Consider the following 72089-nt stretch of genomic DNA (forward strand, 5'->3'; position numbering starts at 1 on the left):
GATTTAAATTACCTTGAAATCAAGTGTGTTGATAATGAAGTATAGAGTGGTATTAACACAGATCCTTTTAAATTTTATGAGTGTATGCAAAATAATTTCCTTTTTCAACATATATATACACCAACACGTTTTCGTACTGGTCAAAATGCTAATTTACTTGACCTGGTTTTTACAAATGAAAAAAACATGATAGCCAAAGACTCTATACAAATGGATTCGCCAGTTGGGAAGAGTGACCATTGCATGATAACTTTTGATTTTTGTTGCTATTTGAATAATTGAAATACTTCTGGAGATCGTTTTTCATATTTTAGATGTAACTATGAGCTTTTTAATGAGACTCTAAACGACATAGTTCTGCTTAATAATAAAAGCATTAATGAAATGTTGAAATGTTTCTCTTCTATTATGTCCGATAACATTGAAAGATTTATTCCGAAGTAAAAAACTGACCGTAAATTTACAAGCCCCACCTTTGTGGATGGATAGAGCTACAAAGTCTGCAATTGTCAAGAAACGTTAATCATGGAAAAAATATAAATATTCAAGAAATAATTTGGCATATGTTAAATATGTGAAGGATCGCAATGAATGTACAAATGCTGTTAAAAATGCCAACTTATATAGTTTTGAACAAAAAGTGGCCTTAGAATCAAAGACTAATGCTAATTCGTTTTGGAATTATGTTAACAGTAAACTCAAGACTAGATCAGGAATAGGTATGCTTGAGAAACCGGATGGTATTTTAGCATCCAGTACTGCTGACAAAGTTGAAGTTTTAAATAAGTTTTTTACTAGTATTTTTTTCTCAAACAGAGGACTTGAAAGATTATGATACTAATTCAGAGTCCAACAATTTTTTAAATGATGTTGATATTTGCCAGGAAGATGTGTTAAAGAAACTGAATAAATTAAAGACAGATAAATCTGCAGGACCTGATGGTCTTCATCCGAAAATTTTATTTGAAGTAAGACATGCAATTTGTTATCCATTGTTTCTAATTTTTAATAAGTCTATCAAAGAGGGTAAAGTTCCAGACGATTGAATAGTATCACCGATATTTAAGAAAGGGAAAAATCGGAAACCTGGTAATTATAGACCTGTAAGCTTAACATCAGTGGTATGTAAGATATGTGAATCCATTATTAGAGACAATATTATGAAGTTTATTTTCACGAACAATCTTTTTACTAGTAGTCAATATGGCTTCCGTCCCGGTAGATCATGTGTTACTCAACTCCTAGAGGTTTTTGAATTAATTGATAGTGGTTTTCCACTGGACTCGATTTTCCTTGACTTTTCCAAGGCGTTTGATACCGTGCCACATCAGCGTTATTTTTGAAACTTGGAATAAAGGGCTGCATTTTGAATTCGATAAAAAGTTTTCTATCTGGGCGTAAGCAATGTGTTCGTATAAATAACACAACATCAACATGGTCAGACGTGGTGAGTGGTGTACTTCAGGGAAGTGTTTTAGAACCAGTTATTTTCTTAACATTTATAAATGATCTTCCTGATGTAGTAGAGGGTATAGTGAAAGTTTTTGATGATGATTGTAAAGTTTATTCTAAAGTCTCGTCAGATTATGAGCGATGTAATTTACAGGAAAATTTGGACAGATTATGTGAATGGTCGGATATGTGGAAATTAAAATGTAATGCTGCTGAATGTAAAGTATTGCATATTAATCCTGACAATGACATGCAATATCGTTATACCATGTTGGATGAATCCGGAAATTTTATTGCATTATCTACAGTGAACGAAGAAAAAGATCTCGGAGTAACTTTCGAGTCTTATTTGAAATTTTAAAAACACATACGTGATATTTAAAACAAAGGGCAGAGAGTGTTATCTCTTATTCATTATTCATTGATTACTAAGTACATGGATCAAGATATGTTTCTTACTGTTTATAAATCAATAGTGCGTCCGCTGTTTGAATATGCGACATGTGTCTGGTCACCGTTTCTTAAAAACGACATCCGCAAACTGGAATCTGTACAAAGAAGGGCCACAAAACTGGTAAAAAATATTTGTCATCTTAATTATGAAGACAGACTACGTTCATTGGGTTTGCCAACCTTGGAATATCGTAGGGATAGGAATGATATGATACAAGTCTACAAAGCGTTGCATGGTATAGATGACATCGACTGAATGAGCCTATTTACTTTAGCACCATCTAATAATACTAGAGGTCACTCACTAAAACTTTTTAAAAAACCGTGTAAGACTACACATAGACTTAATACTTTTTCAATTAGAGTAGTGGATCAGTGGAATATAATCTTTCAGATTTAACCATGTTAACGGTGACGGCAAAGACTCTGAATAATTTTAAGTCTGCATTAAATGGCGAAAATTGGAAACCATATAAATTCATATGTTCGTAGTGTTTCAGCTGCACACACCTAAATAAGTATTTTTGATAAGTTTAATATATTATATATAAATAGATTATAATGAGATGAGAAATCATATACGACAATCCAAGATGAGGGGTCAGTAGAAGCCATTGGCTTATGTAACGACCCGAAGATAAAGGTATAAAGGTATACATGTATACTGGTAAAGCACTACTTAAACACTGGGATATTAGAATCTTAACTGTATTTTTTTCTTGTTCTCCGTGTGGACGCTTCTGTTTATAAGTTCACGAGAAAACGTTCTGGTATGTAGTTAAAAAGATACAAAAATCTACAACTTAATATCTTGTTAATGTAGCATAATATGGTGACAGTAAGCTATAAGCTATAGGAGTGTAAATTAATTGAATTTGTTGCGAATTATGACTTTGGAGCTATACCTAGTTTGTCTTTAATATTTCGGGATTTTTTAATATGGCCGCAATTCCGTATGGGTAACATTTTCATAAATTTTGTTCATCAAAACAATTGGTATAATCAGTATCACTGTTTTTATCAGATTTCACGTCAATTTCTTCCCTAATAAAAAAATCATGAATTTTTAGAAATCAAACGTCCACCATTTTAAAAATGGCTGCCTCTCCCGCTAATTTCGACTCTCAGACTGGGTCCGTAGCTGAAAATGTTTTCCATAACATATACTACCATTATTCTAAATTTCATGCTTTTACCACAGTCTGAGCAATTTTGCAAAAATCTGTACAAATCGACTGGACTATTATTAATACATGTATCGCCTACACACCTGAATTTATGTTTTCAATAGCTGTATATACAGAAAGAGCAAAACAAAAAGAACTATTTTTTAAAAACTTTTTATGATCTCACTAGCCCTACAGTATCTTATAATTACAAACACCATATAATAAAACAATTTATTAATGTATCGAACCCTTCACCCCCTTTTCCTTTTCCATTTATTATAGATTCAAGACTGCCAAGTGCTATTCGCGTAGGCAGATCAAGACATGAACAAAGAGTTATATATGGGGTCTTGCGAGTTAACAGTACGTCAGTGTTTTTATTGTTGTCTCGTTTTCACAACATATTTTCTCTTCCTGTTTTCCTTACTAATCGAGATGAGGCCTTTTTAGGCAGCAAGGCGATTTTTGTAACGTACTGCTTAGATAGGTAAATATGATTACTAGTAGTTATATGACAGCATGATCATTTTCCTTCACTGTATGCTAAGATATTTTTTCAACTTTTAGGAGATATTTTTTCAACTTTTAGGAAATGTGATTGGAGGTCTTTTCTGAAATCGTGGGAAAATTGAACGTTTAAAAAATTGTTATTTTCATACGTTTTTAAAGAAAGACTAAGCATAAGAAGGATAATAAAACGGATTTCAAATAATATATACATGCAATAAATCTTACAATGATTTTTAAAATACACGAAAACACAAAGAAAACCGGAAGCCTTCATTGACGACAATATGATAGGAAAGAATGAGTTATTTTGCCAAAAACTCTGTTATCGGGAAGGCGGAAATTAAGCTGTAAGCTCATAGAATTGAAAAATTTCTAAATTCTGTCAAAAACTGTATAGTGACATGATAGTGAAAAGAATTGTTTTGTTATCAGAAATTGCTTGACTTCAATTCATAACCTATAGAAAAGAGGTAATTCCTGGAGAAACGGATACCTCTTATCGTACACGTCGTCACATGTACGTCGACGGAAATTTGAAATTGAAACGTAAACTTTGAACTGTGAAAATCGTTTTGCATCATTAAAACGGAAATATATTTATCAGCAATACATTTGTATATCAATTTTGAAAAAAAATCTATGCATTAGTTATTTTGATTATTTCAAGATAAATTTAATATTAAAAAGAAGATGTGGTATGATTTCCAATGAGACAACTCTCCACAAGAGACCAAAATGACACAGAAATTAACAACTATTATAGGTCACCGTACGGCCTTCAACAATGACCAAAGCCCATACCGCATAGCCAGCCATATATAAAAGGCCCCGAAATGACAATGTAAAACAATTCAGACGAGAAAACTAACGGTTTCATTTGTGTACAAGAAATGATCGAAAAACAAATATGTAACACATAAAAAAACGACAACCACTGAATAACAGGCTCCTGACTTGGGACAGGCACATACATACATATCGTGGCGGGGTTAAACATGTTAGCAGGATCCCAACTCTCCCCTAACATGGGACGGTGGTATAACAGTACAACATTAGAACAAACTATACAAATCAGTTGAAAAAGGCTTTACTCATCAGATGAAAAACAATACAAGTAACGTACGTTTACGCCTATTTAGAGGTATATATCAATGAGACAACAACCAATCAATAAAGAGGTCAACATTGTAATGAACTATAGAAAAGCATTTTTATAACATGCTGTTATTTCTTCAACCTGATCATGAAAAAGAACATTCATATTCTCAATTAAAACATCTATCATCAGTATTTATTTGATTCTTGTTCAATCAGGTTGATCCCAGTCCAGTGAATTGGATCCATGTCCAGTGAATTAGATCCCTGTCCAGTCAAGTTGATCTTTGTCCAGTGAATTTGATCCCTGGCTAGTCAAGTTGGTCCTTGTCCAGTGAATTTGATCCCTGTCCAGTCAAGTTGATCCTTGTCCAGTGAATTTGATCCCTGTCCAGTCAAGTTGATCCTTGTCCAATGAATTTGATCCCTGTCCAGTCAAGTTGATCTTTGTCCAGTGAATTTGATCCCTGGCTAGTCAAGTTGATCCTTGTCCAGTGAATTTGATCCAAGCCCAGTCAATTTGTTCCTTGTCCAGTGAATTTGATCCCTGTTTAGTAAAGTTGATCTTTGTCCAGTGAATTTGATCCTTGTCCAGTCAAGTTGATTCCTGTCCAGTCAAGATGATCCCTGTCCAGTCAAGTTGATCCTTGTCGAGTGAATTAGATCCCTGTCCAGTCAAGTTGATCCTTTTACAGTGGATTTGATCCATGTCCAGTCAAGTTGATCCTTGTCGAGTGAATTTGATCCCTGTCCAATCAAGATGATCCTTTTACAGTGGATTTGATCCATGTCCAGTCAAGTTGATCCTTGTCCAGTGAATTTGATCTCTGTCCAGTGAATTTGATCTCTGTCCAGTGAATTTGATCTCTGTCCAGTGAATTTGATCTCTGTCCAGTGAATTTGATCTCTGTGCAGTCAAGTTTATCCCTGTTAAGTCAAGTTGATCCTTGTCTAGTGAATTTGATCCCTGTTCAGTCAAGTTGATCCTTGTCCAGTGAATTTGATCCCTGTCAAGTCAAGTTGATTTTCGTATCACTTTTTCTTATCACAATCAGTATACATACATTATGTAATGAACAGACTATATATACGTTCGTGGAATATAATGCTCCAACACCGTATGAATAACAAGTTATGAAGATCAAAGCACTGGCGGATTATGACCAGATCAAAATATGTCAGCCACGAACTGTCACTGGACTATTGCTTGTTTAGCCTGTTTTATGGTTGTTGAAGATTTGCTAATACAACTTTTTTATTCTCAACCACTGCATGAATGTGAATTTATTTATTTTATTAAGCCGATTTGGATTATAGATTAAAGCCTGTGATCGATATACATAATTGGATCATGGTCCTGAAAGTAACTATCAGATCTGAATATATAGCAAGATTCCTCCAAACTTTGTAACAACAATTATAAGATTTTAATACTCAACATGTACAAGAGGTAAAACATATGCAAACTGTATATAATCAAGAATGATGTTTTGCATTAAACCCGAATCTAGCATACAATTGCTGCTGCAAGTGTAGAGTGCCAAATACGTTGTAAACTATTTATCTAACATTACTAGTAAATAGATCATAAATCTTTAATTAAACAATAAATTATAAATATTCTTAATCTTGCTTCTTTTAAACATATTTAATTTCTTGTGATACTCGACTAATACGTATCATGTATTGAATTCTATTTTTGTTATTCATTATAGATGAATACGTTTAAAATTTCCGTCTATTTCGTGATTTCAAGTGTTTTCTGTCACGTGGTTTTCATTCATATCTAAATCAAGCAATCGTCAAAGTACTGTCTACCATTGCTGTGAACTTGTGAAAGTACGATGTTTGATAAAAATGGGAACAATTATGTCCGCATCAGTCATATTATTTGACTCAGTACGATGTAAATGTAACATGCTGCATAGACATCTGGTTATTGTTGAAAACTGAAAGTTTCATTCTCAGCCTGGATTTTTTTTTTGGGGGGGGGGGGGCAAAACCTTTTCGTGTTGACCTGTTTTGGGCTTTTTCAAGGTGTTGTTAACTGTTATAAGCATTTTTGCATTTTTTGTTAACTGTTTTTGCCAAAATCGAGGTGTTGTTAACATGTTAAGGGACCCCCTATCCCACCTTTTCTATTTATTTGTGTCATTAGTTGCTGTCGCATCGGTAAAATGATTTTAAGGCCACATCCTTTTTAACCTATTCATTTATTAGTTTATCATTCAAGAAATTAGTTTAAGACTAAAAAGTCTGTTATATTGTATTCCCTTGTAAATATGTATCGGTTGTTGTTTTGTGTATTTAAGGCAATGTTAAGATCTATGGGCATGTCAAATAATCAAACAATCTTCATAATAACAAAACTATTTATTTAAAAAGCGTACAAGCTATTCTATTCCAAATCAACCAGTTAAATTAAAAAAAGAAGGTACCTAATTTGTGTTATCAACTCATTCTAGAGTTGTCAACCCAGATCCATGAATTTTTTAGGAATATTACACATATATTGAAACTTTCCATGCTAATATTGAACTGTGACATTTTTTACTGTGACATTAACGGGTCCTTGCCCTAGTGACATTAACGAGTCCTTTTCCTTGTGATAGTCACAGGTCCCAATTCGCTAGTGAAGATCACAGGCCTAGGTCCTTCTTTTGGTGACAAACACTAGTCCCTTTCCTTGTGATATTCATATGTTTTCCCTAGTGACAATCACGAGTCCTTTCCTGGTGATATTTGTGAGTCCTTTCCCTGATGACACTAATAAGTCCTTTCCCTGGTGACGTTCACGAATCCTTTCCCTTGTGATAGCCATATGGCCATTCCCTGGCGACGATCACAGGCACATCTCCTTTTTCTGGTGACGGTCACAAGTCTTTCCTGATGACATTTGTAAGTCCTTTCCCTGGTGACTGTCATAAGTCCTTTCCCTGGTGACGGTCACATGTGTTCCCCTAGAGACAGTCACAAGTCTTTCCTGCTGACATTTGTAAGTCCTTCCCTTGTGACGGTTACAAGTCCTTTCCCTGGTGACGGTCATAAGTCCTTTCCCTGGAGACGGTCACAAATCCCTTCCCTGGTAATTGTCACCAGTCCTTTCCTGATGACAGTTGCAATTTCTATTCCCTGGTGACGGTCATAAGTCCTTTCCCAGATGACGGTCATAAGTCCTTTTTCTGGTGATTGTCACCAGTCCTTTCCTGATGACAATTGCATGTCCTTAAATTTCCCTGGTCACGGTCATAAGTTCTTTCCCTGGTGACGGTCACTAGTCCTTTCCCTGGTGATTGTCACAAGTCCTTTCCTGATGACAGTTGCATGTCTTTACCCTGGTGACAGCATCAAGTCCTTTCTCTGGTGATTGTCCCAAGTCCTTTCCTGATGACAGTTGCATGTCCTTACCCTGGTGATTGTCACCAGTCCTTTCCAGATGACAGTTGCATGTCCTTTCCCTGGTGACGGTCATAAGTCCTTTCCTGGTGACAGTTGCATGTCCTTTCCCTGGTGATTGTTAAAAGTCCTTCCCTTAATGAAGGTCACTGTTCTGTTCCTTTGGGACAGTCATGGGTCCTTTATTTTGTGACAGCTGCATGCCCGGCTTTCTCTGGTGAAGGTCGAATGTCCTTTTTCATGTAAAAGTAACAGTGTAAGTTGATTTCCTTGGGGACGGTCACTGGTTACTTCCCTAATGACAGTTACAAGTCTTCTTCCTGGTAAATGACACGTCCTTTACCTGATGTCAGTCACATGACCTTTACTTGGTGACAGGCTCATGCCTTTTCCATTGTAACAGTCATAAGTTCCCTCCCTGGAAAAAGTCACAGGTTTTTTCAATGATGAATGCAAGCGTACTTGCACTAGAGACAGTTATAGTTTATTTTAATGGTAGAAAGTAAAATTACTAAAATACGAAAAATTCTAAACGGAAAGTCTGTAAGCACAACGTCACCAGTCATTTCTCTGGAAAAAGTTACTAATCTTTTTCATGGTGTCGGTAACAAGTCCTTTATCTGGAGAAAGTAAAAGGTCATTTCCTGAGTAAAAGTGGAAGGTCCTTTCTCTGGTCATAGTCATACGTCCTTTCGTTGTAATAGACATACTTTTTTTTCCTAGTGACATTCATAAGTTTGATAGACAAATTATTTACAGTATGGATGAATTGATTTTGCATAGTAAGAATAACAGGAATTGCTTAAAAAGTTAAACACCACAAGGACCGGTTTTAGGCTATTTATAATTAGCGACTTAAAATATCGCATTCATATTCAAATCAAGACCATGTTATAATGTGATATGACTATAAACCCTGCTTTGTACTAGTAAAAAATCAACAATACCGAACGTCGAGGAAAATTCAAAACTGAAAGTCCCTAATCAAATGACAAAACCAAAAGCTCAAAAACAGCAAACGAATGGATAACAAGAACGTTTTGCTGATTCAGATTTGTTACGAGCTAGTTCCTAAGTAAAACGGTGAGTATGAAGTCTTAATTTTCTTTACCGCGACGAACGGAACTAAATTAAAGCGTCAGTGCTCTGACTCCCGTGTAGCTCATGATTAGCAGGAAGGTGGCACAAGTACAAAAATGTATTTAATTGTGCATTTGTTGAGGGTACTATAATAGCAACTTTCCCAGAAACTCGATATTTTGCAAGGAATTGCTGCATCGAAACTTTTCCAGAAACTCAATAACTTTCTACATATTGTTCCATCGATATTTTCCTATTTCCGAAAAGAGAGAGCAGAGACCAATGGGAAATCGAAAACCCAATAAAACATGAACACCTTCGTTTATTAAAAACGACGAAAATACAAGGAGCATAAAAAAGACTATACAGAAAACAAAATTTTTAACACCCGTTTTTTAGTCCAACTAAAATATCGGGAGTGCTCCGGAAGGGCATGCTCTTTCTGTTCCGCATGGGAATCCTATCGTGTTACTCTTAGAATAGATTGATCAGTCATTGCCATCGATTAGTTATCTCACGATAGGGATTAGGTGAATGTCATAAAATTTAGAATGGAAATTGGGAATGTGCCAAAGCGACACCAACCCAACCATAATGCAGACAACAGCAGAAGGCCACCGATGGGTCTTCAATGTAGCGAGAAACTCTTGCACCCGTAGACGTCCTTTAACTGGCCCCTAAAAAAATATGCATACTAGTTCAGTGATAATGGACGTCCGAATTATACACAAGAAACTAAAATTAAAAATCGCTTGTTTGTAAAAAGTAAAATCACAAAAATACTAACACATCCCCAAATACAGAAATCTTTGTAAATGGTAATTATCTTACAAAAAGACTTGACTGAATATGGAAATTTGAATAAAAAGGTTTTAGAGATTGAATGATAAACCATATATTTTTACCGATAGGCAACATATATAGGATTTGAAAACTTAAATAGTACGAAATAACACTGAAAACTAAAGCAAAACAGCTTTATGGTATCAAGATTGTGAAAATAATTGTTTCGTTATCAAAATGTGTTTGACTTCAATTCATGACATATAGAAAAGAGGTAATTCCCAGGGAAGCGGAAACCTCTTATTAAACTTTAGGAAGACGGAAACTTGAAATTGAAATTAAAAATTTGAACTGGGTTTTTGTTTTACATTAATTTATTAAAACGGAAATACATGTATAAACAATTATATATCAATTTTGAAAAAAAAATATATGGATTGGTGATTGACAATTTTAATAATTAAGACACATTTAAATACATTGAACGTGTTCGCCTATTTAATGTGGGTTTTATAAAGATGTTTATCTTTTTGTAAGGATAATTTTCGTTATATTTCAGAAAATCAAACAGATGAATGAATGATTTATTTTCATTTTCAGTTGTAATTCAACGAACTAAAGTTCCATGCAAAACTTTACCAAAAAGCTGTGACATAGCTCATTTACTTTACCTTGACTTTCACTGAATTGTTACTGTTGATAAACACAGCATGTCGATATACTGTCAAGTATAATTATCTGAATTGTATTATTTATATTTTTCAAAGCCATTTCCTAAATTGTAATGGAAATAATATATCTGAGCTTTTAGCTCACACGCTCGATTTTATAAGTAGAGCAGTTCCTCAGTATGGTATCACACCTCCAAGTTATGCCTCAAATCAGCATTAAGAAAATGTAAAACCTACTCTGACAAAACATAGTGCTTTGAGTGTTGTTGTTAACTTTAACTAGCAATAAGATGGATATACATGTAGATGAAACTTCACTGAATCAAAAATGTTGAGGCAAAATTTACCTTTTTATGAATTTGAATAACAACTTAAAGGCAAATATGCTACCTTGTTTGCTTACATCTGGAAACATTTTTATCTAACGAGTTATAATTCTGATAGGTTTTTTTGTATACAATTGATAATATTTGGACTCTGCCAGATATATGGATAAAGATTGTTAGCAGTAGAAAACTTTCGGATGTCATTAAACTGATTTACCTCTCCCGAAAAATGTGATTTTTTTTTACATTTGGTTCGTAATGCAAAGTTATTAAAAAAAAAAAGTATCTGTAGATTTTACTTTTTATACCTATCACTCAACCAGAAAGTCTAAAATTAGCAGTAAATGAACTCAACTCAGTATTACTCCATCAATCAGAATAAGGCTATATATTATATATAATAGTTTTGCCTCGACAAGAAGCACTTATGACTTACATTAGGGTTCTTTTACATACACAGGGATTGACGTTTCCCTGCACATGGGACCTCGGATTAAACGTCGCAATCCGACGGACTTTACATTGATATATTTTTTCTATGTGTTGAGTGTATTTCAACACAACTCAACACTTACAATAAATATAACATTAATATTTTATAACAAAAAAACACCATGGCTATCTACAATAACCGATTAAATTTCAACAAGAGATTGAAATTCTTTTCGAATTTTCTCCTCAACCTCATTTCTATTTAACATACTTCTTTATATAGACTTTATAACAGACTTTTTATATTTTCTGTACTTCAACATGTTCAATAACTCTTTCTGCTTTGAAGCCACAATTTTCTCTTGTCGTGTTGTCTTTCTTTTGCTAAGTCCTTCCAGAAACACTTTATCAGAAGTATAAACATTCAGGCTCTTTAAGATCATTATCTCCGTTTTCGGAGCTGTCATTTTCTGAGACTTCTTTTCGGTTGACATCTCTGTCTAGAGTAAACGTCATGTTCCCTTGGTAGCTCAATGATTGTAACGTCATTATTCCTGTGTAAATTTCTCATACGACGTCTGCGATAAGCCGACTTCTTAAAGACTTTGCGACACTGGTAGCAATGTGATAAGGTATTCTCCTCATCTTAGCCAATATTCCTTTATTTGTATCTACAATACTTACTTTTTCTTTGATTGGTAGAGCAGGCTCTCTGATGGTTCTAGACACCAGTACTTCACACCGAGGAGGCAGTTGTACAGTCAATGCTACACATACCCCGAAGCAGCCTAACTGACCTTCAAAATGTATTCGGGTGTCTCTTCCGTTTACCCAAATATTACCTATGGTAATATTAATTACACAACTTTGGCTCCTTTGGAAGTCTATTCCCAGTGTACCATCTAAGTTCAGATCTGCTATCACAGCTATGTTGGAACAGACATCACCATTTATTTCAATATCAGTGATGGGTTTCCCAAATACAATCAATGGAGAACCGTTGGTAGTTAATATCTCTCTGTCCATTGGTGACAGAACCGGAGAATTCATGCTGTCAAATAATTTCTTTGAAATTAGAGTTACTGTCGCTCTTGTGTCTATAAGCAACTTGGCTTTACAACCATTAACTTTAGCTTCTATAAACATACCAGCCTAGTTTGCTAATTTGTTAACTTCTATCACACGGTTCTGTTTTTCGTGGGAAAATTCGGGTACGTTTTGGGAGTTTGAATGTCCTCTTTTCACACTACTTTCTAGATTATGGAATTATTACCGGTTCTGCTTTAAAGCATTAACTTCTTGCTGCAGATCAGACAAGGCTGTTTGCATGTTTTTAAGTAGCTCTACTGTTTTGTCGCTTGCGTCACTGTTGGTCCCGTCTCTAGTTATAGCCCTTGAATAGCCCTTCCCATCACCTTGCTTAATTTCGGCCTTATTAAAAGTTTAACAGCATATCGAAATGGTCGTTCAAGTCAGCAGGCCTACCTCGTTTTATCCTTAGCCTCATGTCTACACTCATGAGTCAGGCGATAAATTGCTCCTTAGGAAGTGTTTCTCCAACTTCTTAAGGGGCCGTTGGGTACGCAGGCAGACTTTTGAAAGCCTTTTGACGAAGCTCCCGTAATTGTGTTCGGTACAATTCCGTTTGATTGACAGGCGAAAATCTCTATTCAAGAGACCTGACAAGTTTTTTAGAATCTTGCCTTTTATCTGTGAGTAGATTTCCTGATACCCCCTGGTCCTTTCAATTAGACTGCCAAATACAAACCCTTTTCTACATCTGTCCAACTATTTATATTTGAACATGCATCGAAATGAGACATGTAATCTATCCATGACCCTTGCCGTCAAACGTAGCGGCCTTTATAATATTTTTGCTTTTATGGATAGACTTGTCTTATATATATCTAATTTGTCTTCTGATGCTAATTTTTTCGAAGCTGTGATATATTTATCAGTTATTTACATGCTGTGGAATAATCTTTGACTAAGCCCCTATCTCAATATTTGTACTTTGGAGTATGTTCCTGTCTGTTCCAAAGTCAGTGTGAGGAATTCTGACAGTATTGACAATGAAAAAATGTGATTATTTAAATACAATATTGAAGTTTCTCAAATCCCCCGCTGCTAACCAATTTTTCAAAGTGTTTGACCTCTGAACTATATGTCCGTATCCGTTTTCACAGAATCAGAGATACTCCAATATCAATCTTTTAATTAACTAAAAAAACTTACTACAACTTGGAGGCTTTACTTAAATACTACGAAACCAATACTTAACCTTTAAAACTTAATAAAGGAACAATGATATTAACACCATTAACTTTGTATCAAAAAATAGTCACAAACTATAACCTCAATGTATCCTTAATTCTTTCACTGACTCCGAGGTCCTAACTGATTTGTTAAACAATTATAACTGCTAAAAAAAACTTTCAAATATGAACAAGCTCCAAAACCGTAGGTTCCCGAGACACCTAGTTCTAAAACGATTAGTCTCTAAAGCACCTTGTTCCTGAGACAACTAGTTTTAAAACACATAGCCTCTATAGCACTGAAATCACCAGACTATTACAAGCTACCTGTTCGAGGCACTGTGACCATTCTCGAAGGAAATTACAGTAGCGGAACAACCCGATAGCTTGCAAATATTACAAAAAAATACAAATATTGTCTTATGCCTTAACTACATTTTTGACACACTACTATCAATGAGAGACAACTCTCCATCAGAGACAATTCTTAATCAGAGACAACTTTCCTTAGTCACATCTCACCGTCAGAGACAACTCCGTCAACTCTCCATCAGAGACAACTCCCAACAGAGATTAATATCAATGAGAGATAACTCTCCATCAGAGACAATTCCTTATCAGAGACAACTTTCCCTTGACACGACTCATCGTCAGAGACAACCCTCTATCTCTCCATCAGATATAAATATCTCAAGTCTTCATCAGAGAACATATGGGCGTCTTTTCTGTAAATTTTCAGAATGTCGTCTAATAGTAAAAAAAAAGAATGTGAACCGCTTCTGTAGAAGAAGCAAAACAAAAAATCGATTTGCCGTCAAAAAATCGAGAATTGTGTTTATGTGACAATATTGTAGTTTACGCGTATTAATTAGAAAATTAGAGTCCGTCAATTCAGTTCGTATACATGAATGTAGTAGTGTGCTCTGCTTTGTAATAGATGTCATTATACAAGAAGTATTCAAAAACTAAAACAAAAATATTGATTAAACATTCAATCAATGTTGAATTATTATAAGATTTTGAAAATTTGTATCAACGTTGAAAGTCTATGTTGAATCAACGTTGACATTCAAGTTTGAATCAATATATAAATGAATGGTTGCTTCATCATTGTTTCAACCAATAGCTTATTTTGAATTCAGGTTGAATTCTGGGTAAATTTGTTCAACTTTAAATAAAGTCATTGTCTGGTTAAAGAGATAAAGAATACTACAGATACAGTTAAGTCGACTTCATATCTTGACTTACATCTAGAAATTGACAATGAGGGTCGGTTGAAAACAAAACTTTACGACAAAAGATATGATTTCAGCTTTCCAATTGTGAACTTTTCATGCATTTCTAAGGTGCAACATTCCAGCAGCACCTGCATACGAGGTATATATTTCCCAATTGATACGATATTCCCGTGCTTGCATTTCCTATCATAATTTTCTTGATAGAGGGTTGCTGCTCACAAGGAAGCTATTAAACCAAGAGTTCCAAATGGTGAAGTTGAAATCATCCCTTCGTAAATTTTACGGACTCCATCACGAGTTGGTTGACCGTTATGGAATAACCGTTTCACAAATGATATCGGATATGTTCCTTGCGTCGTAACAACAGTCCCCTTCCCTTTCATGAGTGTGATCTACCTAATTATACTATTTACCGGATTTGTAATCACATACGCAACACGACGGGTGCCACATGTGGAGCAGGATCTGCTTACCCTTCCGGAGCACCTGAGATCACCCCTATTTTTTGTGGGGTTCGTGCTGTTTGTTCTTTAGTTTTCTATTTTGTGTCATGTGTACTATTGTTGTTCTGTTATCTTTTTCATTTTTAGCCATGGCGTTGTCAGTTTGTTTTAGATTTATGAGTTTGACTGTCCCTATATCCTGGTATCTTTCGTCCCTCTTTTATATATGACATGGTGTGGGCTTTTGCTCATTTTGCAAAACTGTTGCGGTCGTATATTGGTATCACGTCGTCGTCGGCGGCGTCGTCGTCGTCAGTTTTATCCGAAGACGGATGGTTTCCGGATAAACACTTAAGTATAAGTTAATAGAAATAGATACAAATTTCATATAATGTTCATAACCACATAGGGAAGCTTGAGATTGATTTGGGGGTCATGTGTCCAAAGGTTTATAAAAAGTAAAAAAACAAAAATACTGAACTCCGAGGCTTAGTATTATTTGTATTCATCATGCATAAAGCTACCAAGTTAATGATGCCCTCGGGGAATAATTCACCAGCAGTAAAGTTTCTTTTAGGAAGAAACTTGACATCGACTTGGTTGTAGTAAAAAGTAAAATCACAAAAAATATCAATTAGGGGCCCAAAAGTGTCCAAAACAAGCATTTATCTAGTTTTAGGACAATAAGTTGTGTGTAAGTATTTTAATTGCTCTGAAATTGTAGCACAATCTTTAATATTATTATTATAGGTAGAATGTTGGAAATTTTTTAAAGGGTTATGGGACAAACAGTCAAGAAATAAAGGGCAAAAAGGGGGCCAAAAACAAGCATTTTTGTAGTTTTACTAGTGTAAAAGTGTATGAATCTTTCTGATTGGTATACCACAAGATTCCATACTACTGAGGGATGGTTAGGATTGACTGTGGGGGTTATGGCTAAAACAATTTAAAATAAGGGGAAAAAAAAACAAAAAAAAAACAAGGTTTTTGTTCTGGTGAAATGACAGTTATTTTTGCCAATATATAAAACTTCATTATTAGTAAACTTCATTGGAAATTTGCAAATAACAATTTAGTATAGTAAACTTCATTGGATATTTGCCAATAACTTAAGTATAATTTGAAATTTGCCAATATATAATTTAGCATAAGTAAATATAAATCTTAGAAATTTAAACACGAAGTATGAAATCAAAAAAAAGGAAGGTTTGGATTTATTTGGGTTTTATGGGTGTAGGAAAATATACACCGAACTTATCACTGTATGGTGATATGGGCTGGATACCATGCAATGTAAAGCAATGGACAGCTGTTTTTAGATTATGGTCCAGATTTTGTAAAATGGACAATAATAGCTTGAACAAAAGAGTATGTATGTGGTCATATAAGTATGGAAATAAGCCAATTAAAAACTCGTGCTTCATTCTTTTTTTTTAAACTCAATTTGTTCATAATTATGATATTAAAGTTTTGTGTCATATTAAAGATGGTACATCACTCTTTCATTTGATACCATTTTTTTATGATATCTTCATTCGGGAATTTATTATTAGAGTTCCTGTGTTTGAAAATGAAAAAGACAAAATCCGAAAATACACTTTATTGCGATTTCACAAATCGGAGTTATTTTTAACTGACTTCTACTGTACATTTTACTGTATGTTTGTTTATTCTACATTGGCTAGTGATATAGGGTGCGGGTTGATATCTCTAAACACATGTTTAACACCGCCTAATTTCTGCTCCTGTCCTAAGTCAGTAACCTTTAGCCATGTTTAGTCTTTTGTGATTTATTTTAATTGAGATTCATTTATAGGTTTCGGATTTTAGTATGACGTCCATTTTTTATTAAGCTACATGTAGTACATATTTTTGTTTAGGGGCCAATTAACGCCTGCTTCCGGATGCAGGATTTTCTCGCTGTGTTTAAGTCGTATTGGTGACTTTTGGACTCTGTTCTGCTCTTTGATCGGATTGTTGTCTCTTAGACATATTCTCTATTTTCAGTTATAGATCTCAGAAGAAAGCCTAAAACTGCAATATTGACAGAATTTGTAAATTTATTTTCAATTGCAAAAAAAATATAAAAACGACCTACATAATCCAACCCGAAATTCTGCAGTATGTTAGGTTGATTATTGTATAGCAAAGTATTTAAACGTTGAGCGTAGCGAAGAGTTAGAATGCAACTTTATATGATATCGCACTTGTGCAAATGTATTTTTAAATTATGGACGTCAGGTTTGTAGAATAACAAGGTTATTGCATTATTACTACACATTTTTATTTAGTCTCTAAAGTTACATTATATTAATTTTATATCCTTGTTCGTGTTGTTGCTGTTTTGTTTTGCATTTTCGTAACAGATCATTAAAGACCGACATTTGTTTTTTTTTGTTTTTACATAAATCTTTTTCGGTATTACTATATCCTTCTTAACAAATCTGTTTAAATGTTTTGTTACCTTTTGAGGTGAAAACTGACATATTTGTGCTTTGTAAAGAATATTACCATAAAAGATTGGAAGTGAAATACCTGAACGTAAAATTTATAAGAAATCTGCATGTTGGGTTATATTTACGAAAAATGTTCTTGTACCGATGATAAAATTTAGTAAATGTTTTGACTTGTTTGTTTTATCGAAAAACCCTGGTGTAATAATTTTTATATCTTTTTTATATCTATATTTTTTATATTTTGCATGTATATCTACTTTAGCACACATAATTAAGTTTCCAAAATCCCTCTCATGCATCAACAATTAAGTAACATGACACATTTAAATAAAATCCGGGCTTTTAAACATGGGTAGTTATTGAAACAATTTCCTCATGTGTTACTTACTTACCCACAAATATTTGACGACGCATATTTTAGGTGTCCTGAATTACATGTAAGTAGATTTCTTTCTTTAAAAGTTGATATTTTGACATTTTAATTGAATTTCTTAATTCAAAGTATCTAACAGTATTTTATTATTTTATCATAAAACGCAAGGCGAACAATATCATGGGAAAGTCATGCAAACAATGTTTCAAACATAAAAAAAATCCACTGAGAAAATTATGTAGCAACTGAAATATATTCCTTCTAAAAAGTACTATACAGTATTTGATGCCACTTGTATCAATTCCAATTAATTAGATAACAACAACAATTTAGTTTGTCTGAATGCGCACTGAATATTTGAAAATAACGAACTTAGAGTAAAGTGGCAAAACTGGTAAAAACTATCTTTCATATCAACGCTTTTTGGTCAAAGATTGGTCTCTTGGGACTATTGAAATATCATTTTCCTCACAAATCTTGAGGGTAGACAGATATAAATAGATAGAAACTTATGAATTAATTAAGACTTGAAGTTATTTATAATTTGTAACCCAAAACAATTACATATGTATCTTAAATAAGTGTTATGACTAATTCTTTCAAAGATGTATGAAATAACTTATTCAAGTAATATTTTTGTCATTATTTCCCTTAATCTCTATACTCTTCTTAAATCTAATAAATTCTTCATTTTATGATATAAAATTCTGTACAAATTCATGAAAAGTACATTAAGTCCATGCTTCTTTTGAAATTTAAAATAACTCTATTGAGTTATTTTATAATTTTTTAAAACAAAAATTACCTATATAAGTAACTAAAAAAAATACTTGTTTCAGTAATGCCTCTGACTGATAAAAATATGTCCCTTGTCAATACAATTTCGTTTGTTTTTTATGCGTTCTTTGTATTAAGAAATATATTGACAATACGAGTCACTAAATTCTTGTGTATAATAATAATAATCCATATTCCAAATAGCAATGCAGCAATGCAGCAAGGTTATCATAAATATGTCATCATTTTTTTTGCTTTAATTATTAACATGTATTGCTCATAGATATTCTTGTTTAAAAAAAATTGATTTGTTCATATAAGTTTAAAAAATATATAAATGCAATGACCATATAATAAAATATGAAGTAATTTCTTCATAAATTGGACCATGTGATCAAGAATATTTTTTTGGGAGAATGATCTTTTTTTTTTTATTTGCCCACTTTAAATTGTTTTCTATCTAAGACTTATTATACGTTCAGGTATTTCACATTCAAATTTTTAAGGTAATATTCTTTATAAAGCACAAAAATGTCAGTATTCACCTCAGAAGCTAACAAAACCTTTAAATAGACTTATTTAGATTGGATATAGTTACACAATTGTTGTCAGGTCATTAAAGATTGCATATTTTGGCTTTAATATTGATTTATTTATAGGGTCTTTGCATTTGAACTAAACACATTTATCTAAAAACCAGTTGTTGGCATGACACGGGTTGTGTTCTTCTAATATATGTTATGATGGTATGATACTATGATAGGATAGTGTATGGTATTCATGTATTGAAGGTATAATCTTTCAATCAGTGTATTTGAAGTTTGGAGCTGGCATGTCAGTTAAATGCTAGTAGTCTGTTGTTATTTATGTATAATTGTCATTTTGTTTAGTTTCTTTTGTTACATCTTCTGATATCAGACTCGGACTTCTCTTTGAACTGAATTTTAATGTGCGTATTGTTTTGCGTTTACTTTTCTACATTTGATAGATGTATAGGCGGAGGAATGAGATATCATAAACATGTTTAACCCTGCCACATTTTTGCGTCTGTCCAAAGTCAGGAGCCTCTGGCCTTTTTTAGTTTTGAATTATTTTTAAATTACGTTTCTTGTGTATAATTTGGAGTTAAGCATGGCGTTCATTATCACTGAACGAGTATATAGATATATATCTATTAGGGTTCAGCTGAAGGACGCTTCCGGATGTGGGAATTTCTCGCTGCATTGAAGACCTATTGGCGACCTTCTGCTGTTGTCTGTTAAATGGTCGGGTTGTTATCTCTTTGACACATTCCTCATTTCCATTCTCAATTCTTCGGTACTTTACATTGTTGTCAATTTAATAAAATTTTATGCGAATGGCATACAAGTCAGAGGCTAAGCTAAAGGTTTAAAATCAAGTTTAATCCTACATTTTCTACAGAATTAAATACATGTACTAAGTCAGGAATATGACTGTTGTTTTCCAGTCGTTTGATATGTTTAAGCTTTTGATTTTGCCATTTGATAAGAGATATTCCGTTTTGAATTTTCTTTGACTTCCGTATTTTTATTAAAAAATTGTTTAATATATTTGAAGTTCGCTGAAGCTAATAGTGAATTTTGAAATTGCTTTCCCTGGTGGCTAACAAGTTGTACATTTTGTGCAAGCAACTCCTCCCAAACACTTCCTAATATATTTATTCTTGTTTTGAAACTATTTCAGAATCTTTACCAATGATTAGCCTGTGATGCTAAATTACTTTTATATTATTTTACTTGAAGGGTTTTGATTTATTTTCTATAAGCTTAAAATGTAACATATAAAACAGTCATGCATTTTTTTTGGTCTTTGTCTGAATTGATTCACATTTTCATCATGGGGTTTTGATAGCTGACTATTTAGTATCAATTTTGCTTATTTTTGAAAATTGTACGTTTACCCATAGCTTCGTAAATCTGCTACACTTATACTATGTTAGATGGTGATATTATTGGCGTATACCGCTTATTCTTATTGTATATTTATTTGAAAAATGGGTATCATGTATATAAAAGGCGAAAGATAAATCGAAGAAAAGGAAGCGTCAAAGAAACCAGAATAAATAAAAATGAGAACAAACCGTATTGCTGAGAAACAGATAGCATTGCATACAGCTAAGCTTATGAAAGCAGTCAAGTCGTTCATTAAAAAGTATATAACAAAAGGTTAAGAAAAAAGAAGTAAAAATTCCAGACATTAGTTGTGTACTTGAACCAAAAGCCCTATAAAGTGGTACGTAAATTATTAAAAACCATTACATTGTTACGTATCAGTTTTCAATTAACCAAATCTGGGACCAAAACAATTTATCCCCTTTCACTGGTATTAATTTGATTTTTTTTAGAGTTCCATATTTTTACATTATTTCTTACGTTGTTTTCTTGATTTTGTTGATTGTTGTTTTTTGTTTTTTGGTACAGATCCTTAAATACTTGCATTTATATTTTTTCCGTTTTTATTTTTTTTTTTGTAGTTATTGTAGATCAGCTATACATTTATATCTACTCCAACAACTTTAAAATAAGACAAATATTTCATGAGTCTGCAACAAGTAACAGGCAAAATTAAAGGGTAATCTAGACATTTAACTCGGATAGTTATTTTTCTTTATGATATCTAACATACTTACTGTAAGATCATATTTCATTTCATTTTATCTTAATCTTCGGCCATTGTTATTCTTGTATGTTTTTTTTCAATTAAGTTCATTTATATGTTTCGGATTTTAGTATGACGTTCATTTTCTATAATCTAGTTCACATTTGTGTTTAGGGGCCAGCTGAAGCCCGCTGTGTTAAAGTCATATTGGTGGCCTTGTGCTGTTTTCTGCTATTTTGTCGGGTTGTTGTCTCTTTGATATATTCCCTGTTTCCATTCTGAATTCTAATAAATGAATAAAATCAACTTAAAAACAAATTTAAAAAAAACGACCCTAAACTAAACGACCTTATTGCGTTGCAAAAACGTCGACAGAGTCATATTTCGATGGACCACTTATCGTGCTAAAATTTTGCGGATGCTCTGCCTTTTAACATCCTAATAAAATTATAAAAAGATCTAGAGTTCATTTTTTAAAACTAACTGTTTTTGATACAACTTTAACATTACTAGCCAGATCAAGCTTTTCCTTTCTTGTTCCGTGCATTTTCCTAATGTTGTCACGGGAGCACGTTCAATCTTATTTTTTTAAGAAAGAAAATTAGCTTTCAGCTTGTCACAATAACGATATGATAATGATATGAAACTTCTATCTATTAACATTATTTGAATGATTTGAAGCGTCCTACTTCGGGAAACTATAGATGATATGGGTTCACATACGTTCTTGTATACATGAGTATATGCAAATACAACAAACTTATAAAATATATACTGGGTTTTCATATTATATAATTTTTCGCACCATAAGAATAGTATGAAGTAATGACTCTTTGAATATTCACTTTGTTTGCCTTTGTAACCTTGATTCATGATTCAGTTTATCTTACCTCAATTTGTATTTTGTATTGTTCAATGCCCCTTTTTGGAATAGTTTTACTCCCCCCCCCTCCTGTATTTTTCTATTTTCTTTACTTTATTATTTTTGTATTCAGAAAAAACGACGAAACAAGTCATAATAATTTTACAATTTATTGATTCTCTTTTTTTACGATCTACAGTGCAATAATTTTTGTACTCTAGTCACACTAGTGTTATCGCATGATTTTTGTTAAGTTCTGTATAGAAAATGATGTTGCTATACAATACTTAACCAGGCTTACAGAATAATATATATCTTACTTAATAATAGACTATAGAAAATCCATCAGATATCCTTTCAATAACATCGTGCTTTTTCAAAGTCTGTCATCACAACAAAAATTTTGAGATTTATATCTGTATTTTGTGTTCATAAAAATAATCTTGATATCATTTTCCTTTGTTTCGGTAGGTTTCATATTAACAAAGACTCGTGAGGCGTTGAACAAAATGTTTTAAATACAATTACAATTTGGCATTCGATATATGTAATAAACCCTTCTTAGATATCACTTTACACTGTCGATCAGAATAAAAATGCTAAACATTGTGAAATAATTATGTCCGTGTAGCTATAACCAGTTCACAAGTCTAGTGGCGGAGAGTAAGAATATTTTGTTTTATTCTAGATGTATTCAAAAAAATATGCTTCAAAAGGGGAGTGATCAATTAGTTTGTTTTCATTGATATTCGACAAACTTTATGGTACCAAAGGTGCTTTTATTAATTTCAACTGATTATTACAATTAATTGGGCCTTTTTATTCGAATGTCTTATCCTCTACACTACTCAATACAACTTTTGAGAACAGTTCAATAAAATTGAGATTGGAAATGGGGAATGTGCCAAAGAGGCAACAACCCGACCATAGAGCAGACAACAGCAGAAGGTCACCAACAGAACTTCAATGCAACGAGAAATTCTCGCACCGGAGCCGTGCTAGGCCTTCAGCTGGCCCCTAAACAAATATATACTAGTTCAGTGATAATGAACGCCATACTAAACTCCAAATTTAACACAAAAAACTAAACGTTAAAATAATACAAGACTAACAAACGCCACAGGCTCCTGACTTGGGACAGGCGCAAAATGCGGCGGGGTTTAACATGTTTGTGAGATCTAACCCTCCCCCTATACCTCTAGCCAATGCAGAAAAGTAAACGCATAACAATACGCACATTAAATTCAGTTTAAGAGAAGTTCGAGTCTGATGTCAGAAGATGTAACCAAAGAAAATAAACAAAATGACAATAATACAAAAAAAAACATCAGACTACTAGCAGTTAATTGACATGCCAGCTCCAGACTTCAATTAAACTGATTGAAAAATCATTCCTTCATCATATGAATATCAGGCACAATCCTCCCCGTGAGGGGTTTAGTATCATACCATCATAACATATATGAGATGAACATAACCCGTGCCATGCCAACAACTGGTTTTGAAATAAATGTGTTTAGTTCCGATGCAAAGACCCTATAAGTGAATCAATATTAACGCCAAAATAAGCAATCTTTAATGACCTGACAACAGTATCGTAACTATATCCTTTCTTAATAAGTCTATTTAAAGGTTTTGTTAGCTTCTGAGGTGAATACTGACATTTTATTGCTTTATAAAGAATATTTCCATAAAATATTGGATGTGAAATACCTGAACGTATAAGAAGTCTGCATGTTGAGCTATATTTACGAATGATGTCCTTATACCGATGATAAAATTTAGTAAATGTTTTGACTAGTTTGTGATATTGAAAACCCTGGTGTAATAATTTTTCAGTAATACATAAATTTCGCTCGTTTAAATCCAAAACATTGTTACATACACGAGCGAATCGTACAAGTTGAGATATATAAACACCGTTAGATGGTAACAAGGGAACGTCACCATCTAAAAATGGATAATTAACGATAGGAAATGAGAAATCATCTTTTTTATCATAAATGTTAGTATTAAGCTTTCCGTTAATGATATAGATATCAAGATCGAGGAAAGGGCAGTGGTCTTTGTTAGTATTAGCTTTATTTAAAGTAAGTTCGTCAGGATAAATTTCTTTAGTATACATACTGAAGTCGTCATTATTGAGAGCCAAAATATCATCCAGATATCTAAACGTGCTTAAAGTATTATTAAATTTGTGTATATAAATAAACTCATCATAGATACATGTACCAGGACTAAATTTAGTATACGCCAGACGCGCGTTTCGTCTACAAAAGACTCATCAGTGACGCTCGAATATCAGATGTTGTTTCGATGAGTCTTTGCTGATTTTTGTCATAAATTGTGACTTATAGCAATACAAAAACAGGTCCGAAATAGGTGGTGCACAGTTAGTCCCCATTGGAATTCCGATAACCTGACGATATACGGAATCTCTAAAGCGACCAAAAATGTAATCTAGTAAAAATTCAAGGGCAGATAAAGTATCAAAGCATGTCCAATTAACATAGTTTTTTTGTTTATTGCTACTAAAAAATGACCTAAAAGAATTTGAACATATATATTCACATTCTGACTTTTCAAATGCCCATTTAATTAGGTGTGTGATTTTTTCTTAATGAGAACGTGAGGCAATGTGGTATATAGGGTAGAAAAATCAAAACTTTGAACAGATTCAAAATCACCAATAGACAGGGTGACACCCTTTCATTTTAGTCCAAAAAATATCTCACTGCTGTACATTCGTTCATTTTTTTATCAATCAATGATTCCGTTGATTTTATATAATCATTTATATTTCATGTGTTAGAAAAGTCAATTCGATTACTTGCGCTGACGTTAGATATGACTACCACAGGCTATTAGGGGACCATCCCAAAAAGCACATATACTCATTCAGTATAGTTACCCGTATGGATGTGTTTGATATTGCTAAGATGATTTTTAAGTTAAAAAAAATACAACATGTACCACAATACACAAACGAGGATCCAGCATAAAATCTGATCGTTATTTATATATGTCGTGTACAAGTTGCGATTTTGTACAGGTTACAAAATGTACAAAAATGTTGTACATGTTATAACTTGTATAATGCAAAAATACAAGTTATAACATGTACAAAAGTACCTCATACATGTTATAACCTGTACAAAATATTTCTTAAAAATGGTTTTAACTTCTACAAAATTTAAGATTAATCTTAATGAAGTCAAAAATACATTTAAATTCACCAATGCATAAAGAACAACCATAAATAGGCCAGAACGTGTCTTTTCTGTAGAGGACAATGATCACAAAATTTCAGAAATATATGTTTCATGACTTATGTTGGCAAAATGTGTTTTCATGTAATTGTATGTTTTATGCGTTCCAGCATGGCTTGAATAAGTGTGACACTATTTACTAAAAGCTTGCATTTCCTCAATGACAATAAAATTATATCATGTATATACTAGCAACTAAATTCGTCCAAAAATTTTAAGAACAATGGCTTATAACTTTGGGTTATACTCCTCTATCTCGTGTTATAGCATGCATTTATTTGTGGCCTTTGGATGTTGTCTGCTCCATGTGCGGGTTGTTGTTTTTTAGACACATACCCCATTTTCATTCTCAATTTTATTTGTAAACACATCTATCCTGGCTATCCTCTTATGTCTTTTAGTGTCAACTAGAATGAAAGTAGTTTACTATTGCCTTCAAAGTGGACACTCACATTTATAATTCATCAAAAACAGATATGTCCATAGATAGTCATAAGAGGATCATAAGACATGTCCTAAGATATATCTTATGACAGGTCTTAGGAATGCTTCGTAATACCGACCCCTGGACATTAAATGTATCAAAAAAGGACAAAACACACTAGCATGAAGGAATAATAAAAAAAGTTATGAAAATATTATTGAGGTTAATAACATCTGTTGCAATAATAGAAACATATCCTTATTTTTCGATTTTGTACAAGTTGAAACCATATTTCAGTAATATTTTGTACTGGTTATAACATGTACGGGGTACTTTTGAACATAATATAACTTGTATTTTTGCATTATACATGTTATAACATGTACAAAATCGCAACTTGTACACGACATATATATTTATATTATTCTTAGCGTAATCATACAATTACAATGATTCACTATAGTGATCAATAAAAAAATTAAGATCGTTGGTTTACCTTTTCCTAAATATTTGATAACAAAATGAATTGAAACTGCTACATGTATAAGAATAAAAACAGCAAACAGATCTAAATAAATTCATCAAAAAAATAATGCATCTTAATCACATCCGAATCCGATTTTGGACTTGAAAGTTAAAAAAAAAATGTGTTCAAAATGTTCGTGTTCTTGAACATGTTAATATTAATTTAAAATCTGCTTGACCCTGAGATATAGAAAAGCGATAAAGGAGCTGTTCCTTTAATTTTTTATTGGATGTGCAAGTACTAGTTTTGTCTCATGGATGGATACTCCATATCCTTTCAACGGGTTTTCAATTTCCATGATAGGGAATTAAATAGCTCGCTATGCGGTATGCTCATGGCGAAAGGCCGTACGGTAAGATGACATATACTTGCAAACATCTACGTCATCTAAGTCTACATAAGAAATATAATTTTCATTATATAACTCCAAAGTGCACCTCCAATGTTTTGATTTTATCAAAAATATATTCAAACTTTCCTTTCGCAAATTATGGATTTCGCCATTGTTTTACCCGGAGGACAACAAGATGTACCTGTTGTTTCAACAACACCACACGAACACTTTGTAATATTTAATCATTTTGAAATTTTATCTTAATCCTATCCAAGGATTATCATTAAATGTTTTAATGTTTTTTTTTATTAAGATATTCATACAGTCATATAAAACATAAACTATAAAATATTTCACATTCTTATCATGTCCGGGGCTCTAATAGCCGACTATACGGTATGGGTTTTACTTATTATTGAAGGTCGAACGGTTATCTATAACTGGTCTAATCCACTTCCCTTATATCATGTTAGATGGTGGTCTCAGTGGCTTATACCTTCTGTCCTTATTTTACATTCATTTGGTAAATGACAGCTCATGCCAATGTAATGCATGTCATTAGTGCTTTGAGATGGAGTTTAGCTTTGTTCCCCCCCCCCCCCCCCATTTTTTTTATAAATACTTAAATTAGCTAGCTATGATTTTATATTTTATCTGTATGAACAGTATTATTTTATTGCTTATGTCATGTATGTGCTTTTAATCATGTTAATATCCTGCTGTAATGTATGTATGTTTGTCTTAATATGTGTGTTTTGTTTGCAATGTTTTTTGCTTTTGTGTAATTTATTATAATGTCGATTTTAAAAACTCACTAGAGCTTGTGTTACTTTGTATCGACAATAAATAAAACTTTGATTTGATTTTGATTTGATTTGATTTGATTTGATTTAGATAAATAATAGTACACAAGACACAACATAGAAAATTAAAGACTAAGCAACACGAACCCCACCTAAAACTTTAACCGGCTATAATTTCTATTACTTTGGTCCACACGTATTCCTAAAAAATATGAAAATGTGTTCCATATATATTATATAATGTGAAACATTTTTATTATACATTGTGTATATTAATTTTTTTGGGGGGGTGGAGGGGGTGTTGATATTTTAGAAATTTAATAGTTTCTACATGTGACATGAGTAAAGGTATATTTACAGTATATTTTTCTCATTTTTTAGATTGTCATGTCAGAGAAATCTTCAGGTGTGACTGAGGGACAAGGGATAGAAGGTATTTTTTTTAAACTCTTATCATTATAATATATATCTTCGATGGGCTTCAAATTGTTGCATATGACTTTTCGTTGCTAAAACTATAGCTACCTGTTGATTGCATTCTTGTAATTGACTGCTCTATAGTCTTACATGCAAAACAGCTGATCTTTGAAAATAAAAAAATAAAAAATGCTACATAGAAAAAAAAAATGTTCATATCATGTACATGATGTATGTACTAATGTGAAATTGTGATTTAATCGAGAAAAAAAGTGGGCCATGTCACGAAGAATAAAAATTAACGTAACCCTGAAGTCAAAACAATTTTTTCAACTTTCTGTTTGCTGTTTTTACTAGGCCGCACCACTTCCAGTAAACATTATATCCTTCCACTTTCCTAGATTGATATCCCCAAAAGATGCAAGATTTTTTTAAATCTATATAATATGTTTCAATTAAGCATAAACTTTATATATATTGGACTATTTTATTTCCCTCCATCTCTGATATTACGGAACCTAATAGAAAAACACAATGTGATTAATTTTAATTAAACTTGGCATGTTAGATCTACGCTTAGTGAATTATAAGCCAGTTCATTAAGTGTCATGTCAATATGATATATACTAAAGACAATAATGCCATTTTGTGAACTTAAGGTGTTCAATTTTGAAAGAACCTAATATTTCGCTTGCTTCAAACAGACTGTGAGATCAGGACCACTGTTAAAATAGGCCGTTAGCATTTTACAAGTCTCAGCTTGGATATTTAACATCAAATACATGTGTCCGATGATTCTGCCTGCCAACCAAAATGGCAGAAATGTCTAAAAAAAAAAGAAAAAAGGGGCAAAATGCAAGTTTTATTTATTATCTTGAAAACTGTTATATAAAGAGAAAATCTGACAGGGACAGAACATTAATGTTAAAAATAGTGGGATTCGTCTAATTAATGTACATTTACGGGTCATTATAAAAAAACATGCATATTTCGATGAGGGAAAATTGGGAAAATGATGTCATTGCTTTAAAAAATTAAATATGTCATCCTATTCTATAATATGGTAGCAACTATATTCAGTAATATGCAATGGGAAAACTGAAGAGTTCCTTCAATTTTAAAAATTTTAGGTCATCCTTTGATAGAATCATGTCAATGGTGTTACCAATATAAAAACATGCATTTAGTTACAATGTATTAAAACATATTGTTATATACCAAACAACTGTTCCAATTTGTTGTTAAGGTTTAAATTACTACTTATTGACATTATTTTTATAGATATGCATTCTACTAATATTTAAACATAAATTTGTTTTAAAAAAACTTGGCTGTTCTAAATATGGCCGTTGTTAATATTAAAAAATACACTAAAACTGAATATATGTAGAATGTGTAAGACTGAAAGATTAGATAATGCATAATCCTTCGTATACGGCATAAAAAAAACGTTCATTTATTAATAAAAAATAACAATTATTGCATTTTTATATAGTAACACCACTGACCCTTCAGTAAGTACAATGACACATAAGTATCACCACTGACCCTTCAGTAAGTACAATGACACATAAGTATCACCATTGACAACAAATTTCAAATTTTACTTTAATTAAGTACTGAACACAATCAAAGAACACTAAGCAAAAAAAAGAAAAAAAAACAATAATTCTTAGGCTAAAATTTTTTTTAACTATTTTATATGTTGTTATGTGTGCATGTTTCTACATTCAATATCTTTTCTTAAATCAAAGTTTAGGAAATCTTCCGGAAAATGATTTTTATACGGGTGCACAATGGACACTATTTTCATTTACGATATAGCTTTTACTTACTTTTAAGATTTTTTCACTAAATTTGAACATAAGATGGTTTTTTTTTTTTTTGCATAACATGCTTACAGGTAACATTGATAGGGGAGAAACTATTGTAAATGCTGAAATCTTGAGTAAGATAACTCTTACCCAACCAAATTGTATTTTGGTTACACCAGTGACTAAAAAAAATGAGACTCTTCTTTTTGTTTAAATTTGTCAGTATTATTAAACCGAAATACATCTCCCAAATCGTTAAAAAATGTTTGTATGTATCAAAATGCAATAAAAAGTGATAAATCCTAATAACAAATGATATGAATAATGGTCCTATTTCAGGAAAGGTATTATAGAAAAAAAATAACAGTTAATTCTGGCTATATCCAAGGGTTTCAAAAAAACATAAAGGATGTTTTCATGACATGTCATACTGTTTACTGTATATAGTGTATCACAAAACATTCATATCTAACATATACAAATGTTATTACGATATATTTTCATGTCTGTGACTTAAAAGGACCAAATAACATATATGTGCATGCTTTTTTTTAAATGACCCTTACATTAAAAATTGTAAGTGGTTCCTCGAAACCCTGTGTCTCGCCTGCGATTGCTGCTATCAGTGTTAAGTATTATGTTGACTAAAAAAGTGAGTTCATTCATCAGTAAAATACAGAATTTAAAAAAATATTCCAACTTTTTTCTTTAGATGTTTCTTTATCTTGAATATTAGCTTCTGTCCAATTTTCATAACAATTCATCTCAAGGCCGTACGGTGACCTATAGTTGTTAATTTCAGAGTCATTGTTGTCTCTTGTAGACAGTTGTCTCATTGGCAATCATACCATATCTTCTTTTTTATATGAAAGTTTAAACATTGAAAGTCAACATTACTTTTTTACACTGACAGCAGCAATCGCCGGTGAGACCCGGGTTCTATGGAAACACATGAAATATAATTATAAGCACGTTGCGTGAAAATAACACTGTACCATCTGTGTCATAAAAGAAGTAGATCCATCCAAAGGAAAAGCGAAGAGATCGGTTTTACACTTTGGAAGCAATCTCACTTTTAATATCCAAATGGACTGTACGAGCATTTTATTTCGATCGATGAACAGGCATGGGATAATCTTAATCAGTAATCGTAATCAGCTGTAATCGAATACATTTCGAAGTGTAATCACGTGTAATCAGTAATCATGCATTTTTTTATTACAAGTAATCGTAATGTAATTGATTACGAAGCAAAAACCAGTGTAATCATGATTACTTTTAGATTACTCTTAGATTCCAATTCAAATGATTACTTGCTGACTACAAAATTTAAATATAAAATATTTCTTTTATACACAAAGAGAAATAAAAAAGTCATCATACTTATGCTCAGTATGATTGATCCTATTAACTATCAAATACTTTCAGTTTCAGATACTCATGCTTAGGGGAATGTAGGGTGTAAATGTATGTCTTTTTTTAAACAGTGAGTCCTTGTGATACAAGATACCAGTTTTTTTTAAATATTTTGTTGTTCCTTGGATTGCAAAATATTCTGAGACTGTTAAGGTTAAGTGGACATTTTGATCTTTATATTTACTTTGATGTTCGACCTATTATAATATAAGAATTTAGAACAATAGTTTTTTCACAATTTTTGTAACAAAAATTTCATAATTTTTTATGCCGTACCTAGGGGCATAACGTGTTTCGGTCTGTGTGACCGTTCGTTCGTCCGTTCGTCCGTCCCTTCGTCCACCTGTCCCGCTTGAAGTGAAAGTTTTTGGTCAAGGTAGGTTTTGATTAAGTTGAAGACCAATCAACTTGAAATTTAGCACATATGTTTCCTATGATATGATCTTTCTAATTGTAATGCCAAATTAGAGTTTTGACCTCAATTTCATGAACTTCACTGAACACAGAAAATGATAGTGCGAGTCGGTCATCCGTGTACGATGGACACATTCTTGTGTATCCTGTGTTTTCCTAATATGTTACAGTAACGTTTGAATAAAAATATAGATTTTACAATCATGTACTATATAATAAAAATAATTAACTGCATACAAATCTATTGATTATTCAAATCAAAACAATTCATTTTAATTACCCAAGCTCGCCTGTTATAAAAGTTGATGTAGTGATTTAAAACCTGTAAGACTTAGAATACATTTAAGTGTCACGTCCAAACAGACAAAAGACTACTTGCAATTGATCATTAAATACTCACTATTTGTTAGTTTCTTTTTTTCTTAATTGAAAATATGTTTTGGACTAATATAAAAAAAAAACAATGTTATTCTTTTAACAAAGAAAGCACAGAGACATTAACATTCAAAGTAAATTTGTCAAATAAAATAATGTCATCAAACAATACAAATATTACACTACTCCATTGCTAAGTTGTTTTCAACAACATGATTATATTTAAAATATAAAAAATACACAATTATTCACTCATACTAGCTTTTTTATATGAGGATAAAATGTTTACAAAAAGTTTTTTTCAATACCACAGTATACAATGTAATCTAACGTAATCATGATTACTTTAAAGAAAAGTAACCGGATGTAATCAATTATATTTGAATTTGAATTATGTGTAATTGTAATGTAATCGATTACATCAAATTAGCAAAGTAATTGTTATGTAATTGATTACATTTTAAAGTAATCGACGCCATCCCTGTCTATGAACAAGACAATGCAAATATCTATTAAAATAAGTAGAAGTGGTATGATTGCCACTGAGACAAGTATCCCCCAAGTTCAAATGAAGTGGATGTAACAATTAAAGGCAACAGTACAGCCTTTCACAATGAGAAAAACCCATAGTATATAGTCGGCTGTAGCTATAAAGGCCCTGACATAAAAAAAAAAAAAAAAAAAAAACATGAAACAATTAAATTGAAAAAGCTAACGGCCCTTCTGTAATTTTTAAATTGACGTCTGTCACGTTTGAATGTGTCTATGAGATGGAAAGAAAGAGAGAAAAAAACTTATTGTAATGGTATTTTAACACAAGTATCGTTTTTAGATTTTTATTGTTTTAGAAATATTTTAAAGTGCCAAAATAGCGCATTTAGTTTCAGGAAAATGTTGCTACGCAGATATTTTATTTAAATTTCAGGGACATGTATTTGTTGTTTTCGGCGGGAATAAATAAAGCATTCTTTCTTTTTTGAAAATCGGAAAAATATGGTCGGCCGATATTTTTTCACAAACAAATTAAAAAACCCTGGTCTTAAATGAAACTGTGATTACTGTCATACAATTTTGAGGCTTGACACACTTGACAACTGGTTCCATCCACTTCTTTAAGTATTATATAATTTTGATATACAAAGGTAAATTAATACAAGTCAATCGTCAATAGTTTGAATAGTTTTTCACAAATCACTTTGAAGCCTGCCTCCTGATGGGGTTTTCTGGCTGTGTTGAAAACTCATTGGTGGCTTTTGGCTGTTTTCTGCTCTGTGGTGGGGTTGTTGTTTCTTTGACACTTCCCCCAGTTACATTCTCAATTTTATTTTTACAGTAAATATAAACATTTATTATTATTAGAATAATTTAATATTAATAAGGTCTTTCCTTGTCCAATAGGGAAAGAAGGACCTTGCTGTATTTCTTCTGATCATTATTATTATTCCGCCAAACTTTGACAAAATATCCCTTCTTAACCGTAAGACATTTCGCAATCAGGTTTACACTTTGTAATGTTGTCACAAATACTTATTTAGATCTCACCCTGTGAATCGTAAAATTTTGTTAGTCAAGATTATCTGTCTTAGTTACTTAGTCATAGAGGTATTGAATAGAAGAAAATGTTTGTTTGTGTCATTAAGGGGCAACTTTGTTATATTTTGACCAAAGAGATTTTACCTTTCTTCCTGGGACACAAACTCAATTGACAGTGTTTGAAAAGACAATATTATGTATAACTCTTCAACCAAAGATCCTAGATCCATTGGGTCTATTACAATGGCATCTTGAATTGATGATTTGTCAGATCAAGGTCACAACCTAGAGAATGACCTTTGTACTTTTGACCCTGTTTTAAGTTTATGTGTTTTTTTAAACACTTTTCAATGCACTTTGCGTCTATTTGAATTTATATTTTACAATATGAAAAGGAAAGGAAACCCACTCAAGTCTTGCAATTGTTCGCCAACAATTGACATTTTATTGTCATTCTTTTTTATTAAAGCTAGAGAAGTATCAAAATGTTCCCTGTTCAAAATTTCATCTGATCTTCAATATGACTTCCATAGGTTTAATTTAAATAACTGGACGTTACACGAGCAACAATCAATCAATCGATGTTTGACATAGTCTTTTAATGATTTGTTTATAAAATATAATAAAAACAAATTCAAAAAATCAGTGAACAAATCTTTATTGAACTTGGACTTGATCTTTTTATAGAAACAGTTATAATTACAGATCCAATCCACACACAGACAAAGTCCACTATGTTAAACAGGTTACTTGGCAGTGAAACGTATGATTCCTTTGACATGCGCTGTATGGTAACAGGCCAGTTCGGGGTCGGAAAATCGAGTCTTGTCAAGCTCTTAATTGGTGATGTCATCCCAGAAGGAAGACAGCCCACCGATGGGATTTCCGTTATAGAAGGTCGCTGTGGCCTCGATGTGGAGACTAGAAGCTGGATTTATATTGATCCAGGTAGGAATATGTACATAATTTAAACTTTTCTTTTAAATTTTAATAGCTCTTTAGTATCTTCCACTTCTTTATCAGCTTCAGAATTAGTAAATCTTTATAACTTGAAAAGTAATAGTGTAAAATACTTTACCAAATTATGTCTACAAGTGCTTACACATTGATTGTGCACTTCAATTAGCATGTGCTTTCACAATTTGACAAAAGTTTTATGGAATGACTTGCCATAGGATCTATAAATATCCAATAGGAAATAGTACTATTCATTGAATAACTTGTAGATAAACTCATCGAAGTTTTAAATCATCCCCTAGTCTTTAAAAAACAATCATTTAACACTGTGGTTCAGTAATTTTGTCTGTTTGTAACCCTTATTGTTCTAATGCCGGTACCTTCCAAGTTAAATATACATAAAAATCATTAGCAATGTAACCCAGGATATCGTACAGGGAGACCATAGCTGTATAGAGTATACAGTATGTATCTCCCAATACATCCAGGGTATTGAACGGAGAGACCATAGATATATATAGTATGCAGTATGTATCTCCCAGTCATCCAGGTTATTGTACGAGGAGACCATAAATGTATAGAATATACAGTCTGTATCTCCAAGTACATCCAAGTTATTGTACGGGGATATCATAGATGTATAGAATATACAGTATGTATCTCCCAGTCATCCAGGTTATTGTACGGGGAGACCATATATGTATAGAATATGCAGTATATAACTCCCAATACATCCAGGGTATTGAATAGGGAGACCATAGATTTATACAGTATGCAGTATGTATTTCCCAGTCATCCAGGTAATTGTACGGGAAGAGCATAGATGTATAGAATATACAGTATGTATCTCCCAGTCACCCATGTTATTGTACGGGGATATCATAGATGTATAGCATATACAGTATGTATCTCCCAGTCATCCATGTTATTGTACGGGGAGACCATAGATGTATAGAATATACAGTATGTATCTCCGAGTCATCCAGGTTATTGTATGGGGAAACCATAGGTGTATAGAGTATGCAGTATGTTCATTGTATCTACTAGTCAACGCTTGGAAAATGTTACCGACGCCATCACTAGTTTGTCGACTGTTGTGGAATATGCATCCCACAGATAACCTCTGATACCAGTTGTAGTATTACAATCATGCCCTCTTTATTTGTTCATTCCCAAATGAGACTATCACAGACTTTGTACAAAAATTAGCAACAAATATATGTCACATGTAGAGCTGACAAAAGTGGACATTATGAGAAACGATAATGGCGAGTTTACACTGAACTCTTTTTATTTAAAGTTTTCGTGTTTGTTGATTGTATGAGGTCATGGTGACTAGAGTTGTTGTTTTCAAATATTAATTTGATCGACATGCTCAATTTGCTTGAAAATTTATGCTGTTATTGGGAATGATGAATTGATAAATGTCCCTTTCCATTATAAAATTATACTGATTTGTCTTTCTAGAGTTACAAGACTTAAAAATATTAAAAAGTGTGCACTTTCTAGGGTATGCTTAAATAGATTTACTCAAAACTTTACGCTGTAATTGAGAGTGATTATCTCAGAGTGTGCCATTAAAACAAAATACATACATGTATATGGATTGGCGATATCTGACACAGCTTTTACTCATACTCATATGATATATATATATATATAGAGAGAAAGCCCAGGTGGTCGTGTGGTCTAGCGGGACGGCTGCAGTGCAGGCGATTTGGTGTCACGATATCACAGTAGCATGGGTTCGAATCCCGGCGAGGGAAGAACCAAAAATTTGCGAAAGCAAATTTACAGATCTAACATTGTTGGGTTGATGTTTAGACGAGTTGTATATACATTATGTACACAGCCATGTATCACCATCATTGGTGGCGATCCGATGGAAACATCTGTTGTAGGGTTGTCACTGACTCAGACGTACTTATATATATATATCTATATATTAAGACTCGTTTATATTTTTTCGTTTGGGCTTGTATCATATTTTCACTCCGGTTTATATGATTCGTTCATCCTATATTGACTTTTAAAATTCAAGAGTCTATCTAAAAATGAGGATACATTTTATATGGCCTTCCAAATACCGTTTCGATCCCTAACATCACTGAAGAGACATTTATTGTCGAAATCCGGATCTGGTGTACCAAAAAAATATTGACACCTTATGTTTGTGGCATAACATCATGGCCACAAGTTAATTGTTTTCTGTTTAGTATTAAATTTATATTAAGATCCATTTTGTTACATCTTGTAATCAATTTTATTTGGCAATCGCCAATGGCAGTCTGCAGGGTTAAAGAACATCGACCTGTTAGTCAAATGCTTTTTGGTAAATATACTTTTTCACTTTTTTGGTCTTTTGGAAAATGTTGTTTGTGCTGTATTTGGACCCTTCTACAACGAAATTTGTTTTACATGCACACGTATAAAAATTGCGGTTTTTATCCAACGCAATCATAGGTTCGAACGTAGTTTTCAATTTAGACTCGTTTACATTTTTTCGTTTGGGCTTGTATCATATTTTCCCTCCGGTTTATATGATCCCTTCATCCTATATTGACTCTTAAAATTCAAGAGACTATCTAAAAATGAGGGGTACATTTTATATGGTTTTCTAAATACCGTTTCGATCCCTAACATAACTGAAGAGACATTTACTGTCGAAATCCGGATCTGGTGTACCAAAAAAATATTGACACCTTATGTTTGTCGCATAACATCGTGGCCACAAGTTCATTGTTTTCTATTTAGTATTAAATTTATATTAAGATCCATTTTGTTACATCTTGTGATCAATTTTATTTGGCAATCGCCAATGGCAGTCTGCTGGGTTAAAGAACATCAGTTGTTCGACCTGTTAGTCAAATACGTTTTGTTTAAATATACTTTTTCACCCTTTTTGGTCTTTTGGAAAATGTTGTTTGTGCTGTATTTAGACCCTTCTACAACGAAATTTGTTTTACATTCACACGTATAAAATTGCGGTTTTTATCCAACGCAATCATAGGTTTGAACGTAGTTTTCAATTTAGACTCGTTTATATTTTTTCGTTTGGGCTTGTATCATATTTTCACTCCGGTTTATATGATCCGTTCATCCTACATTGACTCTTAAAATTCAAGAGTCGATCTAAAAATGAGGATACATTTTATATGGCCTTCCAAATACCGTTTCGATCCCTAACATCACTGAAAAGACATTTATTGTCGAATTCCGGATCTGGTGTACCAAAAAAATATTGACACCTTATGTTTGTGGCATAACATCGTAGCTACAAGTTAATTGTTTTCTGTTTAGTATTAAATTTATATTAAGATCCATTTTGTTACATCTTGTGATCAATTTCATTTTGCAATCGCCAATGGCAGTCAGCAGGGTTGAAGAACATTTTTTGGAAAATGTTGTTTGTGCTGTATTTAGACCCTTCTACAACGAAATTTGTTTTACATGCACACGTATAAAAATTGCGGTTTTTATCCAACGCAATCATAGGTTTGAACGTAGTTTTCAATTTAGACTCGTTTATATATATATATAAATATATATAACAAGTCTAAAAGGTACAACATCACCAAAAACACAATAAAACGAACAATATGTTATATATTTCGGATAACAGATGGTTATTGCATGATGACAAATGAATCATGTCAATTCAAATTAAGACTCTATCAAAATCTTGAAATTTATACAATTTAAGCGAACGCTGGAACAATTTTAAAATTTCCAAACACGGCGCAAAGACGACAAAGATATGCCAAAATAAAAATAGTTATTTACGATGTGAACTGGCACAACTCTAAATTCCCAAAGGTGGTGACAGTTGAGATGTTAAACAACTGTGTGGAAATACAGTCCCAATAAACAGTCCTGACCGATCTAAGCTGGTATAATATTTAAAATATGACAACGGTAGAGCAACATGAGCAATTGCAACAGAGACTGTGTATGTAAACATCCCAAAAATATAGTAATTTGATTATAAGAAAAATGAGTAATAAATTTTTACTAAGGTTAAGCAATAGAACGTGGCTGCGTATTTACACATCCCTGCTAACTGTAATTAAAACTAGTACAATTAAAAAATTCCTGAAAAGTGTAAGAGTCCAGTACGGAAGCCGGAGTTACTGGACACAAGTGATGGCTGGAAATTAGTGATGGTAGGGAAAATGAGTGACTCTTCTATGTTTGTTCGTTAATGCCCTCTGGGGAAACTGTCCTGAGCTTTCTTATCCAAAAACTTTCCCGAGCAAGTCTGTCGGCCTTTGACCAATCCTCGTTGTGATCTATGATGGTGATGGTAAGTTTTTTAAGATCAGCTTGGGCGTGCCCATGTGATCTTAAATGACGACTTACGGGGAGATCGGGCTTGCAGGTGTAGCCACTACGATGAACATTCATGCGTTTGTTGAATGGCTGTTATGTCTCGCCAGCATACTGCATGCCACATCGGCACTGAAGAATGTATACAAGATTCTGGGTTTTGCAAGTTACACAAGGCGACAGACTTGCTCGGGAATGTTTTTTGGATAAGAAAGCTCAGGACAGTTTCCCAAGAGGGCATTGATGAAATAACATAGAAGAGTCACTCATTTTCCCTACCATCACTTATTTCCTGCCATCACTTGTGTCCAGTAACTCCAGCTTCCGTACTGGACTCTTACACTTTTCAGGAATTATTTAATTGTACTAGTTTTAATTACAGTTGGCAGGGATGTGTAAATACGCAGCCACGTTCTATTACTTAACCTTAGTAAAAATTTATTACTCATTTTTCTTATCAACAAATTACTATATTTTTGGGATGTTTAAATACGCAGTCTCTGTTGCAATTGCTCATGTTGCTCAACCGTTGTCATATTTAAAAAAATATTATACCAGCCTAGATCGGTCAGGACTGTTTTTTGGGACTGTATTTCCACGCAGTTGTTTAACATCTCAACTGTCACCACCTTTGGGAATTTAGAGTTGTGCCAGTTCACATTGTAAATAACTATTTTTATTTTGGCATATCTTTGTAGTCTTTGCGCCGTGTTTGGAAATTTTAAAACTGTTCCAGCGTTCTTTTCAATTATATAAATTTCAAGATTTTGATAGAGTCTTAATTTGAATTGACAGATTCATTTGTCATCGTGCAATTACCGAGGAAGGATATCTGTTATCCGAAATATCTAACACATTGTTCGTTTTATTGTGTTTTTGGTGATGTTGTACCCTTTTAGACTTGTTATATATTATATTTTGTAGTGTACTGAATCATGTTTATATGATCCATCGCCCCTTATGATTTATCGTTGACTATTTATTCAGTCATTTTATATATATATATATATGTATATACAAGTCTAAATTGAAAACAACGTTCCATACTATGATTGCGTCAGATAAAAACAGCAATTTTTATACGTGTGCATGTAACAAATTTCGTTGTAGAGGGGTCTTATTACAGCACAAACAAAATTTTCCAAAAGACCAAAAGAGTGAAAAAATATATTGTAACAAAACACATTTGACTAACAGGTCGAACAACTGATGTTCTTAAACCCTGCTGACTGCCTTTGACGATTGCCAAATAAATTGTTCACAAGGTGTTACAAAATGGATCTCTATATTAATTTAATACCAAGTAGAAAACAATAAACTGGATAGATAGATATTTATGTAGATAAATGAATATAATATGGCAATCTTGCAGATAGATATATATGAAAATGTAAAGAAGCACCGTGGGATACCCTGGTGCTTTAAATTTAGAATGCACCGTGGGATACACAGGTGTAAATATTCAAAAACAAAAAATGTCATAGTTTACATTAAGATTATATGCAGCGAATTCTGCAATTTAATAGGAATATATTTATGATGCATAACGAAAATGCATCAGATGTAAGTTGATGGTTCACATACCATGGTTTAATAAAGTAGGGTGCCCGGTATAAAAAAGGCGTCTAGTTAACGAGTTTAAGTTAACGGATAACACACGGCTTTTTTTTTTTATATATGCAAACGATTAGAAAATCATTATATTTTCCAATCATGAATGTCGTCGTAAGCTCCCGTGTTAAAAATTTTGTTGTTTCTTAGGGTACCTAAAGATACCGCACCATACATGCCATCTTCAACGCGAAAAATAAAATTATTGCTGTCTGTGTTATTTGTTCATATGCTACTTAGCATTTAGCTTAAAAGTTAAATTAAATATATAACGAAAGCTGAAAATATATATATAATTTAAGTAAAAGTGTTTCATGATTTTAGTAAGACTATTTTTGTATACGCCCGTTTACGGTATACCGTTGACTGTCCGTCCGTCATCAACATGTCGGACATTAATTCAAAAACGCTTAAACCAATATGCATGAAACTTTGTTAAATTGTTTATCTCTATTGACGTGAGCTCCCCTTCTTTTTTTCAGAAATTTCTGATTTACCGTTGCCGAGTTTTGGGGTTTTATTCATTAAAAAGGGGGATTTTCCATTTTCCGACAATAACCCAAAACAATTTCACTAATTTGCATGAAACTTTTGTGAATTGTTTATATTTATTGACGTGAGCTCCCTTTGTTCTTTTTTTTTATATAAATTTCGGATTTACCGTTTCCGAGTTTTGGGGTTTTATCATGTTTATGCATTAAAAAAGGGGGGATTTTCCAGTTTTCAGACAATAACTCAAAAAAAAAATCACCAATTTGCAAGAAACTTTGGCGAATTGTTTATTTCTATCGACATGAGCTCCCTTTTGCTTTTTATAAATTTTAGACGATACGTTTCCGATTTTTGGTGTTTTATTCATTACAAAAAGGGGGATTTTCCAGTTTTCGGACAATAACTCAAAAATGCTTTCAGTATTTTTTATGAAACTTTGGTAAATTGTTTATATCTATTTTTGTAAGCTCCCTTTTGATTTTTATAAATTTTCGATTTTACGTTTCTGAGTTATAAGATTTTATTTGTTTATTCTCTGATAACAGATTTACTAAGTGTTGCGCAACATCACAGTGTATAGCACAACAGCAAGAAACCTTTAATTAAATATAAATTCAATTCATATAACCAATTTCGAGGTTCTTTGACTACGTTTATTCAAAAATCAATTATATGTCAAATTTTTAATCACAATCAAAATTCAGTCCTGTATCAAGCTTGAATATTGTGTCCATTTTTACCCCAAGTGTTCAGGGTTGGACCTCTGCGAGTTATCCAGCTGCGCTCAGCGAAGCAGTTTATTAGATGAAATAAACCACATTTTGAACGAAAGAAAATTTATTACGGGTTACTTTCACGGGATTTTTACTCTCATCAAAGCAATAAGACATGGTCCATATGTGTGCCAAATATCTTTGTGTAATGTTAATCGATGTGAAGAAAATAGCAATGTTAAACACAATTAAATAAAGTCAAAATTTCTGCCTTGATTCAAACACGCCTTATCTCCTGCCGTTAATCGTTTTGTGGATTACACTATCATATAATAAAGAAGCTGTGGTATGATTGCCAATGAGACAACTGTCCACAATAGACCAAAATGACACAGATCAGGTCATTGACTAGGACAATTGTCACTCACTTAATTTCTCTTTTTTGCTTGTTGTATGATCGATTTGGATGTTTTTGAATGATCCAGTAAGTTTGAAGATCAGTGGCGGATCCAGAGGGGGCGTAGAGGGCGTACGCCCCCTCCCCCTTTTTGATTTTTTTTTTTTTTTTTAAATGATTAATCAGACTAGACTTCGTGAACTTTGCCATTTCCCGTGTATTTAATTTTTATGCGACAATTCTTCACCATTAAAGATATTTTTCGCTGGTATTTACTGATTGTCAAGTCGTGTGAGTCGCTGCGGTGGAGTTGACCAGTGCGTCGAAAAAACGTCACTCAGTCATTTTGAAATTCAAATTACAGTAACACATGGCTAAGGCTGAGGATGACAATCATGACACCTTCAAAGCAACACAGGATTGAACAAGAACGTATTGACTTCTATTTCACTATTCCACCAAACAGATTGTAATACCGTCTATAGATTATTACACTCTCATGAATAAAAGTTCCACAGCATTACATACGAAAACATGTTTAACCCCAAACACCCATCCTATTTTAAAATTACAGCTGAATAATGATCCCCAGTCAGTATTTATAAGCTCGAGATAGATTTAAAGTCTAAGGTACTGATGATTACAAAATATTGTACAACCATTCTTGCTACAAATCTTACACAAGCAGACACAACTGCAGGTTTTTTTTAAAGCTAAATCAAGTTCTTGTTCGTCTGTAAACGTGTTTCAGGTCATATATAGAAGGTCGCCAAATTCCTGACTGGATAAAAGTGTCTTAGAGTCGGTGAGTACAAGCAGGCCTTAGTCAGATTTCTTGGCGAATCGATTGTTCAGTATCATGGTAGACCAACAGTTACTATGACACATGCGGAAGTCATTTATTTAGCTGGCACTTCAATTGACCCCAAATCTGCTTTGAAGATCAGATTTCAAGAATTATTTTGTACGCACAATGAAGCAGATTTTTGCATGATTTTACATGCTTCTCATGAAGACAAAGAGTTCTGTGTGATAGGAATCAATGGTAGGATAAGATGTGTGCGTTCATTACTTCCCCTCTATGCAGCATACGCATGAGCTATGGTTTCAAACTCCTTTGCCAAATTTCCTCCTTGTGAATCTACCTTTAAAAAACAGGATTATTTGTAATAAGAGCTTCACTTCAGACAAATATTTGTATATATCTTCCCATATAGCAAAACTACCCTTACATTTTCCTCTTCAGTTCGGGTTGGAAAAGAAGAATGGACTTATTCCTGTCTATTTCGCAGGTCCGATGCATGTCATCCGAATTTCTGCAAGATTTAGTTTGCACTTGTAAGGGGAAATGTGTGTGTTGAAAGGGTTGCATTTGTTTCGATCAAAATCTCTTATGTACAGATGTATGCCCATGTCAGGCAAATGACATAATTATGTCACAATGTAAATACTCGTATGGTTGCAGTTAGAAACATTGATGACGAAGAAGATGACGATGTATAAGATTTCATTTTTTCTGTTGGTAATCGAATGAAAATTAAGCAGTCCATAATATTTTCCAAACAATAAAATAACATCTACTCAATTTTGAAATCGTGGGAAATATAGTAATCATCTATACAGTGGGGAAAGATATGTCAAAAAAAAAAAAAAAAAAAAAAAAACTCTGACCTTGAAGTTGTTCGTGGGTTATCAAACTAACAAGAGACTATCGAAGGTAGTAGCTAATACTAGCTTCGATCATAATTTTGTATTTGCATTTGTTCTTTCTTCCGTCGTTTTTCGTGTTTTTGCCGTGCTGTTGTCAGTTTGTCTTCAATTTATAAGTTTTTAGTGTTCCTTTGGTATCTCATGCCTTTTTGTTTGTAATTGTTTGTAAAATACAGTGGTCCTGTGCATAACCCTATCCCTGATTATGTTCTTTGAATACTTAAAATCACTATAGCCAATTGTTACTCATTTAGTCATCTGTATATGTAGGATGGGGTGTTTTACCTGTTTCTAACAGACGTTTTGTTTTCATAACTTTAACCCCTCTTTTTCTCCTTTTACATTAATCTTCACTTCTTTAAAGCAAAGATATACACAGAGCTTTTTTTTTAACCAAGTTCGGCGTTTATGTTACGCAAATGTCGAAACAAATCAATAATATATATACGCTTTCACACTAAAAAACCGAAATTTGATACTTACCTAGAAATTGACGAACACCTTACTATATATCTAAAGACGTGAAAAACACATTTTGTTTTCGACAAATTATTAAAGTTAAGATCATTAAAACATTTTTTGATCTTACTTGTAACGAATTGAATATAAAAATTCCAAATTTTGAAATTGAAATGGGTCAAGGTTCATTGTTAATTGTTATACAGATGTTTGAAATTTCAAATTTGCACCCCATAGGTAAAAAATGTCAATCTAAAGTCAATTTTGGCGATAAACATATAAAATAAGATCTAAATGTAGAAACAAAAGATATTTTTCTATAAATTAGTTGTATTTATTTTTCTTTAAACACATATATGTAGGAGAAACAAGTTCTCTAAAAGTGACTCTGTATTTTCCTGGAATTTTTGTTTTGCCCTTTGACCGTGATTAAAAAAACGTGACCACTACAGACAACGACGACAACGGTATTTGGATGAGGCTTGTTCTCCTCCTTCCAATGATATAAAATATAGCCGTGTGTTATTCCCTTAACCCAAATCGATAAAATTCGTTGATTGGGCACCCTACTACTATTCACCGCGCTGAAGTACGTCCATTATTTACGGAAGCTGATAAGGGCCATTCAAAAAAAAAAATTTATGTCGTTATTACGTAATTTCGACATAACATGTCGTTATTACGACATCGGTATGTCGTAATTTCGACATAACATGTCGTTATAACGACATCGTTATGTCGTAATTTCGACATATCATGTCGTAATAACGACATCACTATGTCGTTTTAACGACATAGCTATATCGTAATAACGACATCGCTATATTTAAAAGAATATGTATTATGATTGGCAAGAGACTAAATGACAAAGAAATTAACAATTATACGTCATCATAATGTCCCCGATAATTATAAAAGCCCCCGCATGGTCAGCTATAAAAGAGGGAAGAAAGCTACCAGAGGGAGAGTCCCCGAAATGCTGTGTGGCAGACAGTGTTATAATTCAATTATTAGCTCCCTTGGTAAAACTCCAAATTTCATATTTAATGTATTCTATTGTTAAATAATTTACATGAAGCTTAATAAGTGTATATTTGTTAATTGCATAGCTTTTGCTATTTGAATTCATTGGTTAAAGATATTTATTTATATTGTAAAGTTTAATATTTGCATCGTCGCAAAATCTTTGGTTACCTTCTTTGGATACCTTCAGTGAGAAACTTATATATGTTATAGATACCAGTTTAGGTGAACATCACCCATAGTGCTAAGGCTGTACAGTCACACAATGTCGTTTAGATTTACAAGTTACCGGTCGTAGAATAGCTATGCAGTTACACATGTTGGAAGAATGAAATGAGGAATAATTAGAGGACTGAAATTGTACAACCAACTCAAGCCAAGCTTTCCATCTCCCTTTACATAAGCGCAAACTACATGGTTTCTTGGTATAAGGGTGTATTGAAGTATTGATAGCTCTATTTCTACTTTCAAACGTTGTACACGCGCGATGTTCCTACAACCCCTAGGATTTAAAACAGAATCTTCGAAATTTCATCCGCAAAACAAAATAAAAATGTTAGAAAACACGAGCCAATATTTAAACAAATTCAATATATGTTTTGAATTATGTTTTTACAACTCTTGATCATCTCCTAAGTAATATCTAGTGTATTTGAGGATTAAAAAAAGAAAGCTATGTGAAAAAAACGGATGTCCCCATCCAACGTTACATTTATGAAAAACTGTTTTAACTCTTATGTATAGGGATCCTATTTCTTATTCTCTGATCTTCTTGATTCTTGACAGGAACAACGACATGTGTCGGTTCTTTGTGGCGTTAAAGCCGTTATTTTACCAAATTGCATTTGACTCGACTGCATATTATAGTAGAAAATGAATAAAAATAGTAAGACAATAATAACATCTAACAAAAGTACAAATATTTGCCCCATGTGAGTTCAAATATTGCTGATTCAATAAAATCTTCTCTACACAGTCGTTTTTCAAACGGTAGCCATTTTGTCCAAGTTGATATTTCATTTTGCAAAGCAGTTAAGGCGTATTTTTCTTATAATTGATCAAAACAAAACTCACTGCATTAGATATACGAAGAGTAAAAAATGTCAAGATTCTTTCCTTATTAACTACATATTTGGGTCTTAAAGGAATAAAATGCTTCCATACATTACAAAACGGTAGCCAATTTTTTCAAATGTCTGAAAACGTCTAAAATCCTAAAGACGCTAATTTCCGACGTTAAATGTACTAAAGTTTCGATTAAATGTTTATGATAATTAAAACAAATCGTGTTATGAAATTTGGAGAAAGATGTTAATGATTGCTGCCGAAAAAAAATAGTGCATGTTGCTTAAGACTCCGCCAGGGGAAATAGGTTCGACACAGGTTAAATTTTGCAATTTTTATCAATTGTATAGCTTTTAACGATTTATTTAAAAGAATTTTGAAATTGGGGGAAAATCCCATTTTGTAAAATAAATTGAAATTTATGTTACGGAAGTACTCCGAAATAGATCATTTAAAGTCGTCACTTCAGTTAGGTGCAATCACCAATATCAAAACACTTAATACCAGTTCACGGAATGTTTTACTTCGCGATTTGTCCTGCTATTTCGTGATGAAAGTAATTCCTGTACTAGCGAAGCCGGAACTTTTCGTCAATATAAACTTGTGCATGAAAGGGAGGTAATTGAAAGACGAATCCCAAACAGCAACGAAAACCGTTTCATCGAATTAAAAAAAAACGGGATTATATTTTTGTTTGCCGTTTTCGCGGACGACCCAGGAGTAGATTACTATATTTTAAAATGTATATATCTGAAGATGACTTGGGACATAATTCTCAAGCCAAGGTTCAAGTAATTGAAGGGGTGTATTTCGACAATGTATGTGTCAGGGAAAATACAATTCTATTCAAATTTAACCAAGAGTAAAGATGTTCGATTTACTTGCAGAGTGTCAGATATATTTGTATTTGGGATGAATTAAGATATAGACATTTTACAATGACAGATGATATGCAACTTGAAGGTTAAACATCCTATGATAAAAAAAAATATGAAAACCGTATACATGTACTTCCGTCCCATCTTTCCTTCCTACATTACTTGCGACAGTACTGCATTTTAAGTTGAAATAACTTAAAGGGTAAACATTATTATATCGAGGTATTTTTTTGATAAAATGACATCACAAAACGAACAGAACCAGAATCAACCAACAATATAAAAAAACGAATAAAACTGGCAAAAATTAATCGAAGTCAAAGACCCTCGTCGACGTCGCATTTTTTAAAGTGTAACGTGTGGTAGAAATATCGTGCCCAACGTTTGAAAGTAGCATTAGAGCAATTGATACTTTAATTTACCCTTTATACAAGAAGCAATGTAGTATGCGCTTATTTTGAGGAAGATGGGATGCTTAGCTGGCAAGTTAGGCTCGCATATTCACAAATTATTATCTACCTAATGTGAGTGTACAGCCATTTCACAAACGTTAAATTATGATCCTCAGTTGTGTTTTAGAAAATATATAAGTTTCTCACTGAAGGTATTCAAAGAAGGTATCCAAAGATTTTGCTACGATGCAAATATTAAACTTTACAATATAAATAAATATCTTTAACCAATGAATTCAAATAGCAAAAGCTATGCAATTAACAAATATATACTTATTAAACTTCATGTAAATTATTTAACAATAAAATGCATTAAATATGAAATTTGGAGTTTTACCAAGGGAGCTAATAATTGAATAATAACACTGTCTGCAACACAGCATTTCGGGGACTCTCCCTCTGTTTCTTTCCTCCCTCTATTATAGCTGACTATGCGGGGGCTTTTCTAATTATTTGGGGCATTATGATGACGTATAGTTGTTAATATCTGTGTCATTTAGTCTCTTGGCAATCATAATACATATTCTTTTATATATAGCGATGTCGTTATTACGACATAGCGATGTCGTTATAACGACATAGTGATGTCGTTATTACGACTTGATATGTCGAAATTACGACATAGCGATGTCGTTATAACGACATGTTATGTCGAAATTACGACATGTTATGTCGAAATTACGACATAGCGATGTCGTAATAACGACATGTTATGTCGAAATTACGACATGCTATGTCGTAATTACGACATAATTAATTTTTTTTTGAATGGCCCTTATCGGCTTCCGTACTACCTTACTACGGCTATATCCCGTATTTCTAAATTCGTCTTTTTAGTGTTATCTAACAAATATTCAAATCAATATCAGAAAAAATAAATAAAAACACTCTTTAAATTTTTATTTGATATATTTATCTAGTTCCTAGTTTCGGAGGATTAACTAGTGGGTTTTCCTAACTATTTTTAACAAAAATTCCATGGTTCAATGTATGGACGACCTGAATACCAAAACATATTGTTTTCAAAATTAAAATACTCTACGTGTTCTTTCTTTTTTAATTTTCACTGAACCTTTGCTATTCTTTATCCTTTAATAAATTATAGATAAAATAAGTCGATTGCGCCGCAATGACAATTAGAGGGGGTACGGAGGACCTATATGCCAAAATACGAATCAAGAAATAGCCAATTTTGAATAATGAAATAGATATTTTGAATAATGGAATGGAATGCTGCTACCCTTTAGCCCCTAATTAAAGATAAACCCTATACCTCATTCGAAAGCTTATTACGAGAGGAACAAAAGGTTTATAGTCAACTTATTCCGCAACGCATATTAGAGGAGAAACGAAGGATTTAAATATCGAAATACGCGTGAACATGAATATAGCTTATTTTGAATAATGGAATGGACTGCTGCAACCCTTCAGTCCCTAATCAAGGCAAAATTTATACACCAAATTAAAGCTTATTGATAGAGGATATGGATATTTAAAATAATGGAATGGATTTTTGGTATACTTTAGCCTTAATTACAGATCTACCTTAGACCTCATTCGAAAGCTTAATACGAGAGGAACAAAAGGTATATAGTCAATTTATACACCAAATTAAAGCTTATTGATAGAGTAAAAGACTGAGACTAAACAATATGTGCCGCAATGACCATTACAGGGGTTACGGAGGACCCAAATGCCAAATTACGCGTGAAAATTAGGAAATAGCCAATTTTGAATAATGATTACATATTTTGAATAATGGAATGGAATGCTGCTACCCTTTATCCCTAATTATAATAGATATACCTGATATCTCATTCGAAAGCTTATTAGGAGAGGAACAAAAGGTATATAGTCACTATGTTTGGCAACGTATGTTAGAGGAGAAGTGACGGTCTTAATTATCGAAATATGCGTGAACATTAAGAAATAGCTTATTTTGAATAATGGAATTGACTTCTGCAACCCGTCAGCTCTTAATTAAGGAAAAATTTATACATCACAACATAGCTTATTAACAGAGGAATAAACTGAGAAGAAACAATATGTGCCGCAATGACCATTAGAGGGGTTACTGGGGACCTAAATGCCAAAATAAGCGTGAAAAATAAGAAACCGTCAATTTTGAATAATGAAATGGATATTTTGAATAATGGAATGGACTGCTAGGACCCTTCAGCCCTTAATTACAGATCTACCTTATATCTCATTATATGGTATATAGTCAATTTATTCCGCGGAGTAACGAAGGACTTAAATATCGAATACGCGTGAACATTTTGAGGGGAATTTCTGCTGGGACTGAACCTAAAAATCCAACATTCTTGCACGCTCGTTGACGAGGTTAAGAGGGCAAAACATGGGTGGTTGGGGTTGAAGGGGAAAAAATGGGGGGTTGGGGTCGTGGGAAAATGCATCTTTGTGAAAGCAAGAAAACACACCAAAAACAAATCCACAGATAGAATAAACACAATGGATTGTAAGATTACAAATATGTCTGATCAGAGAGTAGATATGGCGCAAGAGGTAGAAATTTTGGAAAATACTGATGAGGAAACTCTCAAATGGTGAGAAGTAGGTCAGGACTCACCCTGGATTGTCAAAGATATTAAAGATGCTGACACGAAGTGTGGGTTCGCAAAAATTATAACATTGTGCTGGAAAGAGAAAAATATCCGCACTTGGGGATGTGAAAGACTAAACAAACAGCTGACCGCCGTCTGGACCGATGGAACTGTGCAAATCGTGAGCTATGGGATGAAAAAAAAATCAGGCGCACCGGGTATGATTACCACGACTTTCAGATTTTTGATAAGGACGGTATGATTGGAAGTGTGAGGATATGTTGTTTAGGCCTGGAAATCGGGTCTAAACCCATTGAATTGGGGATGGTGGGAAAAACCTAAAAGGAACATTTTGACAGATCATCGTTGAAATTGGACATGGGTTGCTGCAGCTGATCTTTATGATAGTTTTTGAGGCAGGTGACGACTTTCCCAAACTCGGCATTATCGATCTGTTCATCATCAGCTAAAACAGAGCTGACACATTGCTCAACCAAGGACTTTTTGGACTGGACCAATCGCAAGGTATCGTGGTGTTTCTTTTTCTTTTTGGTTAAATGTCTAGAAATTAGTGTAAGATCCATTACGATGGTAGAATTCAAGCAAGCTAGACACTACAGACGAAGGGTGGCTTTAACACCAGTACCGGTCAAAGCTGAACCCAGGGTACTGCTGGTTAACACCAAACTACCCACTGAACAAGCACTCAGTGCTACAGATACAGCTTTGTCCAGACGTTTATAGGCGTTCAAGGTAGTTTGATACCTTCAAATTTCTGCATCGAGTTGATTCTACACACATTCGACTATAGTCTGCCGGTACCAAAAATCTAAATCGTGCATTTATTATATAGTAGCATACCGAAGAGGGGAATGTTTTTGAAGGGGCTGTAAGCATCTAAATATAAGATCAGACCGGCTCCGTCGTTGAATTGCTGACCACGCTTCAAGTAGAGTCCATATCCATAGGTAATCCGGGCGTTTGTGGATTTGAAATGGATATTCCCATTGCCCCTGGGATTCACTGTGAAACCGCATTCATCACGTTTCAGGTATAATCTAGACATTAAGGCCTTGTTGACAGCTACACCACCCAAACCGCTCGAGACTTCAACACCCAAGGCTGGTAGAATAGTCTTTTGCTATCATGGGGAGTGCCCTCATTGCCAGCCCTGCCAACATGGGTAGGAATCCACATACTTTTTGCATGTTTACTTTTTTTGGGTGGTACTCAGCTCCCGATTCATACCACCAGTACCTTTTTGGAGAAGCTTGGTAATCTTTTGAACCTACCGAGAAGTGAGCCAGATTTGCATTGGACAAACGAATGGCGAGTGGACAACCTTTATTGGCAGCCCGTTGTAGTTTAATATGTTGACCTTTTGTCAACTTTAAACCATGTTCGTGATAAGTAATTTATTCATACCTCTCGAAGATGAAAACGGATGGTGAGATGTTCACCTCTAAGATCAATGTGCCTACCGTTTTGATCGTTGAGATATGTTTGCATGCGATTGCTGGTTCGTAAGATCACTGGCAAGTATACAAGGTTCTCCGTGGTTTTGAATGATTTTAATACCAGGACCTTCTGTGGGAAAAAAACTGTAGATGGAAGACTGCTGTGTACAATTTACATAACTTCCATGGTGTCTATCACTATTCACCACAATGCTGTTGATTCTGATGATATTTGCAATGTGCTCCCCTTTTGTATAGCCGTGTGTGATCATACCGAACTTTTAAATCTGCCACTTGAATCCCAAGACGGTGTTGATGCTATAATTGACAACGTTGAAGTCTACTTGATAGAGTCTGGCGAGGGTCAGCGTTACTCTCATGGTCTCCCGGTTGGCATCGATGATGATCTTCGTTTTGTGTTTGTTGAGCCGTAGCTGCCGCTGGATTTCATTGTTGATGTCTTCGATGTCATAGGAACATGTGCTCAGTGCGATGGAAAACCAGTTGGCACCATCGTCGGGAGAGTAGCAGAAGAAGTTATTACCTGTATACATATGAATGTTAGGGATGGAGTTGTATGTTTCCAGGTTCACCAATACCATCTCGTAGGTCTTTGATTCTTTGAGTTGCAGTTGGGGTTGAACCGGGTAAGGATTTGGCTATCGTTTCTAGAAACGATGAAGGAAAGCTCATGCTTGGGGTTGGTGTTATTAGCAATTTTCTGCAACCATGTATTATCCATTTATTTATGGTACACCATTGTGACTGTCACATATTTTTGCCTCCTCTCTTCGATACCGTCATACTTCTCCGTTGTTAATTACCTTCACCACGATCGCATAGACTTCGGCAGGGTGCTGGTAAAGAGGAGTTACTTGTAGGTGAATTTTATCATTTTTTTTACTTTTTGTACACGACGTTCATCTTCTGACCATCGAATTCAGAATGCAGGATTCCGTCGGAAATCACAAGTATAAATGCCTCAGTGTTTGCAGGTACTTTGCGCTCGAACTCGATCAGGATCTGAATGTCAACGGTCGAACTGGTGACTGACATCAATGACAAACAGTGGGTACAGATCGACGAAATCACAAGGGTTAATGTTGCAGTTGCCGATAAAACGGTCCATGTTGAAGTAGTTTTTTCAGACCTCTGCGACATTCTTGTACACTCTGGCGATCTTGGTTTGTGTTAAACTGGCATTAAAGTCTACCGCCGGGTAGCGTTCTGCGTTGAGAGTGACGTCGATAGTTCGCAACCGACAGTGGTCGAACACGGCTGCATTTTGAGTCCGATCGTACTTTTACCGGTCTGAAAGGCTACGATAATGTATCTCGGTTTCTCCCGACCGCTCTTGGCAGACAAACGCCAGTGGAACTGTAAGGTTTGAGTAAAACTTGTAGAATCACACTGTCGTATTCGGAAACCACAATCGATCTTACTCTTGGTCTGGATAGTCTTGTACAACCGCAGTTTTTTTTTCATCAAAAGGAAAGAAGGACGTGTGAAACAAACCAAGAGATCTTACTCAGGTTGATTTTCGCTACGTTCTCAGGTTGATTTTCACCACGTCGTTGACGGCAGCAGCAGGATGGCATTGTCGTCCGAGGCGCGCACGAGTGACAATTTGTGTTTGAATTCATACACAATCTTCTTGTAATCGTCTGCAAAGCCGAAAATATGTCTCAGGGGTATGGTGAATGAAAACTATCCTTTGTTGGCGGGCTTGGTGATAATATACCCATGACGTGCTACAAACCGTGTGTTTTCGGCCTCGGCTTCAGTAGATGAATCTTTGTACCACAGCTAGTTGAGACCTTGGGATTTGGAGAAATTGTTGGGACAAATCAACATTCCCAGCATGGTGATGGCAACGACTGGGTCGCTGATATGTTCGATCAGGTGGCCTGAGAGCTTGCATTTATTGTAACTGATGGTCTGAAAGAGATACATGATTCCATTGTGAATGAGAGACACTAGATTCGCATTAGCATATACACTACCGTGGTTCTTTTACAGTCGCCCCTCTACCAAGAGATAACTTTCAGTGGGATGGAGTAACAAGTCTTGTGTTTCGATGTTGATTCGTTTCTCACCTGGATTATTCAGGTTGGTACCAGCTTGAGGTTCGTATTTGTGAGCCTGATATTCTTGGAGACTTTCGTCGAAGGTCAACCCTTCGGTGATTATGAGGATGTTGGACATTATGTATTTATTTATAGCGCTGCACGAAGTCGTGGGTGGTAGCAATGCTAGAACCGGAGATCAGGTTGTTTAACTAGGTTTACTCCGGTTTGCTGCGTTGAACATTAGACTGTTCAGAAGACATTCTGCGTTCTCGGGGAGGATCACGTTATCAACCACATGGATGACGGCTTTGTGGGCCTCTTTTCCAACACCTTTCAAGACTGCATTAGTGGTTGCACTCAAGGCCTTACTTACTATGGTTTGGTGGCAGAGGAAGTAAACATGCGTCCAGCTAAACTGGCGATTGTGTCAAACAGTCTCCTACCACCTTATGCAAACTTTCAGCGTAACTTTTCTTGATTTGCAACATTTACTTATAAGATGCTATGATGAAGCGCCATATATTCTTCGATGCTGATATTTCTACCCTTTTCTTAGCATGGATAGTCGACACAATTTCGTTGCGCACACCTTTATTTCCTGCTCGGTATGCTGCAACACACAGTTCTAAGCGATCGAAAAGCTGATTGAAGTTGGTAAAAAAAAACACGGTTTGCAGCTCACTGCCAAATTTATACTTCTGGTAGATGTGGGACACGATTCCCTTTCACTTGTAATTCTTATTCGCCTTCGAGCCCGGTTTCTTGAAAGGATGGAATTGCCTTTATACATAGCACCGGAACTTTTCAGGATCTCTGTATAGACGTCAAGGTCGTCGACCTCGAACGATTCTGGTTTCTTTTTCACAATGTCTTCCCAGATGCCAAGGGTTCCTTTGCTCTTCACACTATCCATGAAAAAATTATCGCCGTCAAAAGTAACTGGTGAGCTTCCGATGACGATACCATCGTTTTCAGATCGCAATCAAAAGGTGTGGTCTGCGGTTACAAAAATCTATGGTTACAAATCCATAGGGATTGGACCAGCAATGATTACAAAGAGCGTCAAACTGTTCCTTGGTGAGATCGTTGCAGTGATCGCTTCGGATGTGGTCGATATACTTAGCGTTCTGCTGGAAGAGGCAGGTGAAGTTGGCATTCTCCTGGATCGACTGGCGGGGCAGTGTGAAGTAGTTCTGGCACAGGTAAAAACAATCGACGTTGTGTTCACACGTGTTCTGTTTTCTCAGCACCAAGTCGTCGAACACCATGAGGTTCACCATGAGGTTCTTGCGGCTGGGATCAAGTTTTCGGGGTCTGGTACATCGCTCCCTTTCTTGAAGAAAAAAGTCTCGATATGACTTGGGTGTCATGGTGGTGGTAAGGTGTTGACCACATCGATCAACGAGTAGGATGACTTGCCCTTTCACTGTAGGAGGTCCCGGATATATTCTTTATGGAAGCTTTTTTCCAGCGCTTGCTCCAACAGCTGGTAGATGGGTTGGTGAAGCGATTATCCGAAGACGTACAATCGTTTGTAGTCGGAGCCATCCATTGCGCAGGAATATGTTGTTCAGCAGCGTCGTCTTACCACAGTCCGAGTTCCCTATGATCAACCGTCTTGTCTATCGCAGAGGTAGGAGGTAGTGATTATTCCTCGTGGGGGCGTTGGCACTGTAGGAAATGTCTTCAACGTTCATTTATTAAAATAAAATAGCGATGATTTTCTGCGTGAAAGTCGTAGGAAGACGGACACAGTTAACACCAGCGAGGTAATGACCAGCAACAGGCGACGGAGAAAGGTTGGAAACTGCAAGGTGTGCGATGCCAAGAAGTCTTAGTTTGTTGCTACAACCGGTACAGGGTTCATGAACAAACTAATCAATCGATTATCAATGGAAATGCATTTATCCGGACACAACTTCACCGGGCCAGTGACTAAACTAAGCAAGCGACTACTTCCCGATGGCACCCCGAATGCTTGGTCAAACCCCATTAATCAAGTTGACCAGGCAGACTATCACCACAATCTTTGTATTGCCCAGCACAAGAATGCAACCGCACGCAACTCCATATGTGACCAAGCTATGCTAGCCTCCCTTAACACCATTCCCAACTCTACCACACTCGAACGTTTGAACTGCAGCATCGTCGGGCCCATCATCGGTACCGAAGTTTGATTCGGTCTGGACCGATGAGCTAGCTGAGGAGTTGCACAAACCAGTTCGACGCTAGTTTCATAAACGATGTGTAGCGGTTGGTGGTGTGGATGAGACCAGGACGGTCGAACTCGTTGATATGAGTGACTTCTCCAGGGACAACAAGGGAATTAAATTTATCCTGAGCATTATCGATGTCTTCTCCAAATATGGCTGGCTGATACCACTAAAGAACAAGAAGGGGTGACGGTGCGGGATGCCTTCCAAGCGGTGTACCCAAGAAGCTATGGACAGACAAAGGCACTGAGTTTTACAACAAACATGTAAATCAGCTGCTCCAAAAGCATGCTATCGATCTCTACTCCACCGGGAAGAGAAGTCGAGTATTTTCAATCGTTGGAACCGCACCATGAAAGAGAAAATGTTCAAATACTTTTCAGCCAACTCCACACGCACCTATATCGATGTCCTGGACGATCTTGTTCGCCAGTACAATACCACCAAACACCGCTATCAAGATGGCCCCTGTTGCCGCAAGTTATAAGGAGCATGAAAACAAGTTAAATTGGAACCTTTACGGCAGCATATCTCCCATGAAACCACCGCGATTTTCCGAATCACCAAGAAGAAAGGTACATTCAAGAAGGAATAACCCCCCGCTGGACCGAGGAAGTATTCACCATTTCCCTAGTTTTGTCAGAGGTCCACTGGGCAATCTTTTCTACGATCTTTTCATCCATCTCCTCAAGGGTTTCAACCAAGTCCGTGGCCGCGGTGAAAATCTAGTTTTCCGAGTGAAAGTTTCCCTCGTTCAATCCCAATCTTCTATAAGTTCAACCCGTGACATCCGAGAGACCTCAAGGGAGGTCTGCATATTCATGCCAATAATTGGGGTCATATTCCAGGTAGTGAATACAAATTTAACGGCTTTCTTCGGCGAATGTACCTCAATTTTATCCCCAATTTCTTTCCTATCTTGCCAAATATTTTCATGTACCTTCTTTAGCAGTCGATCTAACGACAGCCTGCAAACTTCTTGTAACCCAAGTTATTACGCCTGGGTGATACATGTACCCTCCTTCCTCGTGTGGGGTTTGGGACGACGATGAAATTTAAGATTTGTGTTCGTTTCTATCAACTCTCAACCAACTGATCTTTCCCCAACCGGGAGTGCCCTCGAAGGTGGTTCATTTTGGCTATACCTCTCAGGGCTTTGACGTTTTCAACTACTAACTCCATGTTCACTATTGGATCCATGTCTTTATCCTAACAATAAAAAAAAATCAATTTAGGTTACCCCAAAACCACCATCCACAATTCACTGGTTTTTAGACTCAGTTTGCGGGCCTACAAAACATATCCTAACACTCCCGATCCTACAATCCTTATAAAAAATAAAAAGTCGTGAAACGTACTCGGTGCGTCTGGATTTTTTCATCCCATAGCTCGCAATTTGCACAGCTCCATCGGTCTCTCTCTTTGCCAAGACGGTAGTCAGCTACTTGTTTAATCTCTCACATCCCCATCTGAGAAAAGTTTCCCCTTTCCAGCACAAGGTTATTATTTCGCAGACCTTAACTTCGAGTCGACATCTTTAATGTCTTTGATAATCCAGGGTGAGTCCTGTCCTACTTCTCGCCATTTGAGAATTTCTTCTTCATTGCAGCGCTGTTCTCGTTTGGCCTTAACAGTGGCCAGTTTTTTTTCAGAATTTCTACCTCTTGCGCCGTATTCTATCTGCGATCAGACATATTTGTAATCTTAAAATCCGTTGTGTTTTTTCTATCTGTGAATTTTTGTTTGTGTGTGTGTGTGGTTTTTTTTTTCTTCCACAAAGACACATTTTCCCTCGACCCCAACCTCAAATGGGGGTGTGGTAGAACTCTCATAATCATACTACTGCTCTATTCTTAATAAGCTTTCAAATGAGGTATATGGTATATCTGTAATAACGGGACAATGGGTCACAACAGTCCATTCCATTATTCAAAATATCTATTTCATTATTCAAAATTGGCTATTTCTTAATTTTCACGCGTATTTAGGTCCTCCATAACCCCTCTAATGGTCATTGCGGCACATATAGTTTGTACTCAGTTTATTCCTCTATCAATAAGCTTTAATTTGGTGTATAAATCTTGCCTTGATTAGGGCCTGAAGGGTTGCACCAGTCCATTCCATTATTCAAAATAAGCTATTTCTTCATGTTCAAGCGTATTTCAATATTTAGGTCCTTTTTCTCCTCTAATATGCGTTGCGGAATATGTTGACTATATACCTTTTGTTCTTCTCGTAATAAGCTTTCAAATGGGGTAAAGGGTTAATCTATAATTAGGGAATAAAGGGTCGCAGCATTCCATTCCATTATTCAAAATATCTATTTCATTATTCAAATCGGCTATTTCTTAATTTTCACGCGTATCTGGTCAGGTTTGTTAGCTACCTTCTTTACATGTGAATTATTCACTAGACATGAGTATTTGACACATACAGGGTTTGCGCATGCGCGAAAATGTAACAAAATTCATTAAAAAATATTTTAACTATTAACTATAAAATAAGTGTTTTGGGATTTTCAATGATATAATGATTTGGTTTGATAACATTTTTCAAGGTTATGACACACATGATTTAACAATTTTGCGCATGCGTAAACTATTTATCGACATAATGAGTGATTTGTATGCACTACCAGGGCAAACTGGTATACATCGTAGTTCATCTCATTACTCTTAAAAGCAAGTAAGTGTAAAATCTATGATGCCAATGTTTAAAAACAAGCCAATTCAGTTTCAATGATCAGGTATTTGATGGATAAGACGGAAAATGTGGTTAAAACGAGAAAAACATCAATAGTAACGGCAGATCAGCCACTTTTGGTAATGGATATTCAGTGGGAATTGCCTGATTTGTACAGTGAAGATAAGTTTATCGTCATGTTAGGTGGATTTCACATTGAAATGACTTGTTATAAAATTCTGAGTGATATATTACGTGAAGGTAGAAGGTAAAACCATTATTGCAACACCTAGAACGGCATATTCTTGTATGTATGTTCAAATGTACCTAGGACTAGACACGCGCATCAGATAACTCTATGTCTTTTAGCTTGAAAAGTATATATATCGGCTTAAGAAAGCAAAACACAGAAATTATAATCATGTCGTGACTCTGGCGTAAGAAAATATCGTCATCTCTACCACATTTCAATTCCTGGCATTTAATTATAAAATAAGAACTTCTTGTGAATTTGGTAGTATGCTTATTTCATGAGTCAGATTTTGTACAAACAGTCCATAAAAAGCATGATACTGTATTCATTTAGATCTTGATCGTGTAACATATTCTCGATCGCGACCAACCTTCCCCGAGATATGGCTTCCCTTCTCTTAAGTCACCCACAGGTGGCAATTGATTTTGAAAATCATAATTTTACTGTACGTAAGACCAGAAGATATTTTTCTTATAACACAATTGATCAGACAAAAACAGAATAATGCAATTGTAAAAGTCGATGTGTTGTCATAGGTTTAACGGAAGACCTCATTTAGACGTATTGATGGTAGCTAGACCAGAAGTCAGTAGACCATCAAATAAATTTGCAAGATCTAGTGGTTTGAGGCATTCTATAATAGATCAACTACTTAATGAACACACAAGGGTTTCTTTAAAAAGATCAAAGGCAAATTATTTGAAGATCGTTTGAAGCAAATACAAAACAAAGAAGAACCGGTTTCTTATACCCAGATTAAAAAGAACAACTCCTATTATGTCAATAAAATAAAACTGTAAACGTTTTTGTACAAAACAGAGCAAGAGAACCTTAAATATCTTTTCTAGACTTTTATTTTTTGTCTCAGTGGACAAATTGATTTGAAATATGTTTTAATCCAGACAACCTGCTCCTCCATTTTTGTCTTCGGATGTCATTTTAAACAGTGGTATTTAATCGGTGCAAATGGATAAACTTGAAACATTTTGTAATTTGCAGATCCAAATTCTGACGCATTTATCGTTGATAGATCGTAAAGTTGGGTTCTGGAGTGGTTTTCCCTATCTATGAAGATGACAACGAAACGAAATTTTTCAAGTGTCTTGCCGACAGAAATGCTTCTGTAGAGACTAATAAGGATACTTTCCAGCCACCCCTTGTAAGCATGGAGAAGCAGATAGACGAATGTTTGTCCATGTTCGGCCTGATTATGAAAATTGTTGTAGGACGGTAATTTAAGGTAGCACCGACACAGATGTAGTAGTATTAAGAATTGCAGCACTCCAAAAATATGGTGGTACAAACTGTGAATAGGTTTTGGCAGGAATGAAGACTTTTGATGTCTTCCTGTACGTGATATATCAAATCCGATTGGTCTTTGTGTAGCTACTCTTCCTTTCATTCATACATATAGTGCATGTGACACTAAAAATATATAAGGGAATAGGTCAGTTTGGATGACACAGGAAGTATTTCAATATGTAAGGGACGTACTTATTTCTTTGCTGAAGTATAAAGACACATACAGAGACATAAAAAAAGCATTTGTTTGCATCATGTATGACAAAAAACATCACTATTTGCTGTTAACGAGGTACGATGTAATTTTTTACCCAGGAAGCAGCGGCATTGTGATGTAGTTCCGCCTTCAAGAGTTTTTTTCGGAGCACATCCAAAGCGCAGCGTTTCAAGGAGGATAAGTTTGGGCTCAGCCTGATTTATGTACCAATTCATGAACACTGGGGTTGGATGAAAGAGAAAAATCGAGGACTTATTCGGCTACCGTTAAAGTTGCATCCTCCTGTCGGGAACTTTTGAAATGAGGAGGCGAAAAATCAAGTTGTGTTGGTGACTGTAAATGCTACCGTTCTGTCCTTCCTTGTACGAGTTTTGTTATTGGCTACTGTCCGATAATTTTAAGATAACGAACCTGTCTTTCTAACAAAACTAGGCATTTAATCTTAACAAAGAATATGATACATGTATCACTTGTTAAGTTGATGAAAATTATAAAAAAATACATTTTCAAAAATTGTGCCGCCATTTTCAAACCGGAAATCACTCTTTTTGTCATTTATGTGTTGTTTTTCCGTACTTTAGGAACTGTAGTTTACGCTGAATAAAACCTTACATTGGATTATACCTATAACACAACTTTCAAAGATTTACAACTTGATATGACGCCATTTGCAAAATGATCGGTGGCCATCTTGAAACAATGGAATTTGTTTATGGCCAGCACCTGATTTCTTTTAATTATCGTTTAGTCCACCTATATACCAAATTACAAGCTTGTATTTCATGCTTGAGGTATTACTTGTTAAGTTGATGAAAATTATCAAAATATTTTTCACGTATTTGCATCTAATTTGGAACCGGAAACCACTATTTTTCTTCAGTTATGTGTTGTTTTGTCGTACTAAGGAGCTGTTTTTAACGTTTTATCATATCTTACATTGAATTATACATAACACATCTTTCAAGGATTAAAATCCCTTGTAAAATTGCTGGAAAATAAAAAAATCGAAATGTTTGACTCGTTAGCCGACATTTTGAAACCGGAAGTCACCTTAAGTTTCATGAATGTATTGTCTAGTCGTTAAATATGAACTGTCATTTTCTTTTTATCAAATCTTACAATGGATTTTACATATAACACACCTTTCAAAGGATTAACAAATATTGGCTAATTTGTTATGACGCCATTTTCAAAATGTGTGGTGGCCATCTTGAAAAAATAAATTTTTTTTCTGGCCAGCAGCGGATTTTTTATAAATATCATTTAGTTAACCTTTATACCAAATTTCATGCTTGTATCACGATTTGCACAATTATGTCCATAATATCTCCCAATATAATGGTCATTGCGGCACATATCGTTTATACTCAGTCTATTTCTCTACCAAAAAGCTTTAATTTGGTGTATAATTTTTTCCTTGATTATGGACTGAACATTGCTGAAGGGTTGCAGCAGTCCATTCCATTTTTCAAAATAAGCTATTTCTCTATGTTCACGCGTATTTCAATATTTAAATCCTTCGTTTCTCCTCTAATATTCGTTGAGAAACATATTGACTATATACATTTTGTTTCTCTCGTAATTAGCTTTCGAATGAGGTACAAGGTATATCTATAATTAGGGGCTAAAGAGTTGCAGCAGTCCATTCCATTATTCAAAATATCCATTTCATTATTCAAAATTGGCTATTTCTTAATTTTCACGCGTATTTTGGCATTTAGATCCTCCGTAACCCCTCTAATGGTCATTGCGGCACATATCATTTATACGCAGTTTATTCTTCTATCAATAAGCTTTAAATTGGTGTATAAATTTTGCCTTGATTAGGGCCTGAAGGGTTACAATAGTCCATTCCATTATTCAAAATAAGCTATTTCTTCATGTTCAAGCGTATTTCGATATTTAGGCCTTTTTTTTCCCCTCTAATATGCGTTGCGGAACATGTTGAATATATACCTTTTATTCCTCTCGTAATAAGCTTTAGAATGGGGTATAAGGTTTATCTATTATAATAAGGGGCTAAAGGGTCGCAGCATTCCATTCCATTATTCAAAATATCTATTTTATTATTCAAAATTGGCTATTTCTTCATTTTCACGCGTATTTTGGCATTCAGGTCCTCCGTAACCCCTTTAATGGCCATTGCGGCACAATCGACTTGTTTTACTATAATTTATCAAAGGATGGAGAATAGCAATGGTCCAGTGAAAATTAAAAAAGAAAGACCACGTAGAGAATTTCAATTTTGAATAAATATGTTTTGGTATTCAGGTCGTCCATACATTGAACCAAGGAATTTCTGTTAAAAATAGTTAGGAAAACCCACTAGTTTTTCCTCCGAAACTAGGAAATAGATAAATATATCAAATTAGAATTTAAAGAGTGTTTTTATTTATTTTTTCTGATATTAATTTGAACATTTGTTAGATAACACCAAAAAGACGAATTTAGAAATACGGGATATAACTATACTGTCACAGTCAATTTTTTTTCACTATTCACCGCTTCAAGTTGAATAATGAAACATAAACTATTTCATTATTCATTATTCATTTTTAAACATTGAATAGTGAATAGTGAACTATTTCATTATTCATTATTGAATTTTGAATAAGTAACTATGAATAATGGACGTACATCAAAGCGGTCTACTATTCTCTGAACAAATAAATACAAACTTTACACTGGTGTTGGGATTGGTGAATGTAGTATCTCTTTTGATTTCAACAAAACTCTGGTCTGCTGTTCCGGAGATATTGTCTATTTATCATGTTTACAGCCGTATTTTTGGCAATTTTATATGCTTTAAGATATCTTTGTGCAATTTTTTTCTACAGGCCGTTACTGACTTCTGAAAAAAAAAACTTTTGCATATTATAATTGATTCTTACTCGACAGCAAGTTCAAAGGGATATACTATAATGTACTCATTGCATAGCTCTTTATTAGCTATTAACTTGGAGTTTATCTTCTGTACATTTACTGTCGTTGCTTTCTATCTGCAAACGTTTTAAAATTATACTTCTTCTTAAACTTAACTTAAATAATTCCTGAAGTTTCTAGTTTCCAATTTATTCCTGAGATTCCTGCTGATCAACCAGAGTTAGAACACAGGAATAAAACAGACAAAATGGTAGTTTTTGTTTTTGCAAAAAAAAACAGTAAGACATATCAGTTCCTTATTTATTCTGTTTAAAATGTGTATTTTTTTGTTAACAATCATTCAATGCATTTTGCATTGAGCATGTCTGTTGGTGATTATTTAAAAAAAAATGATGGTATCAGTAGATCATGAGCTAATTAACTTAAACCAAAATAAATCTTTCTTGGAAATGATCTATTCAAGTGATATTTAATATTTTACAGAATCGTATAATGCCTTGGATGTTGTGTACAATAAGGTTTTAATGGCATTTGTAGAAGGGAATGAAAGGCAAGAATCAGAGTCCAATCCTGTTAGAAGTGATGATAACATCATGACAAGTGGTCCTTCTCAACAGCCTCTAGCAGCCAAATCTTTGTCACCTCAAATGTCTGACAGTGTGTCCCAGAGAAGACCAAAGTTGAAAACACACATAAAATCGAAAATGACAAAAGAAAAAATAAGAAAGAAAATGGAAAAAGTCTTTAAAAGTGGAAATTACAAGATGAAAGTTGGGAGACTAATTTTTTGGGACTTCAGTGGACATTATGTCTATTATACGACACACCAAACATTCATGACTTTCAGGGCTTTGTTTCTCGTGGTATTTGATGGAAGCAAACAGTTGCATGAACTAGTCCCAGATGTTCTGTGTTTTCCAGGACAGCACATGACCCCAACCCCGGCAGGTAGGTGCATATATACTACATGTTTGTTACAACACAAAGATTCATATCATTTACTATGTAAAAAAATCCATTTTCAGCAATAAAACAAGGCTTCAGGTTTTCTGTGAAAAACTATGTTAATTGGACATGCTTTGATACTATATATGCCCTTGAATTTTTACTAGATAACATTTTTGTTCGCTTTGGGGATTCCGTATATCGTCAGATTATCGGAATTCCAATGGGGACTAACTGTGCACCACTTATTGCGGACCTCTTTTTGTATTGTTATGAGTTACAATTTATGACAAAAATAAGCAAAGACCCATCAAAACAACATCTGATAAACAAATTTAATAATACTTTTAGATATTTGGATGATATTTTGGCTCTCAATAATGACGACTTCAGTATGTATATTAATGAAATTTATCCTGCTGAACTTACTTTAAATAAAGCTAATACTAATAATGACCACTGCCCTTTCCTCGATCTTGATATCTATATCACTAACGGAAAGCTGAATACTAAAATTTATGATAAAAGGAATGATTTTTCATTTCCTATCGTTAATTATCCGTTTTTAGATGGTGACGTTCCCTTGTCACCATCTTACGGTGTTTATATATCTCAACTTGTAAGATTCGCTCGTGTTTGTAACAATGTTTTAGATTTTAACGAGAGAAATTTATGTATTACTGAAAAATTATTACACCAGGGTTTTCGATATCACAAACTAGTCAAAACTTTTACTAAATTTTATCATCGGTATAAAGACATCATTCGTAAATATAGCTCAACATGCAGACTTTGTATACGTTCAGGTATTTCACATCCAAATTTTTATGGAAATATTCTTTATAAAGCACAAAGGTGTCAGTATTCACCTTTGAAACTTACAAAACCTTTAAATAGACTGATTAAGAAGGGATATAATTACGATACTGTTGTCAAGTCATTAAAGATTGCATATTTTGGCGTTAATATTGAGTCACTGATAAGGTCTTTGCGTCGGAATTTAAGACATTTATTCTAAAAACAGTTGTTGGCATGACACGGGTTATGTTCTTCTCATATATGTTATGATGGTATGATACTAAACCCCTAACGGGAAGGATTGTGCCTGATGTTCATATGATGAAATCATAATCTTTCAGTCAGTTTAATTGAAGTCTGGAGCTGGCATGTCAGTTAACTGCTAGTAGGCTGTTGTTATTTATGTATTATTGTCATTTTGTTTATTTTCTTTGGTTACATCTTCTAATATCAGACTCGGACTTCTCTTGAACTGAATTTTAATGTGCGTATTGTTATGCATTTATTTTTCTACATTGGTTAGAGGTATAGGGGGAGGGTTGAGATCTCACAAACATGTTTAACCCCGCCGCATTTTTGCGCCTGTCCCAAGTCAGGAGCCACTGGCCTTTGTTAGTCTTGTTTTATTTTTATATTAGTTTCTTGTGTACAATTTGGAAATTAGTATGGCGTTCATTATCACTGAACTAGTATATATTTGTTTAGGGGCCAGCTGAAGGACGCCTCCGGGTACGGGAATTTCTCGCTACATTGAAGACCTGTTGGTGACCTTCTGCTGTTGTTTTTTATTTGGTCGGGTTGTTGTCTCTTTGACACATTCCCCATTTCCATTCTCAATTTTATTTATTACGTATTGCGAAGTTTTGCAAATTTTATTGTCCCAATGAATGAATACAATAGCTTTTGCTCTATGTGGAGTTCTTTCAATGGAGACTTTATATGTTTAAATATGTATCCTTGCAAAAACAATCATTCGTTATGTGGCTGTACAAGAATATAAACTAGTGATGAAAAGAGAAGTGAAAAATGGCACATATTGTCAGAGCAAGAAGTAATAATTAAAGATTATGTCCATTATAGAATATTAAAAGTGCATCGTAATTGTTTTTGGTCTGAACAGAAATATGAACCTTGCAGCAATAAACAAGAAGAAACGGGAGACAATTAAAAAAATAAAGTAGCATTGAATTTCAAAATATTATTCAACATGTTCAATATCAGCATACTTATTTCTTCTGTAAAAAAACCTGTTTGTAGTGGGTAACCAGATAATACTTATGATTTTTGTAATAATAGTCTGTTTAGTGGGTAACCAGATTGTACGAGGAAATGCTGAACTGCTTTAAGCATTTAACACGGGTGTCATTCGGTTTAACGAGAGAAATGATCGTGAAAGAATATCTAACGGTGGTCAAGTATTTCGAGGCGATCGTGAAAGCTCTGGTACCGGATCGTGAAAGAATTTAAATGTATGTTTAAGTTCATAATTTGTGAAAAAATCGCTAAATTTTCAAAACGCGGAACAAATCTGAACAAAAACTGATGTCTGTCAAAATGGTTCAACACCCTCATTATTACTGTGCAATAAGATAAAGAAAATATGGAGTACTTTACGAAAACACCCAGGAGGCGCAATGCTTGTCTATAAAACTTATTTTAAAAAACACGCTATTTGTACCTATAATGGTCATATTTCAATATATCATGATATATTTGAAATTTAATCTTTGGTGTATCTGATAGTACAGTAAAATAAATATATGCTCTTCCCTTAAAAGTATTAATCTGTTAATGAAAACCTTGAATGTTGTTGAATTTTCATCAAACTTGATCGTGAAAGATCAGGCAACACATTATTATGTATTATCACTAATTTCCTGCCACCACTTGTGTCAATAAACACCGGCTTCTGTACTGGACTCAAACACTTTATTACTCATTTTTCTTATCATCAAATTACTATATATTTGGGATATTTAAATAGTACGCAGTCTCTATGGCAAATGCTCTACCGTTGTCATATTTTAAATATTACACCAGCTTAGATCGGTAAAAAAAATAACAATGAGGTCAAGGTCCAAGGTCAAGGCCAAATTTTAAATTTTGATTTTGGCGTATTTTCACTTATTTTCATTAACCTTATAAGATATCCACAAATTATTTTGACTAAATTGTTAGTTCGACATGTCGTAACTGATGAATTTTTGTTGAAAGGGTGCGTAAACAATAAATGGAAGTTTTCGCCCCTCTTATATTAAGAATTATGCGTATAGTGATATTACTCATGAACCATACATATTAAGGAACTAGTGTCTTTTGTTTTGAGATGTTAAGTCTATGACCTTGGTCATCGGTCAATTGAACGTTCTAGATTTTGACCTTTGCTCGAAATTCGTATTTATGCATCATTAAGCCATAGGAACTGTCATTTTCAACTGAATTTTAATATTTTCATATCAAAATAGATCCTTATTGGTTGAAAGAAAAGACTTTAATTATTTTTTGTTTTTAATAAATATCTTATATATTTTCAACTTAAAATAATTAAAATATTGATGATATTTATTCTAGTCAATCAGTATAAATATCAACTTTGTTTTGAAATAGGAGCATGTTGGCAAATAAGTAATTTGTTATTTCTCCAATGATTCATGAATTCATTCATTGGTGTAGTTAGGCAATTCCTATCATGATGTCATTTCACGTGGTGTTTCGGTGTAGGTCAATATTACCAAGGCATTATCCTCATCAGGTACTCTAGCCTTAAAGCAAAATAATAATTATAAAACAAACCGGGGCACAACACCCGTTGAATTGTCTTTCTGTTTTTGTTTTATTAAAATGAAAATATTGCGACATAGCTTATCTTCTGTACTGTAGCTTAATTTTATTCTAGATGCTAATGATGTACTTATGCGATCTTAGGTGAAATTAAATAAATCAAGAATTTAGAATTGATACCGGAAGCTGGATGTGTATTAGTGTTAAGGATCAAAATATTTTAAAGTATTGATAGGTCATGGAGCTTCTTTTCGAGATATTTGATTGATAAATATGACAGGAAAAGGCTTAATCGAACCTTACATTTGCATTGGTATTATTTGAGTCCTAAATCAAAGGAAAGAAAAACCAAGAATCTGCTTTAATTTTGTCAAATGATCTTTGATGAGCTATTTAGTTTTATATCAAAAATAAATAGGTGGTATAGGGCAAAATATATCGTATGTAAGAATGATTCTATGACCCCTAAGCAGGCCACAAGAACCATACTTACTATGTCTTAAATTAACAATTTAACATGTTTAAGGGCACTGATGAAAACAGCATTCCATTGTAGCCTCCCATGAAATTTTCTTTAAAAATATGAGGTGAGTTTGTCAACTTACATTTTTTTATATTTTGCATTTTTAATGGGAAACCTTTGTAAAAACCAGAGTAAGTAGTCAAAACTTAACCATAAAAAAAAATTTTGAACATATGATGGGAATAAATGAAAATCTGTAACATTTCTTTAATTTGATTGTCAATATCTCATGTATAAGTTATGTGTACGTATTATCTATATTATTTTCAATGTAAAGTAAAACAAATGATCAATTTAATTTGATTTAGTAATGTTTTGTATTAATGGGAGATAACCCTTATTTCAGGAAACATTTCATTGTATTACAAGAATCAATAATATTAGAGATTTATGTCATATTAATATTATATTTTCAGTAATTGCTTGAACTGATTAGTATCAATTATTTGACATGCCAGTTAGCTTGTTAAACTTTTATCGAATGTTCTTTTTAAATATTTTCAGTATTTCTACAAAGTTGGGTGAACTTAATCCTAACCTATTGTAAGGTGGTATATGTAGGCATACCGAAGATCTTGTTTGTTGCCACCCATAAGGACAAGGTACCAGTGGTAAGTTATTTTGATTTAAATTGGATAAAATTGAGAACGGAAAAGGGGAAAAAAGACAACAACCCGACAAAAGAGCAGACAGCAGCCGAAGGCCACCAATAGGTCTTCAACGCAGCCAGAAAATCCCGCAACCGGAGGTGGTACTCAGCTGGCCCCTTAATAAAATTGTGTACTAGTTTGGTGAAAATGGACGTCACACTAAACTCCAAAACATATAACTGAACTAAAATTAAAAAAAGCATACAAGACTTACAAAGGCCAGAACCTCCTGACTTGGGACAGGCACAAAAATGCGGCGGGGTTAAACATGTTTTGTGAGATCTCAACCCTCCCCTATATATCTAGCGAAAGTAGAATAAAGAAAAAAACTAAATGACAATGATACATAAATTAACAAAGGACTACTAGCAGTTACTGACTTGGCAGCTCCAGGACTCATTTAAACTGATTAAAAATCAAGTACAATTCCTCTCTTTAGGGGTTAAGAATCATACCATCATACAATATATGAGAAGAACATAACCTGTATCATGCCAACAACTGGTTTTAGAATAAATGTGTTGTTTTCCGATGAAAAATCCTATGAGTGAATCAATATTAATACCAAAATATGCAATCCTTAATAACCTGACAACAGTATCGTAAATATATTCTTTCCGAATAAGTCTGTTGAAAGGTTTGGTTAGCTTTTGAGGTGAATGCCGACATGTTTGTCCTTTGTAAACAATATTACTATAAAATATTGGATGTAAAATATCTAAATATATAAGATGTCTGCATGTTGATTTATATTTACGAATGATGTTCTTGTACCGATGATAAATTTAGTAAATGTTTTGACAAGTTTTGTGATACCGAAAGCTCTGGTGTAATAATTTTTCAGTACTACATAGATTTCTTAAGTCAATCTTTCTCCGTATTCAGTTACCTATCAATAGTTGTATATTGTAACCATTAAACAGTCAGGATGTCTTTTATTTATTATATATTAATCCATGGTCAATTTTAAATCGTGACAAAACTCGTGTTTAATGGATCATAATTGTTTCATTTGATTAATGCATATGATTAAAAGCAGATGTTTGTCAGCAGCCTTACAACAAAAATTACCAAAAGAACATCTAGTCAACATATAGTGTTCCCCAATAGGCAGGTGTCTATACATTATATCTTGCGGTCAACATATAATGTTACACAATTGACAGGTGTCTATTTACTATATCTAACAGTCAACGTATAGTGTTCTACAATAGACATGTGTCTATACACTATATCTGGCAGTCAACGTATAATGTTACACAATAGACAGGTGTCTATACACTATATCTATCAGTCAAAGTATAGTGTTCCACAATAGACAGGTGTCTATACACTATATCTAGCAGTCAATATATAGTGTTCCACAATAGACAGGTCTCTATAAACTATATCTGGCAGTCAACGTATAATGTTAAACAATAGACAGGTGTTTATACACTATATCTGGCAGTCAAAGTATAGTGTTCTACAATAGACATGTGTCTATACACTATATCTGGCAGTCAACGTATAATGTTACACAATAGACAGGTGTCTATACACTATATCTGGCAGTCAAAGTATAGTGTTCTACAATAGACAGGTGTCTATACACTATATCTATCAGTCAAAGTATAGTGTTCCACAATAGACAGGTGTCTATACACTATATCTAGCAGTCAATATATAGTGTTCCACAATAGACAGGTCTCTATAAACTATATCTGGCAGTCAACGTATAAGGATACACAATAGACAGGAGTCAATGCGCTATATCTGGCAGTCATCATATAATGTTACACACTAGACAGGTGTCTTTACACTATATTTATCAGTCAAGATATAGTGTTCCACAATAGACAGGTCTCTATAAACTATATATAACAGTCAACGTAAAGTATTCCACAATAGACAGGTGTCTATACACTATCTGGCAGCCTACGTATAATGTTAAACAATAGACAGGTGTCTATACACTATATCTGGCAGTCATCATATAATGTTACACAATAGACAGGAGTCAATGCGCTATATCTGGCAGTCATCATATAATGTTACACAATAGACAGGTGTCTATACACTATTTATCAGTCAAGATATAGTGGTCCACAATAGACAGGTGTCTATACACTATATATATCAGCCAATCTATAGTGTTCTACAATAGACAGGTCTCTATAAACTATATATAACAGTCAACGTAAAGTGTTCCGCAATAGACAGGTGCTTATACACTATACCTCGCAGTCAACATATAATGTTAAACAATAGACAGTTGTCTATACACTATATCTGGCAGTCAACATACAATGTTACAAAATAGACATGTCTCTATACACTTTATCTAACAGTCAACGTATAGTGTTCCACAACAGACAGGTCTCCGTACACTATAATATCTAACTGTCAACGTACATGTATAATATTCCATAATACACAGGTCTCTAAACACTTTATCTAACAGTCAACATATAGTGTTCCATAATAGACAGGTGTCTACACGCTTTATTTAGCAGTCAACAAATAATGTTCCACAACAGACAGGTGTCTAAACAGTAGTTTCAAGAAGAAATTTTAATTCACAGTATTGCACAATAGATTTTTAAGATCTTTGACCACATTTTATTTAGTGTCAGAAACCTATATTATGTCAAAAGTTTGGTCACAATCCAAATTCAGACAGTAGCAAGTTTGGATATTGTGTCCAAACTTGCCCCAAGTGTGCAGGGTTTGACATCTGTGGTCGTATTATGCTGCCCTCAACGAACCATTGTCTTTCTTGATGGGATCTTGTTGCCAGTGTGTGATCTTTCAAGAGTATGTTCCCCTACACTTTTTTTCGATTCCTATTTTTAATTAACCGTCAATTTCCAGTTGCCATAATAGTCTTTAAAGCCAATGTGAGGCTTTGACAGCCAAGATTCAAGTTATTTGCTGCACCAAAACTAAAATTAAATTTACGCTACTGTCGATTG

At 34.0% G+C, this 72089-nt stretch overlaps 1 long non-coding RNA gene across 1 annotated transcript; it reads left to right on the forward strand.

Moving 5' to 3' along the window:
* The first annotated feature begins 3497 nt into the window (after positions 1–3497).
* Positions 3498–34657, forward strand: LOC134690560 (uncharacterized). The gene is made up of 3 exons (XR_010101971.1): positions 3498–3561; positions 28128–28179; positions 34421–34657. It is a non-coding gene; the product is annotated as an uncharacterized LOC134690560 (long non-coding RNA).
* Positions 34658–72089: the final 37432 nt, after the last annotated feature.

This window comes from Mytilus trossulus, chromosome 11 (genome assembly GCF_036588685.1).
Source record: "Mytilus trossulus isolate FHL-02 chromosome 11, PNRI_Mtr1.1.1.hap1, whole genome shotgun sequence".
NCBI lineage: Eukaryota > Metazoa > Mollusca > Bivalvia > Mytilida > Mytilidae > Mytilus > Mytilus trossulus.